The sequence below is a fragment of the Microtus oregoni genome, unplaced genomic scaffold (assembly GCF_018167655.1).
Source record: "Microtus oregoni isolate MIOR12 unplaced genomic scaffold, Mior012 000010F_ref0000083, whole genome shotgun sequence".
Classification (NCBI taxonomy): domain Eukaryota; kingdom Metazoa; phylum Chordata; class Mammalia; order Rodentia; family Cricetidae; genus Microtus; species Microtus oregoni.
Window position 1 is genome coordinate 14,138,797 of NW_024543069.1, and position 72,089 is coordinate 14,210,885.

Below are 72,089 nucleotides of genomic sequence, written 5' to 3' on the forward strand. Positions count from 1 at the left end.
GTTTGCGTTTCTGCTTTGTTTCTTGGCTTTGGTTGGATTTGTGGTCTTTCTTTAAAGTTTAGTTTTGTTTTCGGAGGGAGGTTGCCAGGGCAGAGGGTATGGGGAAATAATTAGGGTCAGAATACATGATGTGAAACTCACAAAGAATCAATAAAATTGAAAGAAAAGGAAAAATGATGTGCTTAGTAGTCTGGATGCTGTGATGACATTATGTACATATGTGTCCATACTCATTAAGATATGCCCATTATATATTAATAATTTATTATATAATTTTATATATTAATTATACTTTGCTACAACTAAACATATTTCCTATCTGCCACATACCTCTTGATAGAAGGAAACTAACCTCACAGATCTACGTGAAATATTTAATTTGATTTGTGTGTGTGTGAGAGAAACCCTCTTCTCTTTGTTCCCTTGCAATCTGTCCGTGTTTCAAAAGCTTCTCTGGCAGCTTTTCTCACTATTACTAGTTAATGTTCTATCTTTTCATGGATTTCCTCAAGCTTTTTCTGGGTTCCCTACTTCTTAACCCTCATTGCTTATGCCTGAGTTTGCGTTTCTGTTGCTATGATCAACAGTGACCAAAGGCAGCTTGAAGAGGAAAATGTTTAGTTATAGCCGACAGTCAGTCATTGAGGGAATCTAGGACAAGGAGCTCAAAGCAAAAATCTGGAAGCACTGGCTGAAGCAGGAACCATGGAGGAATGCTATTATTGGTTTATTCTCTATTGCTTGCTCACCCTGCTACCTTATACAGCCCAGGGGTATCATGGCCCACAGTGGACTGAGCCCTTCCACATCAATCACTGACCAAGAAAATGCTTTTCTTGGATTTCTATTGCTGTGAAGAGATGCCATGACCACAGCAACTCTTATGAAGAAAACATTTGATTGGCAAGTGGGGAGGTAGTTTATGGGTGAGAGGTTCAGTTCATCGTGGTGGGAAGCATGGCTGCATGCAGGGAGGCATGGTACTGGAGAAATAAATACAGCTGAGTGTCCTACAGCTTTCAGGTAACAGGATGTGACTGTCACACCCAGTGAAACTTGAGAAAAAGACCTCAAAATCTGCACCGCGCACAGTGCTACACTTTCGATAGATTAAGGATGTGCCCTCCAGCCTCAAGGTCTGGATTAAAGGCGCGCCTCATCCAACTTCCTACTCCAACAAGACCACACCTCCTAATAGTGCCACTCCCTGGGAGTTTATGGGGCCAAATATATTCAAATTCCCACAATGCCTCAAAGACATGCCCACAGGCTAGTCTGATGGAGGCAATCAATTCCTCAACTGAGGTTCTCTCCCTAGATGACTCTGGTTTGCACAAAGTTAACATCAACCAGCCAGCACAATAGCCACCTAACAGGCCTTTTAATGTTTGATGTTCTATTTTTTTTTCTACAAGATTGTAAATTCTTACAGGGCGTAATTTTGTTGTCTAGCTTCTATCTCATCCCTTGTTGGGATCCAGGATAAAACACAGATAACTGAGAAAAAAAATCCTTTTGCTTTTTTGTCTTAATTTACCTAAGTCAAAGTTCCCTTTGCAAAGATATCAAAATCCCCAAAACATGAAAACCATTGTTTACTTTATTGAATTTATCTGTTTGCCTGGTTGTTACATGTTTCACTCTAGCTTCCGTTCTACCCCCTTTTGTATCCTTTAGACAGCGTAAGCGAACAAACAAAACGAGAAAAGAAGCAGCAGCAACCCCAAGAAGGAAACAACTCCCTGCACAGATTAGAAATAGCCTGCAAGTCATGATGAACACAGAATGTTTGTCAGCAAGTGCGGAGGGAGATGCCCTCAGCTGACCTTTGTGCAAATATCAAGGATCGGTGCAAAGTGCAGACATGTAGCCATGAAAAGAAAGGAGAGGAATGTGCTGGAATGCGGTAGACACAGGCTCTGCTTTCCCCCTAGTGTATCTCTGGCTGGGGCTTGAAGCTCTGATCCTGAGCACAGGAATTTAAGGATGCTGTGAGTTTCTTAGAATCTGGGGGAAGTGCTGTGGAGACTCAGGGCAGCATATTTAATCTGATGGGCACTGGCTCTTCTTTCTTTCTTAAATGTCATCAATAATTTATTTCATCTTGGTAGTTATTCTATATCTGTTCATAGAAAACTAGTACATGATCCATAGATAGGCACATTAATACATTTTTTTGAAGGGGTGTCACGTATTTCCGGTTGGCCTTAAATTTACTGTGCAGTTGGAAATGACCTTGAACTTCCCATCCTCCTGCCTCACACTCAATTTATTCAGTGCAGAGGGCCGAATCCAGGGCTTCGTGCATGCTAACTTTCAAAAGCGCTCTTCAACCGAGCTACATCTCTAGCTAATTAAACATCAATTAAGTTTAGAATTAAAAATAAAAAGTCAAATTGCCATAGCCATCGCCGAGTTGTACAGAGTTGTGGAACCGAATTGCCTAACATGTACAAGGCTATGAGTTCAATCCCCAGCACAGCCCCAAAGCAAAAAACAAAAGACAATGTCTTCACATTTCTTTCTGTAAGAGTTTTGCTCTTGGTTTTTAGGAAGCTTCTTGACATTGGGATTCAGGGTATCTTAAAACACAGCATGGTAGATACTGTGGCAGTGTGGGGGAAGTGGAGAGCAGGGCTTTGTGTATTCTACCAAAGCAGATGAAGACAACTTAGATAGAGTTGATAATAACGTACCTCATCTATGTGTAGTCAGCGTTAGCATTTACAAAACCCTTTCAATTTTTAAATGTTTTTGGCAGGGAGTCAAACAGCGAACCATCATGATGAGTTATCAATATGTTGAGGAGAGGACACTCCGATGCTGACTGGAAGGAATGCGGGTGATGTAATCGGTTGGACACCATAGAGCAGATGTCATTTTCCCATTACGGCATAGGCATATTTCTTAAGTGCTGGAATGGAGAACAATAACTCCTAACCTGCGTCTGGTGTGGTGAGATGTTTGCTGAGAAGGTCTGCTGCTTGGCAATGTGGATCCAGAGCCCCCTTCATGTCACTGTGATCAGCTGTCTGATTAGTGTTAGAAAATATGTGTGTGTTTGTGTCTGTTTAGCTGTCTGTCGATCTACCTGTAACATTTGTGCATATGGCATCAAAGTCGGGGTAATGACATGCTAGGCGCACACCCCACACTGAGCTACAGACAAAGTCTAAAGATATGGTTTAAATTATGAAATAAATGACTCAGATTGTATCTGGGGTCCTTGGGTGATGAGGTGACAGACAAGCTTGATTCTCCATTTTCGAACTCTATTTTAGGCTCAGAGGCAAGCAAAACCCACTAAGAAAGCCATCGTACTGAGCGCTACTTCTCTAGGTGCTTCAAAGGATGCTGTTAATTGGACCACAACTCTGTGAATTCATTACTACCATCAGTCCTCTGCTATAGAAGCGTGCTGAGGCTTAGAGAAATTAAGACATTTAATAGAGGATATTTAGCCAGCAATTCATGAATCTAGAATTTATTTATATTTTCATTTACTTTTTATTTTATATGTATGGGTATTTTGCCTGCATATAGGTCTGTGCACCTCATTTGTGCAGGACCTGAAGAGGTCACTCAGAGGCATCAGATCCTGGAACTGGAGTTACAGTTGAGCTGCAGGTGCTGGGAATCAAGCCCTGGTCCTCTGGAAGAGCAGCCAGTGCTCTTAACTGCTGATCATCTCTTCACTCCCATAAAGCTAGGATTTAGATACATGCTTTGAGACTTCACTAGAACTCACAATGACTTCATGATGGTCTCAAAACCAGTGACAATCGGGAGTAGAGTCAAGCTGGGAGAGTCAACAACTCTAGACCAACAATCTATACAACAACTAAGTAAAACCTGCAGTCCTGATACCCAGGAGGTTGAGGCAGATCACTGTGGGTTCCAGGACAGCCTGGACTATTGAGTGTTTCAGTTTATCTATGAGATAGGGGAGGGGAAGGAGAGGACGATGGATTTCAATCTTTGTAGTGGGAGGAAGCATAAATTACATATCAATATATCAATGTCCATTTGTTTTTACATTTTTAATGTTGTTACCATACATATTTGAGAGAGTAGATTATTATAAAGATGACTTTCAGTGAATCAAACACTTTTGTATCTACACTTTTTTCCTTTTATTTATGTATTTTAAATTATTTCTTTTATTTTTGAGATTATAACATAATTACATTATTTCTCTCTTCCCTTTTCTCCTTCTATTCTTTCCTATGAATTCAACTACACTTTTTTTTATTGTGAGGTAGACTCCATTTCTCTAGTCCTTTCAATTTGGACTGGTTTGAGGATTTTCTTTGATCCCCAGAATGTAGTAGAGGTAGTTACTGGGTTCCAGAGGTAAATCACTGAGACCTCATGGTACCTACTCTTAGCATCTTGTTCCCTGAGGCCACTGTGTGTAAAGTTCACATTTAAAAAGCCCATTGTAGCTTATTAGAGATTGGGAGACATAGCTCTGAAATAGACTGGAGTCCCTGCTAAGACCTAACACCAACTGCCACACACACACACACACACACACAGCTATCTTGGACCCTCTAGTGAGCTAGCACAAACGATGGTAGCCTCATGAACAATCCCAGACCAGCAGAACAGCAGGGAATGTTGACTCTCAATAACCAATCGCTGTAATGAGCAGCCACTGTCTTTTGCTGTGGCTTCTTTGGCAAGGAAAAATAGCTAAAACAGGGCTGGTAATTTTCCTATTACGTAAATGGTGGAGCAGTTTGTAGTAGTTTTTGGAGAAACTTGCTGAGGTGTGCCAGTCTGAATGGCGAGGGATTGGCTCAATGCCACACAGTTAAAAAGTGATGGAGCTGGCACTGGAGGCTAGAGCCCGACACTTCTAGAACAAGCTTCAGAGACTCTTATTTTATCTGATTAAAAGAAAAATCATGATGGGTTATTTGAAAGCTGACTTCATGTGCAGGTAATGGGTTTGGATGACAGGCATTATCTGCAACTATCCCTTTGCAGTCTTGGGGAGGTGCCCTGGAGATCTCAAAAGTGTGGGACCCCAAAGGCAACCAGCCCCATCTTTTTTCTATACAGTTTGGTTTACAAGTCTTCTTCTTCTGCAGAATGAGCGTTTTCCCAGTAAAGCGTAATTACCGAGAAGTTACCTCTTCCATTTAGAGTTTCTCAAAGGAGCAAAAATAAATTTCATTTTGAAAGATCAATAGAAACCAAGTTAATCACTTCAAAATGCTGTGGAATATTTCTGGGCTAGCAATAGTCCTACAGTTCTATGGGGATCGCCCGCAGGCTCACTGCAAAAGCAACATGAAAACAAACTATACACATCCTTGCTGGCCTTCTCCAGAGGCAGCCTCCTTGACTCCTCTCTCCTGAATAGTCCTAGCTATTGTAAAACATCGAAGGCTTTTGCCAGCTTGTGTTGAAGCATCCTCTGCCATTAAATTGTGTATGCTTTCTCCATTTTTAGAAAGACAGGCCATCATTTTCATTTAAAATAAACCACAAAGCAATTGGCCAAAGAAGGAGAAAGGTTGCTCACAGTGCATCTCATACCTAAGTGGGAGAGAGGAAAGCTTCCCATGTTTGTTCTCGGCCTCACCTCTGGTCAGTTTGCTCGGTACTGAGCTGGTAACCACGTGGATGGTCCCTCCTGGAACGGAAGTTCGAAGCGGTCGTTAGAACTGTTGGCTATTATCGTAAGCATCTGTTTGTGTTCCAGGAGACTTATTTGAAGTGAATGAACAGGCAGGCGCTTGTTTCAAACTATGAAGTGGCACAAGATCAATAAAATAGCAGAAATAGTGAAAATTTTACAAGCCTTTTTTTTTTTAAACGAAAGGTGGGCACTAACATTATTGGTTTTCAGAACCATTCTCAATAGTTTTGCATGCTTAAGTACTTTTATATTTCCCATGCTTACCAAAATTGTGTGAAGATCTGCCTTTGACAACTCAGAAGGACTTTTATTTAAACCCAGTCTGGCTGTTGTGTATCAGGTAATGACACAATGACCATAATGTGGTTGTCTGCTCTTCCAAAGAGCCTCTTAAAAAATTCCATCCTTCTACTCAATTATGCAAATGATAAATACAGATGTTAGCTCCCTTGTCCTGTCTATTATTAGGTGATTGTGGAAAATGCGAAGATTTTCAGAAAATGCCCATCGTCCATTTGTTTCTAATTTCCTTCTGTTGATGTCACTGTGAATTTCGGTGTCATATTCCTGCACGTCGCTGCCCCTAATCTGACAGTGTCAGAGGATCTATCTTCATTTTCCCACTCGTTTCATAATCTAATCCGCAGCTCTAACATGCAATTAGTGCCCCCTTCGCCCTCCGCATACCAAGCAGGCTGGCTGTTACAGCTTTCCCTGTGCAATCCGTTTAGCCAGGCCGCCAGTAATGAATATGTACATTTAGAAGACCCCGGCGCTGAGGGTCACAGGCAATCAACCTTGAATTCAATTATGCAAGTCAAGGTTAATGACTCGCCGCCCGTGGTCAGAGGCATTCAGAATCCAGCCGATTAAATCAGCCTGTCAGAGCTGACAAGGTAGAAAGGCCGGGATTGTGTGAGAAACAGGGATTCGTGCAAAGATAAAATGGTGTCAGTCCTCAACGAAAATTACATGGAGTTCTCTGTGGCAAATCAGATTGTAAATCTCTTGTGGACCCGCAATATGATTAGTCTACATAAAGATGTTTCTAGATTGTAATATGGAGCCACTAATAGGACCTCCTGAACTCCTCCCTCACTGGGTAACTACGCTGCTTTTAATCTCATCATTTTCATGTTCTGATTGTACTGCATAAAAATGAAATTATTATTTCCCAGTTATATTCACCTAGTATGCACTGCATAATTTTTTTTTAAAACACTACCTGAAGTTGAATTGGTAGGGAAAAAAGTCAAAAATCTCCAGTAGTTTTATACCATGTTTCCCCTGCGTTTACCTTTAAGCTCCTCTTTGATATTAGTGTACTGCCGCTAGTTGGAAGGAAGAAATATCAGATATAGGTTAAAATTATTCAAACATAAAGCAGGTGTCTTTAGATTTATATATAACACATAGATATGAAGTATTTTTATAAGTAATTCACACAGCAAATATATAAAAGGTTTATTAGCATTTATTTGACAGAAATTATTTCACACATTGAGTTGGGTATGCCTTCTCCACACTCATGTAGGAGGAAAGCTTGGACGTAGTCTCGTCTCTCAGTGGAGACTTCATGATGTGTGCATAATCAAATTTACTTTGCATTAGATTATGTATTTCTTTAAGATAAAAGATAGAGTCTTTAAAAGTTATGAGTAAATAAAAACCTAGGCATTTAAAATAACGTGTCAAGTTTAATTAGAAAGTGATTCTTTCACTTTCCACTTTTCCCTCTTGTTTTAACACGTTTATTTATTTTCGTATGCATACACATGTGCTTGCACGAGCTCACATAGTCCTTGTGTGTGCAAAGACCCTCGGAGGTCAGAAGAAGCCATTTAATCCCCGGGGGCTGGGGGGGGGGGGTTGGGGTTGCAGGTGGCTGCAAAGCCGCCGTGGGAGTCCTCAGAATTAAACTCGGGTCCTCTGCAAAAACAGCCAGTACTCTTAACCACTGAGCCATCTCTCTGGCCTCCCTTTTTTGTTTTTAGGGGACAATGTCTTACTATATAGCCAAGGCTAGCTTTAAACTCATGACCCTTCTGCCTTGGCCTTCTGAGCGCTGGGAGTATAGGCGTGAGGACATGTCTAACTCTTCTCCCGCTTTCCCTCCTACCTCTTCACCTGGGCATCCCTTTCCTTCTTGTGGGTTTGTATATATGCTGTAGGATTTCTTCATGCTATTGTGGGCTTGAGAACGGCTGTCTTAGTCTAAAGAAGAGCATGCAGCTAAGTGAAGAAAGAAGGAAGTGATTAGTTAACTAGCTGATATGGAGTCGTGAGAGTTGGAAGAGAGGGGTATGTGCTTTGCTGAGTTCCAGGGAGGAGGCCATGGACTCTGTTGGTGTGAGTCTGCATCTTATGATTCATGCAAGTTGGGAGGTAGGACTTAACATGTCAAGGAAGACTTCACACATAATGAAATATTTGAGTTGAGCTGAGAAGGAGGAGAAGGTGTTTTCTAGGCAGACAGGAAAAAAAATGGCCCTTGGGCCTAGAGAACGAGAGCAAAAGCATAAGTTGTGAACTGACCAGGACGTGCGTGACGAAAAGAAGACGTCAGCAGTGGGGCTTTGTAAAAACTATTGACCAAATCATGGTCATTGTCTGAACCACACCGGACTCTTCTCCCACCATCTTTTCAGCTCTTGCAATTTTTAAAACAACTATAGTTACTTCCCTTCTATCACATTTAGTAGTGCAAGGGCCATCTTCCTAAGTTCATGGAGGTCAGAGCAGATTCTCAGTTTCTTTGGGGGACTCATTAGAATCCAACTTCCTGCCCCGTCCCCCAAATAGAGCAGTGCTTATGTGAAGGGGAGCAGAGCAAGAGCCAAGTAACGGAGCAGAGCGTTCTTTGGTGTGTTTGAACCCAAGTGGGCAGGCATGCATGGTGGCTTATTTTTCTCGTGACTGGTGGTGGTCACAGTTTCCCACCTAACTCTTTCTCTAGATATATGCTTTATCTGGAACAACTTTTTTTTTTTTAATTAAATAACTTTTTTTCATTTATTTTACATACCAACCACTTTCTCCTCCCTCCTCTCCTCCTGTTCCCTCTTCCCTATCCACTCTCCTCCCATCCACTCCTCCTCCATCTCCATTCAGAAAGGGACAGGCTGCCCATGGGCTTGTACAAACTCTGGTACAACAAACTGAGGCAGGGCCAAGCTCCTCCCCTTACGTTGAGGCGGGGCCAGGTAATCCAGCACGGAAAACAGGTTACCAAAGGACAGGTAAGGGCAAGGCGGAGGTCCCGCTCTTAGTGTCTGAAGCCTTACTAAGAGACCAAGCTATATGACTGTCACACACGTGCAGAGGGCCTAGGTCAGTCCCACTCAGGCCCCCTGACTGTTGGTCCCGCATCTATGAGCGCCAGCCAGCTCAGGTCAGCTGTCTCTGTGGTGGAACAATCTTTTCAAGCCACAGGGTCAATGGTGAGCTTGTTTCTGTTGGTCTCACAGTGCTTGCTGCCTAGAAAATGAAACTGACCTATATATAATTAGGGCTAAGGGACTTTCCTTTCTCAAGTGGGTTTTGTCTCTTTCTGAGAAGAATAGCATTTCTCATTTAAATTCTTTAGATTGATTTTATTCTACACATGTGAATGTCTTCCCTGAATATATGTACACAACGTACATTCCAGTTTCCCACTGAGGTCAGAGTAGTATCAGATCCCTTGAAACTGAAGCCACAGATGGTTATGAACAGCTATGTGGGTTCTGGGAAGTGAACTGGTGTCATCTTTAAGAACAAATGCTCTTTTCCACTGAGCCATGTATCCAACCCTCTTAGCTACTCATTTAAAGAATGAGCCCATATGTCTGAGCATTGTTTCTTCTTAGCTGGTGATTTTATTTTTTTAATGCTTAGGCAAGAGGGAAAAGAGGAAAAGATAGGAAGCCCTGCCGTGGTGAAGGGGGAGGTGCCTTTGTAAATATGTTGGGGAAGTTTCTGCTGTCTCAGTAATCAAAGCGGCACTACAGGGACTATTGCTCCAAATGGCACAGGAAAGTCCTCTAGTGTAGAGGAGAGAAATGAAGGGCACGTGCCATTGAGTCCGGTGCCACAATCTCATCCAGCAGCATAGACCTCATATACAAAATTACCTGAAAGTCTCCCTCATGACCTTTCTTGGGTAGCAATTCTTCATGTTGCAGCTGATCACGTCAATGATGTGGTTGCTTCCTCCTCCAAAAATATAGGTGTCTTTTCAACTTTATTGTATAGAATGTATCTGTCAAAGATGGAGTGTGCCTGAAATTATCTCTGTACTCTCTTATTGTTGGAATCGAAATCCCCAGGAGTCAATCTTTTTCTCCGTTATTTAGGTCATTGAGAATGGTTACCAGCACACGGGTAGTACTTAGTAACTATTTTGTTAAATGGTTCTTATCCTTTAATTATGATTTCCAGATGTAGCAACTAAAAAGAGTTAAGTTTGAACTTCAGGTACATGATAAATAGTCTTTCAGATATTTATATTATTATTGTGCATGCATATGATATGCATATGTGAACACATGTGCTTTGGCCACACGTGGAGGTCAGAGAAGGACTTTATGGATTTGCTTCTCTCCTTGGGTTTTTTGATGGGTTTGAGAATCCAAAGCAGATCCTCAGGCTTGCATGCTTACTGCTTATGAGCAATCTTGTTGGCCTGTGAACAACAGCCTTGGTAGAATAAGTATATCCCAAATGATGAGAGGGATATGCATTCTGTATACAGGCAGATTCCAAAACCACTTGTGTATGTTTTTACCAATCCTCCAAAGACAAGGCCTGTACATTTTATTTTGCTGTTCTTTCTACAGCCTCAGTGGCTGTTGGAAGTAGATGCTCTCCTGTGCATTGGCTGGACTTGACTGGCATGCATACCACTTTGGAATAACTGAAGATTAAGCCTGTCATTGAGAAGAGTTTCCAGGTAAAATCTAAGTGCCATGTATTTTCTTAGACGAAAACAAGAGCAAACCCATCTCTTCCTTGTGTCCTTTTGTTTATACACGGTTTTTGGGGTCCCTTTCAGTAAGCATGTGACCAATGCTGCAGTTAAAACATGTCTTCGAATGCAAAGCAGTGTTTATGTTGTGGGATGTTTGAGTTGCAAATCCATAAAGAAGCTCTGAAAGTAACTTTCTTTTTATATGAGCTTGTTATTATTCTCAAGACATTTTTCCGTAGATAATTATTTTGGGTCTTTTTTGAAAAATGTCTTCTAAATAGGATTAAGTAATGAACAGAGGCCAATGAACCTTTAGTGTTTTTCTGGGCACTAGGATTCTTTATTATTATTTTTTTCTTCTTTTATTTCTTTTTGAGACAAGGTTTCTCTGTGAAAGAGTTTTGGCTGTCCTGGAACTCACTCTGTAGACCAGACTGGCCTCAGAACTCACCGAGATCTGCCTGCCTCTGCCTCCTAAGTGCTGGGATTAAAGGTGTGCGCCACCACTGCCCGGATCACTAGAATTCTTTCCATCCAGTGCCATCAGCAGCATAGGGGAGAAACCAAATGCTTTAGGATTTGTTCTTGAAGCATGTAGGTGGGATCCTGACATGACAGAAATAATATGAGGGCTGTAGCTTGCTTCCCAGGCCCATATCTGACAATCCACATATTGTTGATGCCTGTATGGTAACTGGATTGAGGAGTAACACACTCCCTACCTCCTCTCTATAGTTAAGATGCTGGTAGAATTTTCTGAGAGACGCATGTGTATCTGAAGGAAGACCAGGGATCAGGTATGGAAGGCTGCATGCCCTTTGTTAGAAGCGGTGGATGAAGGGTGTGGATGTGTTTGTCTGCTGTACTCCCAACAGTAAATGTCATTGAAAGAGCAGAGATAAACTTGGTTTATGAATGAGTGAAAGAAATGGAGGCAACGTGAACAAATGTGAGTGTTTTAGGAGGTGGGGGTTAGAATAGAGATACTGCTGAGGGGTCTGGTACATGGCAATGACGAAATTGGAGTTACGGAAAGTGATGCGAAGCCGGAAATGATGGCTGGCTCCATCACCAGCGCCATCGTCTTCTTCTTTATTTACTAGCGTCTAAGGAAATCTGTGGTACCTGAAATGGAGTCAGGCGCTACCCAGACTTTCCAAACAAAAGGAGAGCCAACTGCAAACACAAGTGCCTCGCTGTTTCTGTTGAGAGAGTCAACATTGCAGAAGTCCTTATATGTCCTTCATGAATATTGTTTTTAGGTTTGTGCACTATAATCAGCCTAAATTGTTTTGGGAGTGCTTCCAGTTATCTCCGGGTTGCGCTTGCTCCACTTTGGGGTTCCTTGCTGTGTCTTTGTGTTTTCTTCCTTTCCCCGTACCTTAAACATCATTTGCCAAGAGTCATTTTTTTCCCCTCTTCTTATTCTTCCTTGATCCTCCTAGGGTTTCAATTTTTCAAGAAAGCCATTTGATTCTATTAAAAAGCAGACAATGAGACAAATGCTTCTAAGAGCAGACTAGACTGGGAGGTCTTGCCGACGCAGCGAACTGCAGAACTCACAGGAGACCCTTGTGATATACGGGTCACATGCCCAATTTAATTTTAGATTATTTATGCTAAGCCAAGCCAATATTGAATGGACTATCATGCCCTATTATTATTCCCCAGTTCCCTTTCTGCTCTGTTAGGTGATGGAGTTGCCTAGTTAAGTCCTCGTAGAAGCTGCGTTTTCTGTTCCTGCTACATGAAGGAGCCCTTTATGGTAGTGTGGAAATTTCTTTCAGTGACAGCTGTTACTGGTTTTCTGATGACACGAAGTCACCATTTTAAGAAATTGTTGTATTTAAAAAAGTATGCAGATAATAGCATAAAAGGTGAGTGGCAATGGCCAAAGTAGGAACGTGGTCCAGCAATGGCTGAAGTTAGAGAAGGACCCTTCTGCAGGCCTGCAGGGTTTGTTCCAAGGACGCTACAGTTTCAGCCCCACAACAGGGATGCATCAGGCTGAAGCATTAACAGCAGATCTGCCTTTAGCAGTGGAGAGGAAGCAATGGAATCTTCAGGATCCATTACTATATAAATTATGGATTAAATCAGTAAAGGTTCTGAGCTATAGATTGACATGATGCATCCTGTCAAAGGACCACTTACAAGCTCAGAAGGTTCATTTGTGATGTAACATGTCAAAAGCCCATTTATTAAAATCTCGGTGCTCTAGATTGATGATATTGTCTTTTCTCAAAATATATTTTAGTCTTCTGAGAAGAGGAAAGGAATGACAGCTCTGTTTTTAAAGTGACAGGTAGGAGACCCTTGTAGCTGCCCAGGTAAGTGGTTGTGGATGCCTGAGCTAAGCTAGTAGCATAGGGACGGTCTAGCAGGCTTTTATCACCAACATGGTGGTCTCCCAGTGAAGGGACTTGGAAAATGAATTCTCCAAATGCATTCCTCCTTAGAGTTGCTCCTGGGGCCTACGCATGCATTATGCATATATTTGGTTAAATGTGTGCAAACCAAGGAAATGAGTGTAAAACAGATTTATAAAAAGACTTCCTAGGTGGATCCTGATATGTAGTAAAATATGCTTTCTAAATGAAAAAGCTTATAATATAGAAGATGCATGCTGAATATATAACGCTATTGAAGATGACACGCTGGTGTGTAGTTACAAAGAAATAAAAGTCACGGAATACAACGGGGACGGGATGCAGTTAATTAAATGATATAACGGACTGCGAGGCAGGTTCTGAATTGGGTTGACTCTTCCTGTAAATAGACAAGATAGAAGGATTCACTCATCCATCTGTCTAGTCTATAAATATTTGCCGAGGACATTGATTATGGTTTTATGGATTAGCAGTGCGAGGCATGGAGGTGGCCAGGCAGGTCGTGGACTCTGTATTTCAGGACTAAGTGCTCTGCCCAGGACCTGCTTGCTAAGTGGGATGTTATTTACTGATGCAGACAAATTAAAAACATAAATAACGTTCCAGTGTCCAAATCTTTTCAATAAGCACAAATGATGAGTTTTGGATATGTAAAACATAGTCTCCCAGCGGAAACACACTTGACTTGCGATTTATGTCGTATCAAGGGTAGGGCAATCGCTAATGTTACAACCATTCACTCATTTGGTCTGCATTTATTCATCTCCCCCAGTGGGCCACACAGATACAGTCACTGATATGTTTCTGGACGGTAAAGCAGTATCTGGCCCACTGCCATTCATTCGTGTATTAATAGGTGGATTTGGCACAGTAGCTTTTGGTATTTGAGTCCCAGTTTGATCCCAAGTCCGTAACAGAAATGGCAGCAAATAGCGTGACTACCTCTGATCACACTCACGGTGTCCCTTTTGGTGTGACCAACCCCAGGAAAATTTGTGAAGGAGGGAAACTTCCCCTTGATGGCCCTAGATATGGGAGAGGGGATTCTTTTCTCCTCAAGCCCACTCTTACAATTAGTTGTCCTAAGTTTTGAGACTACTATCTAAACAGCAAACAGGAAGTTCTAAAAAGTGCCCAAGTGGGTAACTAAGGGTGGAATCCAGTGATAGAGTGCTTGCATGGGGTTTGATGCATGCCCACTACCACAAAGCAATACCTAAACAAAGCAACGGCGGTGGCAGCATCAGCAGCAGCAGCACCACACTAAACAGAATCGTTGCAATTTTCTTGTAGCAACCTTGATATACTTACAATAAAACCCTACTCTATCATAATCAATCTAACTGTTCTGTCTCCTTTTTCTAATTGAGTCTCCGACCCCGGTTCTGTTCGACATTCCTGCTTTTGCTTTTTTTCATACTTTTCTTCACCGAGTGTTTCTTTCCCAGTCTGATGTCTGGTAGCCCTCTACTTCTCGAGCCCTAGTGTGGAAGTCTTTTTCTGACTATCCATCCTGTGGCTGACTGCTTCCTTTTATCCACTACCAAAGCCATTCAGAACATTCCATACTTTTCTTTTATGACACCGGTCATAATTTGTTTTTATGCTCTTATTTGTATGCTTGTTTATTGTGTCTCTAATCTAAAATCCATGAGGGCAGGCAGCATGCCTCTTTTGTTGAACACTGAACAATCAGCTCAGAGTACCTAGCTGGTCCAGAGCAGGTAATCAATGAATATTTGTTGAAAATATTGATTGCAAACTTCTGTCCATTCTAATTCGGTATGCTCATTTTTGTTGAAGTGTGAACATCAGGTTGTCTTTAGAGTTTGTTGCTACGATAAACAAAACTGTGAAAGCTAAGCCTAGAGTTGGTGGTCAGAGAAAGTATTTTGTCTGTATCCTGGAAACTGAGCAATATGGTGAGCTCCATGGGGACAAGGCAGCCCCTGAAAACATACTTTCTGTGTGTGTTGTTTCCCGTTAGGATCCCAGCTAATGCAGTCTATAAATTAATAGACCAAGATTAGGGTGAATTTACTAGTTAAATAAAGAGCTCAAAGAACATTGATTTCTATTTAAACCGTAGGCCAGCACAGGAAAAAGTCTTTGTGATTTCCATAGAGTTCAACTTAGCTCTTCTCTTTGAGAGACTTCAGGGAAGTTTTGGGTTATCCTGTTATGAGTCTGCTGATTCAAACATGACTCAAGGTTTGGAGGTCTCCATCTTCTCAGAGAGCGAGGCAAGAAGAAAAAAAAGTAAAAAAAGAAAACTAGTACTGAGAGAAACTTATGGGAGGAAATAGCCCAGGGGCAGCCACACGATGCTACTTTTTATCATCTTTTTTTAAAGAGATTAAATAAAATAACAGCCTTTTAGCCTCTTTGTACCTTCTGATAAATGCCTTATACCCATTACCAGATATTCCAGGGCAGAGGAGAGAGCTGTCTCTAGTGATGCAAAGGGGAGTTTTGTTTACATTGAAGGCATAGGTAGCACCTGGTCATTAACTGACAGTAGATCATTAAGAAAAAAAAGGAGCTACCATACTGACAAGGACAACTGAATCTGGTCATCATGAAGAGGCAGAGTTATTACTGTAGAAGGAGTCTCAGAGGGGCACTGGGCTATGGATTGGTGCTCCCATTATCATCATCATCATCATCACCATCATCATCATCATCATCATCAACACAATCACCACCACCACCACCACCACCTTCTCCTCCTCCTCCTTCTTCATTGTTGTTCTTGTTAGCTTTGTATGGGTAATTGCAACCTGATAGGGGAGCGCTAACTGAACTCAGATCTCTCAAGGAGGTCGGTAGTTCATGCCATCAAGCAAGCTGCCTAGATCATCAATAGTGCTAGAGAAAAGTAATGAAAGTCTTGACTGGGGAGTAGAAGACTAAGACCACACACGTGAATTGTGATCTTATGTCAGTCAGGTGTTGGGCTTTGCCACCTGCTGATCATCTACCTCATGTAGTGCTTTCTCCAGAAATTTTGACCACCTCATCATTTGTAAGAAGTTGTGACAGAAAATGAGGAAATCTATGTGTAGTATGAGCATAGATAACAATTATGTGTCCTTAGTCCTTTCTGAATCAAAGAGTTTTTATGGACTTTGTCTTGGCTTCTGGGTACTTTTGGTTCCCATTGCTCTTACTGCTGTTGTATGGGTCAAGGCAACAATCATTAGCTAGGTATGGTGGTTTGGGAGCCCAGAATCCTTTCCTTAGGTTGAAACAATTCTGAAGCCTTGGCTACATTTCTGAACTTTCCTTTACCATTGGGCTGAAATTCCATATGGCTTGACTTTTCCATTCCTTCAGCAGATTGTCTTGGATAACACCTTTAATAAACAATTTGCACAAGACTATTTTTTTTAGCATCTGCTTCTAGAGAGCCCAACACATGACAGATTTTTCCTAGCTTTTTAGAATGGCATTATGAGGGAGTCATAGTTGTCTTTTTTAAGTGCTTATAACCGAGGAACTAGGTACAGAACTGTCTAGGAGGCATCTCCCAAGTCTCTTGCCTTTTTCCATGTCTTACAAGAGAGGTCCTGACTATCCAAACTATTTTTCAATATCTTTGTATGATAAACAACTTTAGAAGACAGCTAATGTTTCAGACCAAAGGGGCCAGCATGTCCTTTGCCATCACACATAGCATTTGTGTCTCTTAGGCGTGGCTTCATTTCCCATAGTGGAACTCATTGCACATGCAGATAGATAATGGTGGGGGTCCATTGCATTGCCTGAGGAGCTTAGGAGAAAGGGGACAGAAAGACAAGATACTCTGAGGCTCCTGGTACTCACTACGCTGTGCTCTGGACTCTTCTGTTTCAGCCCAGGAAGCCTGTGTTTTCCTCGCACATCATAATAATCTCTGAGTGACTAACTTCTTTGTCTTTCCTGACACTCTTTTACCTAGGAACTGCTAGTTGTTCTGTTCCTGGTCTATCTTATTTGACTTCCCGTTTGAGAAGGCTTTAAACTATTTATGGATCGTTCTTACTTTTTACCCTATGTTGGCCTATTGAATGTGTCCCCTTTCCTCTTAGACTCTTGGCCTGTCGCACGTCAGTTTGACCTTCACCCCCAACATCAACAACGTAAATAAAACTCACACAATAACGAGATATTACCTCCATGACGCTCTGCTCCAAACAAGTGGATTTTCCTCAGTGATGTTTGTTGCAAAGCCCTGGGTTCCCTTTGGATTCCTGGGGCCAGGCCTGGCTGGGTGTTTCTTGAGCTTCCCCTGCCTCTTCCTTGTCTTGAAAAGACCCTACTCAAACCACAAGACACGTTCTTTAATTCCTTTTGTGTTTTGCTCATGTATACAAAAGTTCAATTTTTCAAATAGAATTTGAGCTCTCTATACATTAAAATGAGCCAAATGGGATTCTTGAGTTGGCATGTTATTATTTTAAACAGAGGGCAAAGTAACACCAAGACTTAAAACTGAAAGTTTCTTGATAACTCATTTGTAAGGTCAGAAAATATTATTTTCAAGTTTCAAATTCTATTTTACTTACTGTCAAAGTAGTGGGTTTTGTTTTTATTACTGCCCAGAGAGGCCCATTATCTCTTTCATCACACAAGACTGCCCGAAATGACATGTCTCCCTGAGAAAGGAACAAGCTAAAGAAGCATGTTGTGAAAGGTTGTGGTTTTTTGTGGAACCACTCAGGCTTTGATTGGTTGAAAGGAACATGGAAAATCTGTATTACTGAGACATTAAAATCTGGGGAAGATTTGATTTTGAGGCTTCGTCGTTGTACAGTTTTAAGCGCTGTATCCAATTACATTGGGACATTGTGGGCTAAGCACGGCCTCCATTTCTTATTGACTGATCTTGGTATTAGAATCTTTCAAACCTGAGTTTACTTGATTATAGAGCAGAAGTAATAATAACAACATCGAGGAAGATGATGTTTTGTGTGCAGTATAAAAATCAATACACTGCTAGTGTATGGTCTGATACAGGAGATGGATGTGATGTTTGTGAAATAAAAAACATTACTTAGCAACTATTACTCAGATTTTTTGATCTCCACTAAGTATAGAGTCATTTATAAAAAATTTTTCCTGGGTCTGACTTGGTTTAGGTTTTTTGATGCCAAGACTTGTTTTCTGACTGTGCTCTAGGACACTAGCTTCAAAAGCTTACAGATTTTCCCTCAGATTTATGAATAAATCCAAATCTATACCAATCTAGAGTTTTCAGACAGGACAAGCTCTGAGCTTTCCTACAAGTATATAAGGCATTTTTCTCTTATCCTGGAACTTTTGACGTAAATTATTTAGTAGAATTTGTCAATGGTTCCAAGAAGTAAAAAAAAAAATTTTTTTTGGTAGTTATTCTTGCTCTAAAGTCGAATGAACTGCAATACGGTTTGGAGGTTCGAGTGCAGGCTTTCAGACCATGTATTCTCGCTTACCTTGACCTTGCCTGCTTCACACCCGGACCTAGAGTGCCATGACTACTGGAACTGAGTAGAAACTCTCCCTCCTTGCTTCTCACTCTGTGTCTTTAAAAGTATCTGGTTATCACATTGTAAATGTGAGTAATAAGGTTATTGAACTGGAGACTACAGGAACATGTTGTTGGAATGAATTAACTATCCTAATGAGAGGCCGATCAATCAGTGCCAACTTTTAATTGATTCAGGGAGTTTGTCTATTAAAAATGGTTCACTCCGAAACAAATAATTATGTACGATGTGGTTTTGTCAGTCTACCCTAACAAAGAGCTTCTGTTAAGGTTCCTGAGTGGCTTATTTTATCACTCTACACATGTACTTATTAAACATCTACCAAGTGTAAATGAGTATGTGTAATTTTTTTTGAAATCCTTGATGCACATGATCACAACTGGAAGCATGTGTTGGGAGAGTTAATGACCTTTGCAAGATGCGGGGATTTAACAAGTGTCTTGTATTTGGACACATTAGACCGAGAAAGAAAGTGAGGGTCGGCAAAGAGAGAACTGTAATAATAATCTCCTTTTTCAAGCAAAGCTTTCCTTCCTGATGCGTTTATTGTTTAATCACTGAAGAGGAACAGGGAAGGCAGGAGGAACAATGTGACCAACTGGCTCTGTCTTGCTGCTCAGATTTCCTTGGCACTGAACTTCCAGGAACTTCTTTTGGCTTTGACTACTTTAAAGTCAGCCTTTTTGTGTTTTGGAGAGAAAGGATCAGCAATTTGGTGGTTTACCAGTGATGGAAAGACTGGTTGGTTTATGTGTAAGATGGTTCTTTCTATCAGGGCCCCAGATCATGCACTGGTCCCTTTGGGTCAGGAGTAGAAAGTCTGGTCAGAGAGTTCAACCATGCACTATTCCAAGTGAAAATAATGTCTGATACTGGCCTACTAATACAGAAGAATAGAAAAGAGGAAAGTGCCATGGTGATGTGTTTGAAGGGTCCCAGAGTTGTGTGGGGACAGATTTCTGGATGACAGCACCTTCCATATGGTTCTTGGCTGACTCTGTAACCTCCAAAGTCATCACAGATCTAGGATCTAAGGGCTGTTTCCAGACAAGCAACTCGCTCCCCTAGCAGAGCAGCCAAGGATGGTGGTTCTTCTCTTGACAGTCTGAGCTAAGGGAATCCAAAGAGAACAGATTCATCATATTTCCTCATAACTTTCTGCCTCCATAGAACCATCTTTCAAATGAATTTTCAACATCCTATCTGAATGTTCCTTCTGAGAATCTTATTTTCATTATCTCAATAAATTTATAATTGCAGACATTGCTCAAGGACAGAAATGCAAAGAATAACTTAAGGTTTCAGTGGCAAGCCAAGGAAGAGACAAATGAAGAAATGTTTGAACCAGACGGCGATGAAGATAATAACATTAGTAAGGTGATGTGAAAGAGAGTGACTGAGTAGGAGTGGGCCGAGATGGGGGTTGTGAAGGTCCTCTTGAGGGGTGGGAATGTGACATCTGACTTTATAACCAAATACCTAGGAGAAGTCAACCATGCAAATGTCAGAGAAAAGCACACAAAGAAGCAAGAAGAGCACATGCACAAACTCCAAGGAAAGCTGAGCTTTGCATATACGAGATGGTGGAAGAAGGCCCAAGTAGAGAAGGGGAGGACGTGATGTCTACATGTCATTGCAAGGCACTTGTAGATCATGGTGGATACCTTTGAATATTCTCAGGAGAGAAGTAGTAGAATTTAACTCATACTGAAGATTAATCACATTGTGGCATATTGACAAGAATGGTGGTAAAGGTGGAAGTAAGATTATTGGATGACCTGGGGGGAAATGATGGCGGCTTGGACTAAGGTAGTGACAAGGACTGAGAAGTGATTGGGTTTGGGATACAACCTGCAAGAGGGAATGAGAAAGTTGGAAGATGAATTGGGCCAGAGGCTTGAGAGAGAAAAGCAAAGATGATGTTAAGGTTTTAAGACCCCAAATGCACCATTTACTAAAAGGAAGCTTGGCAAAGGAACCAGGTCGGAATCGGATGAAGCTCCTATGTAGGCAGTTGTCAGTAGGAGCGAAGTCATGACTGGCCTCCCCTCTGGGAGCATCAGTTTATATGTGGTGCTGAATGCTATTTAGAGGATTGCATGAGTCAGAGACCTCCAGGGAGTCTTGCTGTTTTGATGCTAGAGATGAAAGAAGAAAAAAAGGAGGCTAAGAAGTGAGGATTGGGCACGTAGCTCAATTGGAAGGTGGCTTGCCCAGCATGCACGGAGCTCTGGATTCAATCCACGGCACTGCGTAGAATGAGTGTGGAGGAACATGTCTGTAATTCCAGTACTCGGGATGTAGAGGCAGAGGAATTAGAAATTCAAGGTCATTCTCCATTGTAGAGCAAGTTGGAGGTCTGCCTGGGCCAGGGAACCTGCGTCTAGAACTAATCGACTGAACTTGCGGGAGATGAATTGGGAGAGAAACGAGGGGAAGATGCTGCCAGAAAGTCTTCCAAGGAAGAGGGAGGGGCCAAATGTGGCTGACATGTTCCATGAGAGGAGAACTGGTTATTGTTTTAAATTAGGTGGGGGAAGAGGTTTTGGTAGCACATGGGAAATGAAGCTGACCAGAGACAGATCAAGGGGGGAATGTCTCTTTTATCTCTAATCCGGCAGTCTTTTGTCTTCTGACTGTATCCACAAAACCCTCCACTGTGACTTCTTAGTTTGAAAGAAGCGAAAAAAAAATGCTTTACTTTGAGGAGATAATGAAAGACCACTGGGTAGCCATGTGAAGACTTTCCCTCAATTTCTCAGCGTCTTGAAAGCAACAACAAGAGCAGCAAAGGGAAGGAGGACAGCTTAGGGGATGGCAAGGTTCCTTTCCCTCCTGCTTCCCTCTTGCTTTCTGCTGTCCTTCTATGACAGTAGAGATTACTGCATGTCATGTGGCAATGGGCATAGTCCAGAAGAAAGGAAGAATTCAATGATGAAAGGATTAAGGCTGGGACTTGGCTACACTGCATGCAGAGACCTTAGATTTCAGTCAGCAATCCTCCGCCATCCCAGCCTCACACTGCCCCACGCTTGGGTGTGCAGAATTGTTGTGCCTGAAATGATTGAGGCTGTAACCGGAGTTATCTAACCACCCATGAAAGATGGAGAGAGAATGACATGATCTGATCCAGCAATTGTAAAACGCTATGTAAATAATCCATGAGCTTGGAGACTGGCAGGGCAAAAATAATTGTCAAACATGACCTCTTCCGTGTCTACATCGCTCCTAAGTCATCTCTGTATTATCTTGCTCCTCTGAAGCCACGGCCAGTGAATTCTAGGAAAGTTTGGGCTGAAGTAGGTGCTAAGCAGTCTGAGAAATATGATGTTGACACTTTAGTGGCTAAGACAAAGTAGAGAAAATGACATATTTTTTAAATATGATTTCTTTGGTGTGGAAAAATGTTTTAATGATCCATGTTGGTTATCTAAGATGAAAAGTAAGCCAGGTAATTATTTGCTCAATTTTGAAATTCCAGACAGATCCGACAGGTTGTGCTTTGAATTCTTTTGGGTCTATTTTGATGTATAAACTCTTTATGCCTATCTCTTGTGTGTGTGCATGTTTGTATATGTGCACATACACATATGTGTGTATGTGAACATACATACAGAGGTCACAGGTCACCTAAGGTGGTGTTCCTCAGGAACCTGATTTTTAAAAATACATTTTTTTTTATTTTTGTGTTTTTTGAGCATCTTCAACAGGCAGGCCCATCACAAGAACCTTATACCTCCATGTAATTATGGCTTATTTACTGTTACTCCGTTTTTTCTCTGAATGAGGTTCAGAGATAGTAAGTAAGAGGCCTGGGTCACAAAGCTCAGCGTGGTAGAACAGAGATTCAAATCCAGGCGATTTGCTCCAGCATCTCCGTCCTTACCCCTCCACTCTGATTCTGGTGCTCCCGAAAGAGGAGAGACTTTATCTCACAGATGTCCTGAGTGATAGCAAACAGAAAGAGCAACCCGTTACACAGGTTGTGAAGACACCCCTTTGAAGTCGGCTTTTTCCCTTCTTTCTCTGCCTTGTGACTTGCCCTGGGGTAGAAAGCAGCCCCCTACTCACATGAAAATGACACCGCCCTTCTCTTAGAAATGATTCAACAGCTTAAAAATCCTGATTTGCACTTCTAGTGTTGCACACGTGGTGATAGGAGATGAAAATCTTTCCCTTTGCTGAGCAGCAGCTGTAGGGAATGTCCTTAAATTGTAGGTGGAAAACTTGACAGATTTCATTTTCTTTGTTTTTTCTTCTCTCTCTCTCTCTCTCTCTCTCTCTCTCTCTCTCTCTCTCTTTCTCTCTCCTTTCCTCCCTCTCTCCTTTCCTTCTTCCTTCCTTTCTTCCTTCCTTCTTTCTTCTTATTCTTCTCTTTTCTTGTGAATGTTTTAAACAAATCTCAGTCTTGTTATAGCTTAGTTTCCTTTCTCATGGAATAAAATGAATGATGCTTTCTCTAGGATTTAGTAACGGCAGAGGATGCATCTAACTTTGTACACTTAATACTTTCCCTGTGCTGGACCTACTGGTAGAGTAAATAATAATCAATGACTGAGTAATTCTGTTGTCCAGAGTCAATTCTTCTCTGAAGCTTGTTCTTCTGGACTTTTCTTCAATGTGTATCACAAGATGGAATACGATGAGGTCTTGATTTTCTTATCTAATAAAGCATAAGCATGCAGTATTAGTTACAATAGCTAGCGTGGGCAATCAACCTGCGAGCAGCCGTGGATGACTTGGTGAAGAATATGGTGTGTGTCTGTATGTACTATTTAGTATTCGCAAGAAAGAAATTCTGTCATTGCACCAACATGAAGAAACTTAGGACATCATGCGGAGTGAAATCAATCAGGTATAAAAAGACAAAGCCACACAATTTCACTTACAAGTGAACCCTAACAAAGATGACTTTGCATAGACAGAGAACAGCAGGGCATTGCCGGCGTGTGATGGCAGAGGGGTGGGTAGTGCTGACGAGGACCAAGTTGCAATGAGTGTGAATGAGATTTCAAGAACTATTGAACACAAAGGTGACCACAGTTAAAGAAATAGATTGTCCGCCTTTAAACCGATAAAAAGTTCCCAGTACATAAAAGTATGAGAAGATGGTTACTAGCTTATAAAAATTCTACCTGCGTTCACACATTGAAACATCATATCTTATAAATATGCACAGTAATTATCAATTAAAAATAAAATATCCGTTCTTTTTGTTTATATATGCATAGAAGCCACACGTTGTATGTCTTCCTTAGTTGCTCCTCACTTTCTTATATTTTCTTTCTGACAAAGTCCCTCATCAGTTCAGCTTGACTAGCTGTCCAGCAAGCCCCAGAGATCCTCTCTGCCCACCAGGTACCAAGATAATGTATGCTTCTGGCTTTCTTAGCTGATATCAGGGACGGAATTTAGGTCTTCATGTTTGTGTGGCGAGCACTTTACCAACTGAGCATTGTTCCCAGTTCTACATGTTTATAGTTTTCTATATGAATGTATCATTATTTCCCTACTTTTGGTCACATTTTTTTCCCCACATTTATTGAAATTGTAAGTAAAATTACAAAGAATAGACTTGGAGACAATTCCTCCACCAGTCCTCCTGCCTGTAAGTTGGATTGCAGAAAGGACATGACTGGGTCAAATAGTATGCCCCTTTAACCTCCTCTGAACTCTTCCCTCGAATGCATGGACCAACATCACACAGAATTTCATTTTCTACGCATCATCTATTCCACAAAGCACCTCTGCTCAAAGACATTTTTGCCATTATCTTGAAAAATTATATCACAGTTTTAATTTACATCAATTTTTGTTCTTTGATGCCAGGCAGTGTGGGAAGTGTAACAAGGATAGCATTTTTGAAATGTATTCCTGCTCCTTCTCTTTCTTCTATTTCCTCTTACACGACTCGTCTCCTCTGCAGCCAGAGGCATCCAGCGCTCTGGGGGAAGCTCAGGACTCTCGTAATTGAAAAGAGGAGAGAGATGTTCGACATTTACCTTTTGAATTCTAAAATAGGACTTCTGATCTGCATTAAGATAATTGTCTTAAAAGATAGGCTCTCTTCAGAAAGTAAACTTTTCAAATAGAACGTAGCACACCAACAGAAAGTCCTGGAAGTCCTAGCTTCCCTGGGCTTGTGGTGTGGTTTTCCTTCGTGGCTACAGAGGTAGGGACTGTGGAGTCTCAGTGAGGAGCAAAGCCAGGCTCCCACAGGCTCTGCCCCACCCAATCTCCCTTCTATCACCACAGATTCTTTTCCCCAACCAAAATGACTTACCCAGTATGTGGACAACTTATCTGGATTCTTTCTCTCCAAATTAGGTTTATGAGACTTCTTCATGTTATTATGTATTGTATCAACTTGTTCAATTTCATTGATGAATATTCCATTTTATAAATATGTCACCATTTATTTTTCAATTCAGGGAGTGAAAACTGCAGGTACCAATTCTTACTGCTGTGCATTTTCAATTGTATCTATGTAGTTGCATGTGGAATGTACTGGATTTTAGGGTGACTTTACTTTGCATTTCTCCACTGATTAATGATGTCAATAGCAAACCAACCTTTCATAGACTTATTGACTGGGTATGTATCTTCTTTGTTAAAACGCTTAAGTGGTTGGTCGGTTGTTTCCCTTGCCAATAGAAGTAGTTATGCTGCTTTTCTTGTAGACTTCTAATAATTCTTCATACATTTGGTTAGCAATCCTTAGTTCAGCACACATATTAAAACCATCTCCACAAATACTGACATATATATATATATAATTGATTTTTTTATTGAGTTTACATTTTTCTCTGCTCCCCCCCCCGCCTCTCTTCTCTCCTCCAAGGTCCCCCATGCTCCCAATTTACTCAGGAGATCTTGTCTTTTTTTATTTTCTACTTTCTATGTAGATTAGATTTATGTAAGTCTCTCTCAGTGTCCTCATTGTTGTCTAAGTTCTTTGGGATTGTGTTTTGTAGGCTGGTTTTCTTTGATTTATGTTTAAAAACCACCTATGTGTGAGTACATGTGATAATTGTCTTTCTGGGTCTGGGTTACCTCACTCAAAATAATGTTTTCTAGCCCCATCCATTTTCCTGCAAAATTCAAGACATTATTATTTTTTTCTGCTGTGTAGTGCTTCATTGTGTAAATGTACCTCATTTTCCTTATCCATTATTCAGTCGAGGGCATTTAGATTGTTTCAAGGTTCTGGTTATGACATGCAAAGCTGCTATGAACATAATTGAGCACATAATGTTTTTTTTTTTTATTTTTTGGTTTTCAAGTTAAGGTTTCTCTGTAGCTTTGGTGCCTGTCCTGGAACTAGCTCTTGCAGATGAGATTGGTCTCAAAGTCACAGAGATCCACCTGCCTCTGCCTCCCAAGTGCTGGGATTAAAGGCATGCACCATCACCACCAAAAAAAAGTGTCAGAGGGCATTATACATCCTGTTCTATCCCTGTCCCACCTTATTTGCTTGAGACAAGATCTCTTGCTGAATCTGGAGCTGGGCTGGTGACCACTAAGTCCCAGGAGTCTTTGTGTCTCTGTTTCCCTAATCACTATAAATCACTAATCCCATACATCACTAGATTTATGCTTTATGTGCATGCTGAGAAATCTGAACTCAGGTCATTACCCATTGAGCCATCTCTAGTCCCACTCCAAGTTCTTAATTTAGAGTTCTTATTTATCAAGTTTTTCATTTATGACTTATGTATTTTTTTCTATTACCTACCCCAAGGTCTGCACGGTGTTCTCTTCAGCTATCTTTGTAGTTCCGTTTATCTCATTTAAGCCTAACATCTACCTAAAGCCAACGTCTGTGCTTGGTGCAAAGCAAGGGTTCAAGGTGACTTTTACCAAATGCAGGCATCAGTTTCTACAAGCATAGGCTCTGGTTATCGGCTTTACTGGCCTCTCTCAGAGATCTCTTACTAGTTCGTGGATGCCCTGCAAGGGGGAGGCAGAGAGATGTGAGTCTCTTCGGCGGTGTTAAGTTTGGGAGCCCGCCATTTCAAGTCTGGAATTCCTTAGTTTTGTTTAGATGACTTCAAGCGGCTGCTTAAAAACCCTAACACCAAACTTGAGACAATTTCTGTACGCATTTTATGCTCATTGGATTGTCACAACAACTCCATTTAGAAACAAATCCAAAGAAGAGAGGTATTGTTGTAAGAGAAAAAAAAAGCAAGATTTTTTTTTTCTTTTCTTCATTTTATGAAGCTCTCCAATTGTGCCAGGTAGACTTGACGAATCTGTGTCTAACAGTTTTAACAGAAGCCATGGTACAGAGGAACAGAAGAGGTTGAAAGAGATGTTCTTATCTTACTGGATAGGAGGAGCATGTAGAAGGCTCGTCACTGTCAGGGAGAGGGGAACACTTTAAGGAACAAAGGCAAGATGATAATGCAGTCTGCACTCCTCGGGGACCCTGTACTCATTCACTCGGGGTTTGGCTTAAAATTTAATGGAGACAGAGCTGGCAAGATGGCTCACCAGGTGAAGGTGTTCGCTGTCAAGCCTGTCAATGTGAGTTTGATCCCCAGGAGCCAGGGTGGAAGGAGGTAACTGGCACCAGCAAGTCCTCTCACTTCCACACCTGTGCCATGTCATGTGCAAGCACACACGCACACACGTATACTATTTTGAAAAATCAAATATGTCAAAATCAAAATTCAGGAGGAAAGAGGAAGATATAGAATGCCAGGCAGAACCAGATACATCTTAGCAGTGACCTCCAGGAACCAGGAGGCAGGTTAATCCATACGATTCTGCCGCTCAGCTGTCCCCTGGCATGGGGACACAGGACCACCCTGAGGAAGAGCTTGCACACAAAAGGGACTGAGCCAGCCTCAATTCAAGCTAAGATCTGCCTGTAAGTATTTAAAAAAAACCAACAAAACCCTTCATTTTTATCATGCATCACAAGTCGGCTACGTAAGCAAACTTTGACACTGGTGTCAAAGGATGCTTACACACTCTATGCACAGCAGGTCCAAACCACACACTGAGTAGATCTGTACCCTCTGTCTCGAGTTATCCTTCAGCTGGCTATGCAGCAAGCATCAGGTCCTTTAACCTGTCTGTCAGAGATCTCTGAAACCCTTTGCAGATCTGGAGTCTAAAAAGCAGGGGCAAACTTGGTCCTCTTGTGCAACCACTGTGAGTTTCTCGGGGTTTCCATCTACGGAACAGATAGAGATGTAGCTGCTATTCTACACACACAGCATTAGGGGTGGCATCACTGGGCCCCTTCCTTCATGAAGAAAGTCACTTTAAAATGATGTTTCAACTTCCCTTAACAAGTTAGGTGTTTTAAGACTTTCAGAGGGTTTCGTAAAGGGGGTGGGTGGATGGGTGGAACACTGAAAGTTAAACACAGCTTCGAAAGGATTTATCAGGTAAATGTTATGGATTGTTGTGATTTAATTTATGGGATTAGTTTGACTTTCAATTACTGGGCATCACATTGAATCACTTTATATTTTGAACTCTGTAGCTAGGACTCACTACACTCGATCTTTCATTTGGAGAGGGATTATCAATAATTAGACACTGTGGCCTTATTGATCATCTAATCAATACCTACATTAATCACCAGTGGTCTAAAAACAATTCACTCTTTGCATTAAAAGGAATCAGTGTGATCAAATTAGCATGCTTTGCTCCACGCGGAGCAAAGACGCGCTCCTCCAAGGGGAAGAAAAGCCGAGAGGGTGATGCTGAGCTGGAAGGAGTCAGCTGCTGCTGTGTATGACAAACCAGAACCAAGTTCTGATGACGGGGCTTGTGTTTCCGTGTTCTCTGAAGTTTGTATAATACTTTCTTTCTTTCTTTCTTTCTTTCTTCCTTCCTTCCTTCCTTCCTTCCTTTCTTTCATCTATCTATCTATCTATCTATCTATGATCTATCTATCTTTGTATCTATCATCTGTCTATGATCTATGATCTAGCTATCTATCATCTATCTATCTATCTATCTATCTATCTATCTATCTATCATCTATCTCTCTATTTATCATCTATTTAACTATATATCTATCTATCATTTATCTGTCTATCATCTATCTATTTATCTGTCTGTCTATCTATCATCTGTCTATTTATCTATCAATCTATCATCTATCTGTCTATCTATCTATGTATCTGTCTGTCTATCATCTATCTATTTATCTGTCTGTATATCTATCGTCTATCTATTTATCTGTGTATCATCTATCTATCATCTATCTATCATTTATCTGTCTATCTGTCTGTCTGTCTATCTATCATCTATCTATTTATCTGTCTGTATATCTATCATCTATCATCTGTCTATTTATCTATCAATCTATCATCTATCTATTATTTATCTGTCTATCTATCTATTTATATATCCTATCTATCTATCCATCTATCTATCTATCATCTAACTATTTTTGGCAGGATCTCACTGCATGGCCCAGGCCATTCTTAGACTTGCAGCCCTCCTCCCTCAGTCTTTCTTGTACTAGAATTATAGGCCTGTGCCACCAACTGTGGCCCCCGTGCCACACTGTAAGCGACCATTATTCATTTTTCTCCTTACACTGGAATTTAGTTTGTAGTAAATTATCCAGATTATCTCGGTGGTTCTAGAAACATGGTTTTGTTGAACATAAAAATGGTTTGCTAACTGTGAGGATGGAGAATATACCCAGTAGGAGGAAGGACTATCGTCTAGCTCCAGAATGGAGGACACTTCCCTTCTTCTCAGTGATGTGGTTTATCTGGTTTCAGATCTAGGCATCTTAGTGGGCAGCAGGAGAGGCTAGTCTTGTCTTGTCCATACTATCTTTGACCACACTATTTCTCAGGCTGACACTCAACCCAGGGCTTGTCAAATAAGGTCACAGAATCATCCCATGGCTTTTAATAATTGGGCATTCCTTTCATATGAATAATTTACTGTCTCAAAGGCAGGAGCCTATTGTCTGTAGTTAGTAAACGCTCAGTGACAAGATGTGCGTCTTAGGGCTGCTCTCCTTACTTGGTGGTGTCTGTATTGTTGTAGGAGCTAAAATAAAAAAAAGGAAGCGGGATTGTTTTTTTTTTAAAGATCATATCAGAAGTAGAAATGATACACCACAGATGAGAATAATAGCGGGCTGTCTCTTTAAATTTATCCATCGCAAACACCGCACAATTTCTTTGAAATGGGAGCTTACAGCATTCTGGTGGTTTTTTGAAGTCAGCCATTCTTACTCTCGGAGGAAATAAAGAACTGGCTTGCTTGGTCTTTGAGTCTTGGTCCTACTAGGAAAAAGTCAGGATCATCTTTTATTTCTATTTTGGGTTTTAAAGAATAGAAACCAGCTTTTATTGTGAAAACTTGGAGCGAAGTAGATATGTGCAGAGGGGACCCAAGCAGCTGTCTTCTCACCAAAGGACTTGTACAAAATGTGACCACACAGCATTGTTCTGCATCATATTGTCTTTGATCTTGTCACACTCTGTTAAAGAGCTTTCAATGTTATTCTTAATGATTGCTAGCTATTCCTCTATAAGGATGTTCCATAATTTATTTCTCTATTGCTTAATAATTTAGTTTCCCCCAATTTTTATCATTATAAGTGACTCTTTGATCAGAATTTTGACCATAACTCTTTAATCTGCATTTCTGATTATTTTCTCCATGGTAAGTTGCCAAGAATACAATTATGGAGTCAAATAGTAGGATTTTTTTTTTTAAATCCTAAAATCCGTTTACATTTGTTATTTATGTGTTTGTCTATGTTTTTACTGTGTGGATGTTGAGGCTGGAGGAGGGTGTCAGGTGACCCTGCTATCATGCCCTGCTCTAGTCCTGTAAGACGGGGTCTCTCACTGGTGCTCGGCTGGCAGGCAGCAAGCTCCAAGGACTCTGCTATGCCCTTCCCAGAGCTGTGCTACAGGCAGACACAGTCCCATCTGTCTTTCAGTGCTGCGCTGGTGATTTGAGCTCAGGTCCTTGAGCTTGCACAGGGAGTGAGCGGTCTTATCCGCTGAGTCATCCCTCGAGCTCACATCTACATTTGGTTTTAGAAAAAAGCATGAGTCTCTCTCTCTCTCTCTCTCTCTCTCTCTCTCTTTCTCTCTCTCTGTGCAGTTATCTTTTATGTTGATTGTTAGAATTTCTTATATATTAAAGAAATCTACTCCATCTCACATTTTAAATTAATCTGTGCATATTAAAATAGAATAAGACTAGGTAGGTTCTAAATTATCTCATTAAAGAAAAACAGGTAGATGTCCAGTCTCAAGCAATGGAAGTATAGCTTATGAAATTGTTTCTTAGTGTCCGTTCAAAGTCTATATTTTCAATCAACAATAAGTAGATATTTATAAAAGTACCCACTATTAGTCCCTGGTCTTATATACAGATATATAACTATATATAATTTTATATATGTGTGTATTTATGTACCAAAATATATTTTTTTACCTCATAATTGTGGCTTTTCATATATATATATATATATATATATATATATATATATATATCCTGACATTTCCTACAATGATGAAATTTCCCATCAATACTTAGACCCTGAAAATATATGCTTGTGAGGAAATAACTATTCGAGGCGGCTCACCTGCTCTGGCATTCACAATCTGGTGAGGTGATGGAAGTATATACAGTTAGCTTGAATGCAAGGCAGGATTTGGTAAATACCATATGAGAATCATGAGCAGAACAGGCTTGTGTAGAAAGGGTAGATCAATCTAATTATAGGCAGTCTTTTTATGGACAGTGAGTTCTGAAATATCTCTAAATAGTAGCTAATTTATAGGCTCACTTAACGGCTTTAAGGCTGGCTTGGCTTTCAGTAAACGGGCATCTCTTTGACAAGAAGGAACTGGGACAACAGGGATTTGGATTGTGGAGCAGGAAAAGGGAAGAAATAGAAAGAGAACAATGTTCTAGGTGGAGGGGATGTTGAATAGGAGCAGAAATCTGGACCACGCAAGGCTGTCTGTCTTAGGAAACTGTAAGGGCACTGGTTCATGTAGAGAGTAGCATCTCCAGATGCAGACTGAAGTCAGGATTTCATGTTCCAAGCCATGGGGAGCCTTTGAGAGTTTTTGTGCAGGTGAATGCCATGAACCAAGCTGGGTAAGATACCTTTCCTGTGGTGGGAGTGCTAAATGAAAGGAAGGAGGAAAGAGAAGGAGGAGAATCCTGTAGCAAGGTGAGGGTAGTAAGTGGGATAATTGGAGGCTGGTCAGAGGAGAGGAGAGAATGGATCTAAGGGGCAGTTTGGAGGTAAAATTGAGAGGATGTGCTGCCTAATTAGGTGTGGTGTGGGAGAAAGGGAGGGAAGGGAGGAAGATGGGACCAAGATAAGCTGGAGGTGTGGAGACTGAGCAGTCTGTGCTCAGTCGGCACAGCCCCCAGCCGGAGAGTGTGTTTCCTTTCATGTGGCTCTGGCAGTGGAATACACCTGGTGGGGTCGAATCAAAGACTGCTCTGATATCAGAACTCCCACTTCTGCACTTCTGGAGGGATTTCAGGCACTCTGGCCAGCACAGGTGGCGAGAGGCTCACCACAGTAACTTACACAGCCATATTCTAATCTAGGGGACAAGGAGCCCCACCCTTGACAGCATCAGTGTTTTTACACAAATTCACTTACGTAGATTTAAGAACTGACAGAAATAATGAGCACAACTCATTTGTAGCACACCTGGAAAAATGTTGCTCAGAGCTGTTATTTCACTAACGATGAGGGCTATCTTTCGTTCTTTTGAAAGCTAAGGATACTGATGTTATGTGTAAGCACCGACTGTTCCATTCCATTGAAATAAAGAATATCACGGTGATATTACAGTCAAACAAGTGACAGATGCTAGCTTCACTAGATGATCCAAAAGAATGTCACCTTTTGTACCAAAACAGCATCAACAGCTCTTGACGGGGCAAAGAAACATGAGCTCTTCTGTGACCAAGAATTAAAGATAATTTGAAAAAGTGTGAACTTTTTACACTTGGTTTCTTGTGCTCAGGGAGAAGGCTTAGGGTCCATTTTAAAGCACATTTAATTAAGCAACCCTACACAAAGAACTATAGATAGTTAAGGGATGCTGAGAGCAGGAGAAATAGTCATCCCCAGGGAAGAGTGCACAAATTGGTCCTCTAGTACCATAAGATCAGCCATAAAAGCATACATGAAAGTAATGTTATACAAGGTGTATTTAGCAATAGATATGTATATAACTATACATATGTGCATGAAATAATAATGAAAAAGAGGCTATAAATTTGAAGGAGTGCAAGGAGGGTGAATAGGATGGATTTGAGGAAGGAAACAGATGTGATAAATGATAAGATTGTATTATAATCTCAAAAAATAATAAAAGAAATAATTAAATCCTAGCACTCGGGAGGCAGAGGCAGGTGGATTTCTGTGAGTTTGCAGCCTGCCTGGTCTACAAGAGCTAGTTACCAGGAAACCCTTCAAAGCTACTAAGAAACCCTGTCTTGAAAAACCAAAAAAAAAGGGAAATAATTTAAAAAATAGCAAGCAGTAACCATCACTTAAAGCTCCAGCATCTCATTAAAGCATCTTGTGCCTGTTCCATGGAGTGTGATTGCCTAAGTAGACTGTGTGTGCCTTCTGTCTCCTTGAAACAGTCAAAGATATGAAATGGAAAAGGAGTGGCAGATGTAAAAAAAACCATTTACTTATTCAGTGTGTGAATGTGCACAAGAATCACAGCCTGCGAAAATCAGAGGACAGATCGTGGGAATCTGCTTTCTCCTTCCACCATGTGGGATCTGAGGATCCAACTCAGGTCATTAGACTGGCAGCAGGCACCTTAACCCTCAGAGCCATCTCTCGGGACACGGAAGTAGAGATTTTGTGAAGACACAGTCAATTATGAGACCTTGAATAAACTTCCAAGACAGATCGTTCCTCATCAAAGTCCAATTGCATGATGGGTTTTGAAGCTTTCTGTTCTGAACACCTCCCCCTCTAAGCTTTCCTCTATTAACATCTGGATCTTTTTTGAAGGCAGGAAATCAAAAACAAATTTATTTACTTTCTTGATTTTTTTTTAAACATTCAAAGCTGTCTTAGTTTCTTGTCATTTAAGAAGTGGCTCTTGTTTCTAGCACCATTTCAAAAGTATGTGTGGATGTGGACATCAAAAAGACACTAATGAATTATAGCATTGAATAAAATAAAAACTAGCCTGTCTCTATTAGTAATAAATAGAGAAATGTAAATAGGTTTGAGGAGAAGAGGCGATTCTTCCCTACAGTAGACACAGAGTCAATCAATGAAAGGAGGATGAAGATTGATGCTGTCAAAAAGAAATCACCATTTTGTAATTACCACTAATAGGTACTAAAATTGGTGGATAAAATGTGATGATAAATAGATTTTAAAGTTTCAAAAGATAATCTCAAAATATATCCCTCCAATATCCATCAATTAAATAAGGAAAATGGTATCGTTACAGCAGAGCAAGTGGCTGAGCCACCTGCACCAGGTGATCAAATGAGCATCATGGTTCATAGGAGAAATTGGCATCGCAAGCCTCCTGATACGCTCTCCTGGGAAGCCACGGTACCATTTTAGTAATGTTCAGTAATGTTCCTGCCGAAAATACATATCCCAAATCTCACATAATGGTGAGAATAAACCATAGAGATCCAGGTTCAAGAGAGTTCTCCAAAATAACCAGCCTGTTTCAAAAAATAAGAGCAGAGAAAAAAAAAAGGCTAAGTGACAGAATTAAATTAGACTGAGAAAGCACGGAAGCTCAATGCAATGTGCGATCCCAGACTGGCCCCTGAATCAAGGGGGAGCTTTGATGTAATAGGCACTGCAGGCAATGGTGAAACTGGACTGTGGTACGGAGTCAATAGCGCTCCATCAAAGCTCAATTTCCTGATTATGTTAACACAGTTGCCATCATGTACACATTATTGTTCGTGGGAAATGTATACTGAAGTTTTAAAAAATAGAAGAGGATGTGTGTACATCTCTCAAGAGGCTTAGAAATGATAATATATACGTATTTAGGAGTTCATGCTCACATATGTATATCTGTAAGGTAGGCAGAGAGAATGACACACAATCTTCTCACTTCGATGACCTTTATCTCAGAGGACAGAGCAATTTGCTGCTTTCAAAATCAAATATTAAGCAACAAGAAGAATGTTGAGGCCAATTCTAATCATTTTCTCTCCTACCATCGTGGGTTGTGTCTGTGAGATGATGTGGGTAAGGAGAGTTGCTTTGACATTGGTTCTGGGACTGTCTTCTGGATAAATGACTGTGTATCTCTTTAAAGGGGAGACATTTGTTTCCCTGTCTGGATAATCAGAATGTATTCTTTTTACATATTGGTCTTAAGCTCTTGACTTTTGAAAGGTGGTACTATCTATATGCTTTTATAGTTTGGTATTAAAGCCATAAAATTGAACCTTCATATTTGAGGTCTTTAATATTTTTTTTTCTTTTTTCAGGTAGCATGAATTTTATTCAGCTTTCTTTATTGGTAATTCCATATTGGTCATTCAACAGATATGACTCCCAAGTAGAAGATACCCTTGCCTCTCTCTGTGGAAACTCATCCTATTCAATTTCATTTTTCTATATTAGTAGAGTTCCTCTCAAAAGGTCGAGTGGGGTGTGATATTCTAGTACATCTAAAGGCAAAACCATCTCATTCTGTCTTATCAAGTGTGTGGTTTTAGAGCACAGGGATTTGACTCCAGTTGATCAGGTTTCTTGGACACACATGCTGTTGGCTCTATGTCCTGCATAGTTTTCACCATGCATCTTACAGGATGGTTCGAGGTCGCATCTTAGAGGACGGTTCCAGGTCGCATCTTACAGGATGGTTCCAGGTTGCATCTTACAGGATGGTTCCAGGTTGCATCTTACAGGGTGGTTCTAGGTTGCATCTTATAGGATGGTTCCAGGTTGCATCTTACAGGGTGGTTCTAGGTTGCATCTTACAGGATGGTTCCAGGTCGCATCTTACAGGATGGTTCCAGGTCGCATCTTACAGGGTGGTTCTAGGTTGCATCTTATAGGATGGTTCCAGGTTGCATCTTACAGGGTGGTTCTAGGTTGCATTTTACAGGATGGTTCCACGCTTTAATGGGGAGAGCCATCTGAAAAGTGCACAGCATGGATCTGACCCATACCAGAAACACACAGACACCTTGGCTTTGTTGACTTTCTCACCCATCAATTTTTTTTGCAACTGCGTGAGACAGATGGAGACTCTGCTTCACAGTCATGGTCACGGTATGACGAGGGCACATACATGTTAAATAGGCTCTGTTTGTTCTAGAGTGACGCAGGAGATTCTTTAGAGCCCACACTCCAGCTCTGGGATATCTCTAGGCTTAGACCCAATTTTGAAATTTCCTATTATCCTCCAAAAATCAAACATCGTTTGAACCCCATCTCAAAGCGCAGGATCACTGTGGATCTCAGTATTTTTAGAAAACAGTGACCAGGCTCTTTAGGTTTGTATAACTAGGCGGGGGCTTCGACTGCAGCCTTTGTAGCCAGAGAAGAGCAGTTCTTTGAGGCTCATTCCCCTGGTCCATGTGCCTGGTGAGTCAGCCGTGCATCAACACTTCCCAGTGTGAAGGCACATGGGGCTAAACATGTGACAGGTGACTCAGCATTCCAGCGTTTTCGTGGAGAATCTCGGCTTGGCCTTGTTTACTTTGCTGCTTTCTGTTCTTTCACTTTCCTTAGTCTCTCTCAGGTTTCACGTCTATCTTTTGTTACCTCTCCATAATTTAGAAGCACGTCTCCATTTTCAGAATAATTATATCACAAATGAAAAATGTTTAAGCAAAATCAAAGTACCTGTCATGAGTGTAGATTTAATATGATGTATATTTTTTTTATCATTTGTACATTTCACTGGTTTTTATGATTCATAATAACATTAATTACAATTTGCATTTGGCTGCTTTTCATTGACTTCATTCAGTGTGTTCCAGTACTGGGAACTTCATGAAGCTACTTAGCCTTTGTCTCCTGAAAGCAAATGTTAATAGTCACATCGCCAATAAAGCACATTAAAGTATCAGGAAATAGTAAACTGCCTGGGTGTTTAATTACTGGTTGTAATAAAAACAAACTTGGTAATTGTATTGTAATAGCTAATCTTGGTTCTTAACTTGATACCTGGGAAAAGGAAACCTCAGTTGAAGAATTGCCCCTCTTGCTGGGCGGTGGTGGCGCACGCCTTTAATCCCAGCACTCGGGAGGCAGAGGCAGGCGGATCTCTGTGAGTTCGAGACCAGCCTGGTCTACAAGAGCTAGTTCCAGGACAGCCTCCAAAACCACAGAGAAACCCCGTCTCGAAACCCCCCCCCCAAAAAAAAAGAATTGCCCCTCTTCAATTGGCCTGTGGGAATGTCTGTAGGGTATTGTCTTGATTACTAATTGATGTGGGGGGTGGGTATGGATGCCCAGCCCACTGTAGGTGGTACCATGTCTATGCAGATGTATTAAGGTGGGCTGTGTTAAGGCAGTGACTGGGTAAGGAAGAAGAAGCAAGCCAGAAAGTCTGATTTTTATGTGGTTTCTGTTCCAAGCACCTGCCTTGGCTTGCTGTATGATGGGCTAGAAGCTGTAAGCCAAATCAACTGTTTTTGCCCAAGTTGCTTTTGGTCAGTGTTCCATCGCAGCAACAGAGAAACACACAAGAAAAGCAATTAATGTAGTCAATTTACTAATGGGGCCTTAAACCATTTGGGCATTTCCTTGAGATGAATGGCTACTTTGTATATTCAATCTGGCTGAAGCCATAACATTCTTACAGAGGCCAATGACAAATCACCTTTTCTTTTGTTAGTTTCCTAGTCTCGCCCCCAGTAGGCATTTTGCTTTACTTGCATGTCATTGTATTTGGAGGCCGGAAGCCTCAGAGTTAGTATCTAGAAATCTAGTTAGTGAGAAATCAAGATGCTACTTAATTAGTATGAGTTAATCTTATCTTGATTCAATTCTGAACTAAAGGCCGTTTCAATTTGACCTGAGTCGATGTTTCTAGTTCATTCTTTGTGCTTTCACAGGTGAAAAATAGGATAGTGAGTTCATTTGCAATAATCCTCCGTGGGTCTGTAGTGCTGACAGACTCTGCAGTGTGGGTTCACTCAGACAGTGTACTCAGGGCTGATTTCAGGGGAGTGAGCCCAGAAGGCTGCACAGGACACAAAGCTTGGTGTAAACGTTCTACCCTTGGCTTTAAAGGTCCACCCTTTTGTCTGGTGCTGAGCTCTGGAGGTCACAGTGTGCCCAAGGTGTCTTCAGTCCTGTTTGTCTCCATACCCCATTTACCTATGCTAATAAGGTAGCATGGGGTTTCTTTTCCCTCTTTTTCTTTTCCTGAGCCACTCTGAGTCTTTGGTCTCTGGGAAACAGGTTTCCTTCTTTACCGTATTATGTGCCGCGGGGTTTATACGCTGAAGACAGTAATAAGAAGATAAAGAAAGACACAGAAGTTAACTGGCATGGAGCCTGGGAACTCTGTCAGAAGTGTTCATCACTGACATGGGATTTATGGGTAAAATAGCTGGATTGGAGAGGAGGATTGCACAGACCAGAATGAAGGTTCTCCACACTCCCATCCCTGGGGCTGCTTACGTTCTGTAAATTAAAGATGCATTTTTATCTTAAAGATATAAAAACAGCATAAAAGAAAGACACAAGAGCTCAATTCTGAGATTCTACTGTTTAGAATTTCTTCCAAAATAGATTAGGAAACAGGGATGATTTGCTTTTTTTACCTAAGTGAGAAAGAACTGATGCTTGCTTTCTATAGAGAAACGTCACAATAGCTATCAGCTGTTGAGTGCTTCTTAGGATCCAAGAACACAGTTTGCTTATTGTTACTTGGTCATCCAGAAGCCTCAGGAGGGAGGGGTTTCATCTTCCCCACGTGGATGGGCAAGGAGAAATCTGGAGAAGCCAGGTTGAGCTGCTAGAACTCTGGCTGGCTGGCTGGCTGGCTCCTGAGTCCCTGTGCACACTCACCGCCCTCATGGTTTCTCACCGCTCTCATCAATTAAATAAGCACACAGGTAACCTTCAAGTCCAAGTGGGGGGGACTTGCTCAGGTGGCTGAATAAGAGGGTGACCTCACCATGACCCTCTATCCCATTGATTGCTCAGGCCTATTAGACTTACATGGTATTCTGGTATCCTCTGCCCCTCTCCACTCTAGAAACCAGACTTTGTTCCTGGCTCAGGCAGTAGGAGAAAGCCCTCCTAAGAAAGGAAGTGTCCTCTCTAAGCCCAAGCAGTGGGCACGTTGCCAGTGAAGCTTCTGGGAGAGGCCTTTACTGTGATGGTCAAATCCAGAGTATTGGGATGAGTGAAGTGGGAACAGGCTTGTTCTTTTCTGCATGTTTCCTATATTACCCTCCTCCAGTGGTACCCAGGCACATACTACTAGGGTTGATATTTTAGCCTTCTCCATTACTGTTGCTACGTAGAATATATCTGATTTGTGTATGTATATTTGTGATATGATACATACAGAGTTAAGGATGGATTGGCTGTTGTCTTTCTCCTTTATATTTCCGTTCATACACCATTTAATTAAAGGAATGGAGAAACACCTACTTAGAGCCTAAGGTCAATACATGAGAGGACTTTCTCATTCTCCCACAGAAATTACCCCTGCCAAATCAATGAAATGGGGTTACAGAACATACCAACTCTGCTTAAATGAAAGAGATAGTGAACGTTTCTCCTACTCAAAAACAAGTTTGACTTGATGTTTGTAGTAAACCTGAAAATATTGATTTCTCGCAAGAACCCTTCAGTAAAGTCTTAACCCAGCCATCTCCTTGCCCATAAATTAATTCTGGTAGTTTTGAAGGTAAAAGGAATAGGCCTTCTTGGTGCTGTGGGTGAGGAAGAGATGTTCCTTCCTCTGTCCCTTGTTGCCTATGGCAGGCAGGAGAGTTGACCCTGAGGACTTAAGAGTTGGGAGAGTGTTGGGTTTCATGAGTCCTTGGCACGTGTGTGTATGTGTGTGTAATTTATATAAAAAAATCTAAAATGAATTTCCCTTCCCTTCTTTTAAGGTAGAATATTGAAAAATTGGTCTGAAATTCATCTGGAAAAAGCAAACACATTGAAATAGCTAGGAAAAATAATTTAAAAAAGAGAATTCTCATGATCAGGATCAAGTTTAACCAAAAATCTCTAGGAGTTTAGTGGGTCAATAAATTAGAATTGAATAGTCTTGGTGCAGTAATAAACATAAAATTAGATAAGCTGGGAGCTTAAAGAACAGGTTTGAGAACACCTAATAATACAACTAGATGGCTATTATGTCATTATTAAAATACAGACTTGAGAAATCTGACATATCCATTGAAAAAGTTATATTCCTTTCTCATATTTCATACAAAACAAATTTCATGTGGGTTAAAAATATTAAAATACGAGGTGAAACTGAGAAAAAAGCTATAGAAAATATCACAAAATTACAGAAATTTTCACAAAATTTCAGGGTAGAGAAAAACTTGCCAATATGATTGGTGCTGAACACCAGGTTGGATGGGCATTGGTTTATTTAAAGTTTCAGAATGGCAAAGCAAATAGAACATAAGCCCAGGTAAACTATCAATGATAGACCAGCCCAGGTAATGCTACATATCATGAAATGTAAAGGTAAGAAACTCTGTCAAGCACACAATGACCAAAGAGGGCAATTCAATTAGGCGATAGGATGGCCAATAAACAATACATTCAATATTGCTTATAAATGAAGAGATGCAAATTAAAAACAAATCAAATCATGTCAAATGGTAGAATTAGTTTTTTTTAATGTTCAAAAACAGAGAGACATGGTCAGATTCAAATTATGCGAGGATATATTTTTTGACTTGGAAGATCTATTATTGAAATGAAGAAAATGATACAATATTTATGCTATAAGTGTGCGAATGTGTTTTATTTATTGGATTTTGAAACAATAGTGAGCAGTTGGCAATTAATAGATGCCTGGAAATAGGGTATTTGTACACTAACAGAATAATGCCCATATGACTGTGTATGTATTTAATAGAGAGTCACTATTCTTAGGCCCAAGCAAGAAAAAAAAGGACAAAATATGTCTTATTATTTTGCTAAAACATATTTATACAACCTATGGAGGATGTTTATGTGGGGGTAAACATCTAGTTATTAATAAAGATTACTCTTGAGAAGGACTAGCTCATGAATAATATATATAATTTTATAGTTTCAGATTTTAAAATAAAATTTCAAAATATTTTGTACATTTTTGTCAATGTACAAAAGTGTTCATAAGGGTGTAGAAGAATGGCTCATTTGTACATTATTGGTGGGATGTAGATTGATACATTTGTGATAGAAAAATATGAAAGTTTCTAAAGAAACTGAAAATAGAATTACAACATGATTCAGCGATTGTCTGTTGAGTATGTACCCCTATAAATAAAATCACCTCAAAAAGATAGCTGCACTCATGTTTACCGAATATGATATAATCATAGTAGCCAAAATATGCATATAACTTCACTGTCTGATAAAGGATAGATGGATTAGGCAATGTGAGTCACACGTGTGCACACACATGGATAGGAACACCATTCAGCCCTAAAAAAGAAGATCTTGTCATTCGTGACAACACTGATGTGTCTGGAGGGCATTATAGAAAGTGAATTATACCAGATACAGATAGAGAAATGCTGTATGGTTTCACTAGAACCTGAAAACATAGAGGTGGCATTAACAATGAAATTTATGGTGGTGAAATACAACTAAGAACACTTTTCCTTTGATTTTCTATAGTTTTTCATCTTTTAAAACTTTGTGTTACCTCCATAATAAATAAATAATAGCTAACACACCTCTAAATATATATATATATATATATATATATATATATATATATATGGAAAATAAATTTTTATCAATATATTGGTTTCAATTTTCCATCCCTCAACTTCTCCCAGATCCTCCCCATTTCTCAACCTACCCAACTCTATGCCTACTGTCTCTCTTTAGAAAATAAACAAACAGGAAACAGGCAAACAAACAAAAAAAACCCCAAAGAAGCCATAATTTAAAAAATAATAAGAAAAAAGAAAAAGTACAAGATACACACACTGAAGCAGTGTTAGGCATAAGTTTTTATGGACTGGGCTTTAATCCAATAAGAGAGTGGTTACTCCTACAACTGTTGTGCCACTATTGCACCAAGGTATCTTGCATGCAGGTCACCACTGTAGATCTCAGGGTTTGTAGCTGGGTTGGTGGTTATGTTTCTTATCTGGTAGGGTGCAGAGTACCCTCCAGTACTATGAATGTCAGTCAGTAGGAGGTCAAGGCTCTATAGGCACCAGCTTAGCTTCTCCATTCTCAGTGAGGTATGTAAGTTTTGTCTTCAGCGAAAGGGCTAAGACACTAGTTCTTGGAGAGCAATCAAGAACCCTGACAGTAGCCTAGATTGTTTGGGGTTTTCCAAGGGGTCCCTTTGGCCAATGGCTTAAACTAGGTAAGAACCCATTCCTGGAACTTGATATTTCACTTGGTGGTGAAGGATGTCTACTTGGGGCATTATGTTCCCCAATGGTGATTCCATTTATATTTCTTTCATTTTTGTGTATATATATATATATATATATATATATATATATATATATTTTTTTTTTTTTTTGGTTTTTCGAGACAGGGTTTCTCTGTGGCTTTGGAGCCTGTCCTGGAACTAGCTCTTGTAGACCAGGCTGGTCTTGAACTCACAGAGATCCGCCTGCCTCTGCCTCCCAAGTGCTGGGATTAAAGGCGTGCGCCACCACCGCCCGGCTCCATTTTTGTGTATATTTTAAGAAGCTTTTACAGTAGTAGGTTTCCCTATACCCTTCAAATGGATACTAGTGTTAGTTGTCCCTCCTTTTACCTCCTCATCACTTCCTGCTCTAGTCTCTTCTGTCTCCCCATAACAGTATATTCTATTTCCCATTTCTTAAGAGAGCCTTTCCTCCTCCACCAATCCCTTACTTTATCCCTAATCTCTGTGATAATATGGATTGTTGCATGCCTATCAAAGGTTTAAGGGCTAACATCCACATATAAGAGAATACATAACATATTTACCTTTTTGTGTCTGGGTTACCTCACTCAGGGTAATTTTTGTCATAGCTCCATCTATTTACTTGAAAATTTCATTTTATTTTTTAACAGCTGAATATTTTTCCATTTACAAATGCACCACTTTTCCAAAACCCATTCATCTGTTCATCTGTTGATGGGCAATGAGGCTATTTGCAATTCTGGCTGTTACCATCTGCAACAAATGTGGACACTTTGGCTTCTTCCTTTCCTATTTGTATCCTCTTGGCCTCCCTCAGTTGTCTTATTGATCTAAGACTTCAAGTATTATATTGAATAGATATTAAGACAGCGAACATCCTTGTCTTGTTCCTAATTTTAGTGAAAATACTTTAAGTTTCTCTCCATTTAGATTCATGTTTGTAGTAGGCTTGCTATAAGTTGTCTTATTTATTTTTAGTTATTTCTGTTGTATCCTTAATCTATCCAAAATTTTTATATGGATTTGGGATTTTGTTCAAGGCCTTCTGGATATCATGGGATGATCATGTGGGTTTTTTCTTTCAGTCAGCTTATGTGGTGGGTTGTATTTACTGATTTGATGTTGAACTATCCCTGCATTTCTAAGATGAAGTCTACTAGACCACAGTAGATTCTCTTTTTGATGTGTTCTTGGATTTGGTTTGTAAGTGTTTTATTAAAACCCACATGATGATCCACTCAGTAGTGAGTTGTTCAGTTTTCATGAGTTTGTAAGCTTTCTGTTGTTTTTGTTATAATCAGCTTTAATCCATGGTGGTCAGACAGGAGCAGGATGTTATTTCAATTTTCTTGTATCTGTTGAGACTTGTTTTTTGCTGAGCATTTGGTCAATTCTGGAGAGGAAAAGTGGTATTTTAATTGAGGGAGCCATTAAAGGGCTAGTGAGAAACACGGCGCTAGGGAAATTCCCAAAAATCCAGAAATATCACCCCAGCTAAAACTCTAAGCAACAGTGGAGAAGATGCCTAAACCGGCCTTCTCCTGTAATCAGATTGATGACCACCTTAATTGTCATCATAGAACCTTCATCCAGAAACTGATGGAAGCAGATACAGAGATCTACAGGGAAGCACTGGGCTGAGCTAAGCAAAAGAGCGGGAGAAATGATAATATGAGCAAAGGGGTCATGAAGACGATACCCACAGGAACAGCTGACCTGAGCTAGTGAGAGCTCACTGACACTGGACAGATAGCAGGGGAACCTGCATAGAACCAAACTAAGACCACTGAATGTGGAGGACAGTTGTGAGGCTTGGGCAGTCTGTGGGGCCACTGGCCGTGGGACCAGGATCTGTTCCCTAGTGTTTGAACTGCTGTCTTGAAGCACATACTTTTGGGAGGGATAGCTTGCTCAGCCTAGATATATCCCGGGGTGGGGGGGCAGTGGTGGTGGTGGTGGCTTGGTCTTGCCTGGAAGTGAAGTGTCAGAATTTGTTGACTTCTCATGGGAAGCCTTTCCCTTTCTGAGGAGTGGATGGGGCATGAGGTGGAGGAAAGGGTGGAGTGGGAGAAGGGGAGGGAGTGGGAACAGGGATAGCTATGTAAAATGAGAAAAGATTGTATTAAAAAGTTCTTAATAAAAATATATTTGTGTTCTTGCTCCAGTGTCTAGGTACCTGGAATTATAATGGAGGTGATTATGTGTTGATATGTGGTCTTATCTTTGCTGGTGTTCCATTCTTTGATTCCTTTTGTCCTCTCTGGATCTTGGGCTGTGGATTGTCTGGTAGATAGTGCTTCTGTAGGTTGTTGGGTGGCAGAGGGAAACCGAGATGGGCTGGGAGAAAAGGTTGAGATAAAGATAAAGAGCTTTGATAAAGAGCAAGGGGATGCTGTCCACACTTAGATGTAGTGTCTCCAGGGAGTTGGAGCTGTTGTAGGAGGAGGGGCTTCAGCAAATAGGTTGCAATAAAACAAAGAATAATATTAGAGACAGGGAAGGGAGGGCTAGGAGGACCCTGGGTCTGTACCAAGAGTTGTAGTCTCCAGCAAACAGAGTTGAGATAGGAGGGGGGACACCTGAAAATCGGTTGCTGAGGGCTGAGGGTGACCCTGGAGAGATCATAATGGAGGACAGGGAGGAGAGTGAAGCCTTGGTGAGTCCATGTCTGGTGTGGGAGTCCAAGGTAGAGAGTGTTTCTAGGTGTCTGGGACCAACACAAAGGAATGGGAATGGGCCCACAGGAAAGAGGGAAGCAGCATCCACCCAAGGCTCAATAGCATCTCCAGGGAAGGGTAGTATTGCGGGACACGGAGCACCGGCATGTGGAGTGCTACAGGGCTGCAGTCGAGACAGGAAGAGTCATAGTGGACGGCAGGGAGAGAGTGAAAAAAGTCCCACATTGTTCAGTTCACTTCATTAGAAAACGAAAACATGGGGAGAGGAGATCCGGAAAACCCACACACAGTGTAATTAAATAATTTGGAGGAATGCGTTTGGAAGAGTTTTCAATGCACCTTGACAGAAACTGAGACAACACAGAGCTGTGTGAAACAGCGAAGCCTAGCCATCTTTGCCAATACCTCTCTTCCAACCTGTCTTGACCCTTTACCTAGATTCTTTTTTACTAGGTCTGACATGTGTCCATCCACAATGGAATCACACCGCCATTTTTAATTGATGGGTTAGAAGGGATTATTAGATTTGGGATCCCCGACTAGAAAGCATAGGCTTTGAGATGATCCGATGCAGGCCCCAGGCCTCATCCAGCTCTTGGATTTGACACAAGAGCGCTTCCCGAGGCCTGGTTCCCTCATGTCATCATTTACTGAAAGGCACGTGACAGTTGATTCCTGCAAGCAGCCTCTGTGAGAGTCTTGATTCCACCAGGATGACTGCTGTTTCAACAGACGCCAAAATTTCAATTTTCCTTCCTTTCTCAAATTAAAAGGGTCTGGGAAGCCCTCATTTACCCTGTTAGTTCTTGGCTACTTTCTTCCCCTTCGCCGGCTTCCAAACCTCTGCTGATGCCCACAGTGGGTAATTAGTAGAACAGTCTAGCCATTGATGGTGTGTGCGCACGTCGAGGTGTCTTATGTCTCTTTTGTGATTGTCAGTGTGTGCATCTGAATATGTGCCTCGAGGCTACGATCCTCAGCATTCTGTGCCGCGTGACAGGTAGCCTTGTACGGAGGAAGACTATTGACAGGGTCCTAGGATCCTACTTCCTGCCTCTCCTGCCTCTCTGATTTTCAATTCTTCTCCATTTTTCTTCCTCCCTCTCCTCCTCCTCTTTGTCTTTGTGATCACTGTCTTTTTTTAAAAAAAAAAAACAAGAGGTAAGACTGCATTCATAATAGCAAACAGAAGCAAGCAAGATGGGTAACACCAACAAGTGAAACAGGCTTACCTATAACCTTTCTTTCTTTCTTTCTTTCTTTCTTTCTTTCTTTCTTTCTGTGGTGATGGTGGTGGTTTGTTTTTGGGTTTGGCTGTAGTTTTGGTGCTGAGTTCCATCCCAGGACCCTGCACAAATTAGGCAAGCACTCTACCACTAAACCATTCTCCCAACCCCAAGATGGATTTTTTCCCAGAAAATAAATCATTTATTTTTAACCAATTCCTCACATTTGGAAGCAATACAGATATTAGGAACTATTGCATTTTTATGAGCATGGGAAAAGAGGTCCAATTTGAGAGGAGATGGAGTGGAGGCTTGGGAGGTTAATATCAAAATATATTGAACACATCTATGAAATTTATGGAGAATAAGTAAAATACCTTATCAAAAAGAAAACTATAGTACAGCAATAGTAATGAGTGGCCCTGTGGGGTATAAAAGGGAATGGGGCGGGGACCACAACGAACTGCTCATGACCAGTGAGATCCTCTAGATCCCTAGTGCTGGGCTTGACAGTTTCAAGTCCTCCAGAGGCTCAGGAAAGCCAGTTTTGTCTTAAAGTTAAATTTTTCTGTGTTTAATGTTGGAAATACAAGCAGACCCGAAGAGCAGAAGGCCTTGCCTGTCCGCACCTCAGCCAGCCCGAGAGTTTCGGGTTTGCCTTTCTGGCCCGCAGCTGGTCCACGTGCCTCATTACTTAGTCCTCTCGTCGACACAGGTGCTGCTCCCGTGTGAGCGCCAGCCGGCGTGCGGGACTGCCAACCTTCCTGAATTCCGTTTTTAAGGAAATTCCCCTTTTATCAGGGGAAGACGTGAGTTATTGAAGCCCCTTCCAATATGGTCAGAGCTGAGATGATGATGTAGACAGAAGGATGACATTACACACCAAGCGGCCTATGCTTTCTTGGCTCGGCTTGCTGATGGTGAACTCGCAGGTTGGTAGAGGGGACAGTGGACGGTGTGGTGTGTTAATGGATGGCCTCGGCCACGCGGAAGCTGTGTGGGAATAAGTATAGTGTAACAAATGAAGAAATGAAGAGGGCTTCGCAGGAGGCTAGCTGGTGAACAAAGGGACCTCCCTTTGATCTGTCCACAGCGAGGTGACGGGAACGAGGCCGTTCCACTCACACACGGCTCTGCCTTGAGGACTGCACATTTGTTTTCAATTTTAACAGTTACATCGCCCGCTTTCATTACAGCATTGTCTAAGATATCGCCGAGGCCCTAACCGTTGTCATTTATCTTTTGTACGATATAATTTGGAGCCGCTCAGGCCAGAAGAAAACATCTGTACCGAGAGGCTGAACTCGACACAGGTTTACGCTTGTACACCGAGCCTGATCGCAGGTCAGCCTCCTCATAAACTTCGTTAGCACGGTTGGCTTTATTCATTCTATTGGACACATTAAGCTTCCGTATCTTGGCATAAAGGACACAATATTGCAGCATATTGGCAAAGCTCATTTGCTTCCCCCAGCTAGTGTTGTGTCCAAATATCAATCCCCAGGGATAAACACGTGTGTATCGACGGCAGGAAAATGAAGCTTAGCAGCAGGTGGCCTTTTGCCGCCTAATGAACGTGGCAATCTGTTACTATCACTGCAGCGCTGTTCACGGGACAATTAGGCAACTAAGCATGTAATTATTCAGGCCAATGAGGAGAGGCTCTCCTCTAATTTCGTCTTTTCATTGCTGTTTACTCACCCACACTCCCCTCATTAGCGAGAGATTTTCCAGTCTATGCTAATTGGTTTCAATAACATTCATTTCGGTTGAAAGAGGACGATTCCGTTAATTGAGAATCGAAAGGATCTTTTCATTTTAAGGGCGTCCTGCTCTGGAAATCTGCATACTCTCAACAGGTCGGAGCTAATGAAATTAAGTCACACAGCCATCAGTGGCGTAATAGAAATAAAGTCATTTATTTTCATTGAAGCATGTGCTATCGTCCAGAACAATTAATGCAGCGTGAGGAGCACGGCAACTTGGAAAAGAATAGATTGAGGGGCGAACAAGATGCTTTCCCTCCCAACGGCTCCTTTAATTCCTGGTTCAAACCCTTCTTCATTTGGTGCCACTCTCGATGCGTCTGACGCGGCGAGTACTTATTTGTGAAATGACACATGTTCGATTTTACCTGTTGTGTAGGAAGAGCAGGGTCTCTCGCGGCGGCCACCCCGACGCACCTGAACTGTTCGAGGCACGGCTTAGCCCCATTGGATTCGAAGCTGAACGTGTTTGTACAACTTTTACACCAAAACCATTAGTCACTCTAAGAGTGTCGTGATAAAAAAAAAAAAAGTGTAGTGTCACTGTGTGGCTTAGAATCGCGCCAAGTCCTATGTCAGAGCCCTCACCATCTCATGGGCTTGGAGTCCATCGCAGGTGCTGTGGCATGCAGGCACCGTGGGACAGGCTCCAGGAGAAGGTAGGGATAGAATTTTTAAGATACGCTATTAATAACTATCCTCATATAGGAATCCCTCCAAATAAATGAAATAATAAAAGAAAAGAAATCTCAGGTATAAAAGAAATGAAAGCCTGTGTTTCGTGTCCCAAGTCACAGTTCTACATCCACAAGATCAGAAGTCTCATGGATTTCCTTGCCAGTAGGAATTTATTTGTTTTAAAAGCATTCTCTTCCTGCTTTGGTGTGAAACATTGCACATATTGCTTTCACGCATGCAAAAAAATGTACCCGTATCATGAGACTCTCACCCAAATTCTCATGTCTTATTTAGTTGTTATTTTTTTTAATGGAATAATCAATATAAAACCATGTGGGTTGCTGTCAGATGAGCTGCCTGTATGTAAAACTCCTTTCTCATACCTAAGAACCAGAATTCTGCTATGGCCACTAGACTCCAGAGCAGGCCGGCCTCTTTCTAGAAGCTTGTATGGATGTCGGTTGGTCGGTGGGTGGGTGAGTGGGGGTGGTGATTTATGCAAATGCTATATCTATTTTTTTTAGATAGATTCAAAAATGCATAATGGGGACAGACTTACAAAATAATACACTGCATGGCGTTATGAATATTTCAAAGAATTATTTCTCTATTTTGTGCATAGCTCCGAGTGCTGACATTTGATTTATAGCTGCATGGATGTACCTGGGGTTGCTAAGGTTACCCAGTTTCATTCACCCATAGATATTTGAGATCTACATAATGCCATCACATCCTCCGCCGCATCTCAAAGTGATGTTGATAAATGGTGCCTTCCTTAGATGATATTTCCATTTAGATGTGATATATCTCATGATTTCTGTCTTTTAAAATATTGTGGTTGATGAAATTTTACATTATGTGCATATACAGAAAGCAGGGATACATATTTTTTCAGTTTTAAAGGTTCAAAAAACTATGAGTGGCTTTCCCCTCCCCCTTCCTGCCCCGCACCTATTCCCATATGTTCGGGCTTACTGTGACTAATATTGAGTTCTTAAAAAAAAAAAAAGAAAGAAAGAAAGAAAAGAGAAAAAGCCTCCACGTTATTGTTTGTCTTATGTTTAGAGATATAACAAAAGACCAGCCAGTCACCTGCAATCGTTTTTATGATGTCTCATATCTCTGCAACAAAAGCCTAAGCTTTTCTAAAAATGAAAACATCTTTTGAGGTTTGGACGACAAACCTACAGAAGTTATCTTTGCCAACAGATCTTCATAGAAGTAACACTTAGAAAGTTTTATACATATAGGATATGTGTGTGCGCACATGCAATTTATATTTTCTGATTGCTTACACGCGATCACTGACCTTTCAGCTCATAATGGATCCCAGTCCATGAAAGAGTCTGGTGCAGGCTTTCTTAACTTCAAAGGAATGAGGGATTAGACGTATGGAGGAGGACAGTTAAAAACTCAAAATAACCATAAATTTTTGTGAGGAGAATAGAGCTGGCTCCATGGGGCAATAAACTTGCTGGTGGGGAGAGATGAACACATATGAAAAGCCACGAGCCCCACCTTATGAAGAACTAATCTGAGGATTATATGGTTTTGTTTCTCCTTAACCAGCTGGATTGAGTTCTGTAAAATTAGTTTTTTATTTCCTCTCATCTGAGTGAGAAAACCAGGTACGGAGCAGACTGGAATGATGAAATGCAGGGAGGATTTATAGGGGCCATGGCGAAGGCCTTTGGACTGGGCTCTTTGGAAGGAAACAGACAGGCTGTCTAGGAGTAAAAGTTGGGGCGTGAAAGAGGGTGGGGCACTTGGCTTGGGGGAGGAGGGGCTACTGGACCGCAGAAAAGCCTGTGGGGAGTGACAGGATGGGGCAAAGGTTGGGAGTGGCCAGGGAAAGAAGAGGACCCACTTGCTTGGTTTCTGTTGTGATTGTTCTTAGATACCAATATGGCAGTTTGTACATCTGTTTTGTTAAGATGCAAAGTACCAAAAATAGTTTGGATGGATTTGCTGCCAATATTTAAAGACTAAAAGTTCTTGTATTTGGAATTTATTTAAAGTCAGATCTGGCATTGCTGGATCAGGCCTTCCAGTCTAAGCATCTGTATGGACAGAAAGCTGGGACCCCTTTATGGGCTTGCGCGTCTCTAAACCATGTCATTTTCCCTCTTTTACCCAAACTCCTTTGCAGACATCCCTGGTTCTCTTGGGTGGGTGGATGGGCTTCTGCTTGACACTGGGCTCATGGGGCTTCGTCACTCTGGATTCTGCTTTGTGCCTGGGCCTGGGGTGGGGGGGGCAGTGCAGGGTGTGATTTCAGTGTAGAGATGCTAGTGCATTGTGTTTGCACGTACAAGCTTGTCCTACATGGGAAATTGAGAGATCTTTTAGGAAAAGACTGGTCTCATTTATTTATTTTGGTTTCTGGTGCCCTCAGGACAGTAAAGCCTTGGTAAAACACTGCTTCAATACTGCACACGTTCTGTGAGGCAGAGCATTTTATCCCCTTAAGGAAAGAATTGTATGTTTGAGAGAGGCAGGAAAATGGCTCGTATTTCTCTTTCTTGCCCCCCCTCCTTCCTTTGGTCTCTTCTCTGCTATGATGACCCTGATTTTCCTATGCATCTGGCTCACTTTTGCCCTGCCTGTGCCTTTATTTGTCTTTTCGAGGGCTGATTCCTCTTCTCTTCATTCCACAACTCATCTCCAGACTGGTGATGCCCTTTTCCGGTCATTGTTTGGCTAAGATTTTGGAAGAGAAATTAACTTTAAGTGTACACTCATTTTAGTGTTCAATTCATAATTCCTGTATAAAATCACGTACCTATAAAAAATTTCTCAGGCCCCAGCACCAAAGGTCTTGGGCTAATGTTCTCATCCCACCTTGTTGTTCTTAGCACTGTGACCTTGCATGACCTACTTAATCTCTCTGGCCTTAGGGTCCTCATCTGAGACCTGGAAATAGTCATAGCACTCCCTTATGCCACCGGTTTAAGGACTGAATGGGCAAACACATGAACAGTGCTTAGACCACGTTCTCAATGATGAACATCAGTCGCTTGTTTTTGTTACTCCCAAAGCATTGTGGACGGTCCTAGGATTAGTAAGTCACAATTTTCTAAACACTTTTCACTCTCTGGGCATAAAAACCCATCCTTTTGTGAAGAATGCAATCAGGATGGGTTGAATGAGGACGAAAGATAACTGCATGGTTGTACTATGATGGTCAAAGGGTTGTCTGGGTGTTACCGATGATGTATCCTGTATCACGGTCTTCCAGAAGTCTCTCGAATGGCCTTTTACATACAAATTCAATCCTTATTATGCAGTTTGGAAACCCAAAAGACTCTGAAGGTTTAATTTTTTATTCATAATCTTTGGCATCAAAATTTGACTTCATCTGGTGGCCAAATGAGTTGTGAGTGAGTGGATAAAGACTCTTGTGAGACTTCACCTACTGTTTAGTGGAATAGTCTCTTTGCTGCAAGATATGGACATATTTTATGATGGAATAGCCTTCCAAATCCCATCTGATATGCTCTCTGATGCATGTACTTAATTGTGTTTCTAAATTCTGAGTGCCAAAGTAATCTGTGTCCAAGGGTTTATGACTATCTACCCATATCTGTGCTCTGTTTGGCCAGAGGGGCACTTCTACTTGTTTTTCTTTTGTAAACAAGGTCTCGTATAGTAGCCTGGATTCACATTGGACTCACTGTGTAGCTGAGGATGAACTTGAACCACTGATCCACTTGCCTCTCCCTTCCAAACGCTAACACTTAGAGGTGTGTGGCACCCCACAAACTTCTGCAGCTGACTCCTCCTCTTCCTCCTTTAAGCTAATCTTTCCTTTCTCCATTTCAAACTCAGTCTTGTAGACTACCCACTTACTTGATGGGTATTTATTGAATGCTTACTTAATTGTTAGACATCATCCTCGCTTCCAGACACAACAATGAGAAATATATCCTTTGTTGTCGTTGACATTATGTTATGCTGATAGATGACATCAGGTAAAAGAATAAGACTATCTCTGCACTTGAGGATAATTGAGGATAAATGTTGGTATAGAGCATTACTCTGTAGTGTGTGTGTGGTGTGTTTATGTGTGTGTGTGCACGCACACATGCATATAGCTAGAGCTGATGGTTAGGGAGATATCTCTGAGGAGTGACTTTTGGGAAGAAATGATTGAAACAAATTAGCCATGACAATAACTGGGAAAATGTACTTCAGAAAGAACAGATGGCAACAGGAAAAGTCACAAACAAAAATGTGACATGCATGTTTGCAGCAATGTTAGGTGGGCCTGAGATATGGCCACACATAATCCTGTAGAAGTAAGACTTTTCAGGGCACAGAAAGCACTTGAATTTTATCCTCTAGGTGATGATACCTGGTGGAGGATGCTAAACATGAAAGTGACAGAATATGTTTTGTATCTTCAAACTCTCACTCTGCTGAATATTCATATTCATCTTTATATCTATCTATCTATCTATCTATCTATCTATCTATCTACATATCTATCTATCTACCTACATATTTCTGTTTATTTATCTCTCTCTATAATTCTCTATCATCTATCTATCTGTCTGTCTATCTATCATCTCTATTGTCAAATGCACAGCTCACTTGCAAGCAACAGAGCCTCCAATCACGTGACTACAGTAGATTGGCTTATTTGTCAGCTATTTGGTGAAGGTGCACAGAAGTGTGGGGGCAATCCAAGGCTGCTGTGGAGGTTCAGTTAGATGAAGAAGTCTGTCCTGTTCAGCTTCCTGGTCTACTGTCCCTAGGGCTGGCTCTATTACTTATCATACACAAAGAGAAACAAAATCTTCAGCTGTTGGCTCTACATTGTAGGCAGCAATTGTGGGAAGACTACGAATAAATTGTCTTTTAAGGAAGGTGCTTATTACTAATTTTTAAATAATACTTTTTATTTGTTGAAGATCCCATGCATTTATACAGTGTATATTGATAATATCAATCCATTATTACCTCCTCCTCTCCAACTCCCCCAAGTGCCCCCCAATGTTTTCCCACCTTCATGTCCACACCTCTTATTTTTCATTGACCAGACTTAGTTACATATCCATACTTCATTGCAATGAGAAAGCAGACAGCTAGATTTCCTCGAGCTCATTGGCCAGCAAGCTTAGCTAAATTAGTGAGTCCTGAATCATGACCCTGTACTAAAAACTACGATGAAGTGCAATTGAGGAAGACTAATGAGGAAGACTAAGTCTCTGGCTTACACACACACACACACACACACACACACACACACACCCGTATGCCTGCATAAATACACACACACACATATATATATATATACCCCCACACAAACATATACATCATATACATAACATATAAACAATGCTCCCATAGATTTGCATACATATATGCATATATATACTCAGACAAACATGTACACAACACACACACACACTAAATTAATGCCAAGAGCATCAATATAAAAAGTAAATATAGAGCAAACGTGTGCTTTAGTTCCCTAAAGGAGTCCTCCTGGAGGTCAGGGTCAGCAAGCACTATGCTCAGGCAGGAGTGGGCTTTTCATAGGTCAGGTCTCGTAGATCCCAGGACCAGTTTTCATTTTTCCTCTATTCTTTCTTACTTTTAAAAATATTCATGCCCTGATGAGCAACAAATTCCCCAGAGCAGAATGGCGATGACCTCACGGAGCACCGGGCTCTGTTGATGGGAATTGCTTTTACCTTCTGGAAAGGGAACAGGCCGCAAAGGATCAATCTTTGCTCTGTTGTATCTCTTTCAAGTTGAACTGCATCGGACAATGAGTGGATTAAAAAAAAAATTCCTGCTGCCTGGTGTGCCTCAGATGCATTTGCCAATTTTAACATCATTCCCCAAGTTATATAAAACCGGAGAATAAATGCTCGAGCCTTCTGTAGGGTGAGCAGTTGACTTCCTAGGCAGGGATCACATGTGTGACAAATCTCCTCAGAGATGCATTTTGTAAGCGAAGTGAAGAAATCATTAGCAAAGCAATATTTGAAGAAGCAGACTGGCCCTGCTCTGAAGGCAACTCTATTTTAACCTTTAAAAGCTATCATTTTACTTACCGGGCTGCTTATTACAATTACAGTGTTTTCCTTGGCCCCCGGCTCCATTAAACATATGTTTTATAGCAAGTTCTCAATTACATTCTCCTGACAGGCTGGCTCATAAGGCCATGTTATAAAGGGGGGAGACTGCAAAGCGGGAAACAGCCCCTCATTAAGTTTATAGTTTTATTACCTTGTTTAGGGCACTTTTTCTTCCTTCCCTCTCACCGACTTTCTTTGGTGACATTTAATTTATAAGAATCAAGGGGACTTTCTTGTACAACTTTTCCCCTTGACTGGTGAACTTGCATGTAAGGGGCATTTGAGGGATGGGGGTGCATTTTATATGACATGCTGGTCCCTCCTCCCTGCCTCTTCCCCTTAATAAGAATTGTTCTTTGGCCCCCCGAAAGGCCATCAGGGGGTCAGTACCTTTTTTGGCATTAATGTCGGCAGACTGTACCTTAGGGTCTAAAGACGGGTTGCTCTTAGATGGAGAAGAGCTCTTCCTAAGCTTGCAGAACGCACTTAGATGGACAGAGCGTTAATAAATGATGCACAGTACCTCGTCCAGCGGGCCATCTCTGCTGATCTGCGGGAGACAGTTGCTCTCAGCAGCCCACAGTCAGCCTCCTGGAGAGGCAGAACTGGATCCCTCTCACCGCGGCACTGGGGTCGGCCGAACTATTTTAATTTACAGAACATTACACAAGCAGAAAATATATTTATATCTCCCTGCTCCGACAGGGGAATTAAATCAGCTTGAATTTATGTAAAATGTGTTATCATTATTGGACAGGGCAAGAGTATTGTGCTAAGAGGCACAAGTATCATCCGGCCACTGCTAATTATAGGCATGTAAAAAATGGCTGGTGGTTGCTTCTGAACCCAGACAGAATCTGTGGATGTTGATTATGAAGAGCTATTATGTATTGATAGGTTAGGATTTATTACTGCAAGTATCAACCAATTGCTCTGGATTGGATGGTAGTCAGACACTGGGGAATCACTCTTGGAGCTGTTAGAACAGGGTAATCTATCAGGAGGAGGGGAGTATATTCTATCAATTAAGGAACAAGCAATTCTACTGATTTGCTATTGGCAGACTAATAGAGGTAATGGGTTTTCCTAGACAGTCCAGGTACTGAACAGCCGAGTTGGGGAAAATAGTGACATTAGACAAATAGAAGGGCAGTTCATTAAACCTGAATGAAGGCTGCGATGGGGCAGGACCGCAGGGCTCTAGGCTCAGTCAAGTCCACAGGCATGTGATGATGTTTGTGTCTTTATGCATGCAGCAAACCGATGCTTGCGGATGCTCATAGGAAGGCATCTGAGCGCGATGTATCAGTCAGCCAGTGCTCCGTGATGCTGTCTTAAACACCTCAACATTTCAGTGGCTTGAATGAACGATATTTATTTTTCTTGCTAATAGGTCATGGCTGTTTGACTGATCTTGGCACAAGCTGCAGGTTATGTTTGGCCCTCTGCCATGTTTCACTCTAGAGCTGGCTTGATAGAATGGTGGCTAGCCAGAGTATGTTTATGCTTTTGGCAGACAAGCAAGAGACCCCCCCCCCCAAGTCAAATGTCATTTAATCTGTGGGAATGTCACGCCCACCAACATCCCATTGGCCAAAGGTGGTCACATGGGCAATCCCAAGGTGCATTAGCACCACCCCTGGGTGTGCAGGTGGACTTCTATCATGGGAAAGGAAAACAATGAAGCCAGCAGCCATATTCCATTCTCTTGGTTGAATGTGCTTTCTGTGACTGAAGCTGCCATGAATTGCTTTCTCCTCCCTCTTTGCCCACCACATCATAAAGTCACAGTCCATTTCTTTAAGCCAGAAGCAATGATTGCTTGTTCACTTTTGTCTCCCTTTCTTTGGGCACTTGTTGAATTAATGCATAGTGAAGGATGTCTATCAACATGACTTACAGATGATGAGCAAAACCTTGCACTAATGCCACCCATTACTGCAGGAGTCTTTCCAGTAAGTCCCTCTGCTCTTCTAAATCTGGCTCAAAACGACTCCCCTGAGCCAAAGACTGATAAACTAAGAGCCACAAAGCTGCAGCTACTGCTTTTCTGACATGAATCAGAAAGGACAGTGAAGCCCAGGGTGGAGTAGGTCATCACACGTGGGATGGGCACTGCTGATGGAGCCTCAGAGCCCTCTTGGGCTTTGCAAGTGTACATGGGTCAGCTGGTCCTACTTTGCTGGGCTGGATTACTAGAATTTGCCAGAACAGAAACTCCATGCAGCCAGGAAACCGTCTCCTTGTTCATCAGCCCGTCCTTTGCACTCTGACTAGATGCTGGTTTGGGGTAAATTCTCAGTGTGTGTTTGTCAGATGACAGGATAAAGGTGAAAAGAGAGAGACCGGTTCTGTGTTGGGGCTACCATGCTTTCTAAATATGTCCAATATCAGCAAATCAATAGTTGTTTATAGATCCTTTCCATTTAAGGGATGAAATGAGTGACTTGTCAGGTGGCAAAGTAGAGAGGAGAGGAAGGGATGATGAAAACTCAGTTTGGAGACAGGACAACAGGGAGGCCAGAAATAGGGCTGAGAATATTATTGGTTATTCTCTTGCTATGTAGGGAGTCCTTTGTACATACCTCATTTGTATCAAGTGACCACTCTTTCTATCTTATAGAAAGCTCCAGGTGCTTTTGGGGCAAAAATGACGTGAAGGGCATCTTGATTCTCAAAGGCTGAGCAGATATAAGCACCTATAGGGATTAGGGGTAGGCAGCACTTAGGTCTAGCCTGACTGTGGTGAAAACAGTAACCAGTTACAATGGAAACCCAGACATATCACAGACGCCTTATGACAGAGACCATATTCTTATCCCCTTGCAACTTAAGAGCATAACCCAATGGCTAGCAATTGGTGAATCTATCACGAGGAATGAAAAGAGCTATCAGACTAGGGATGTAGCTCAGTGTTAGAGTGCTTGCCCAGCAATGTACTGGACACACAGAGCATAGACACAATTTAATTGTCATTACTGTACCATCTATAGGTTGATCAGAGGGTGGAAGAAAGGGGGAGAGGGCTGTAAGATTGGGCTTGCAAGATTTCTCTGGTTGGAGTGTAGTTGGTTTTCACCAACTAAGGGGACAAGTTGTTGGTAGCAGGCTTTTAAAGACAGACAATAGCCTACAGCTATCACATAATTGTCATTCATGTTACTCGATTGCTGGTTTAATGGTTTTGTTTTCTGTCTCAACCACTATTTTCCCACACTAAATCCCTGGGAGATTTCTGTCCATCTTGGACTCTAATTCTTAAGCATCTTTGCCTCTTCCCAAGAATTTTCACCGCTATGAGCATTGGATTTTCCACTTGGGAGCTCCCAGATTTCTCATCAATATTTCCCACAGCAGTGTCTTCAAAACTGCCCCCAGCCTTGCTCTTATTTTTGCATGCTGTCTTAATTAATTGCACCAATTCCCCAAGGTATTTTTTTTTCTTCTCTTCCCACCCTACACTTAATTAACAACATCCTACTATTCCTGCCTCCATCCCCCCTACCCTAAATATTTTTTGAATCTATTTCCTCTTCTCAGCCCCAGCCCACTGCCCTTGCCTGGGCCTTGTTATCCCTTGCTGGTGTCAGCATACTTTTCTACCACCTGGTCCCCTGCCTGGGGTCTTATTCTCCTCCTCCCCATCCTTTTTGCTGCTGCCAGAGGGACCCTACTTGTTATGCAAATCTTCCCACCGGAGTCCCCAATCTAGGGTCATCTGGTAAGGATAAGCTCTCTCTAAGAGCTTGTCCTGGCTGCCTTTATCCCCAGCTTCATGTCCCTTAGCTCCCTTAGTATGTCCTGGGAGATTTAAATGGTACAGGGCTTCTGCACGCTTTGCTTCTGCAAGCTTTGCTGTCTCATTTCTCTTGGCCTATGCTGATGCTGGGTTGTCTCTCGATTTCTGTACCCGAGTATCTTTTGTTTGTTCTTCAGCTCTTAGCTATGATGCCAACTCAGGGTGGGGCGAATTGCTTTTTCTTCAGGTTCTTATGTAGCACCTTGTGCATGCTTCAACAATTTAAAAATAGGACAGATTTCTGGGTTTGCTAGGCAATAAACCGTTTAAGAATACACAGGCCTTCTGCTCATCTTATGAGCTCCAGCATCCAGCATGGTGCCTAGTACATAGAGGATGCTCCACAGACACGCTTGGGACAGTGAAGTTTCCTTGTCTTTCCCTTCCTCACCCGCTATTTCCTTGTTTCTGATTTACCAGTATTCAGCCCCTGAGAAGTCAGTGTGAGATAGAGGTTTTCTTTTGGAACCTAAAATTGGTACATTTATCACTGTACACTTAGCCAAAAAGGATAAAAAAAAAAAAACCAACTTTGATTTTTTTTCTGGAGGCCACATTTGAAGATGAAAGGTTGACGTATGCATCATGATATAAAGTAGTAGTCTTTTCAAATGATTTTGCTTCAACCTTCCCAATAAAACAAATGAACTGTGTTCATGGGATTTTGACTTCCTGGCTTCTCTTTGACACTAAAATGAAATGGATGTGCAGACGCATGGAAACAGTATGTATCCTCAATTGAATAAAAGCTCACCTTTATCTCCCTTTGACCCTTTTATTTTCACAATACTAAAGAAATATTAAAAAATGGTTGGGGCTGGCGCATTTTTAGAAAAGGGATCAGTTTCCACTCCCTTTCCATCCTGCTGCCCCAGTGTAACCTTAGCCTCCTCTTCCTCCCACCTCTGCATCCCCTTCCCAGAGGGTTGGCCCCCTCTGCTTTCTGAAGCCCACAATAGATGTCGGCACAATGGAAAACCCTCGGCTTCATCGTCTTTTCTTGGCATCGAATCCCCTGGGGCTTGTGGGGCTTGATCTGACCACTGATCACTGTCTCTGTCTGGGAAAGAAAACAGCCACCAGAAATGGGCTCCAGGAGCCCTGGGATGCTGTCCTACCCCCAGACTGGAGGGGCTTTAAACAGAGATCTAGCTGGACTTTTAACAGAAGGAAGGTGGCCTGGGGTGATGTGGTAGCATGCCCAGTTGGTGGTGTGGCATAGGCATAAAGCCAGCCCCCTCGGATGGCATGCCCTTTCCTGGGCTTCTTTCATATCAGTTCATCTCAGCATTGTGGCATTGTTTTCACCTCCACATGGTTGAAAAGGTGACACTGTGAGCCAACCAGCAAAGGGAACGTGGGAATCCTTGCTTCCTTCTAGACCTGCAAAGGGACTGGGCAATGGGCCTCCAGTATAGCGTCATGTTAGTGTAAGAATATGGGGTTTGCATTTGTGAATGAGTATGAAAGCAGTTGTGGGTTTACATAAACATATGTTTATGTTTGTGTTGTGTGTGTGTGTGTGTGTGTTAGAGTAGTGGTTCTCAACCATTGGCTGTGATCCCTTTGGTGGTTGCATATCAGATATTTACATTATAATTCGTAACAGTAGCAAAATTACAGTTATGAAGTAACAATGAAGAGTTTTATATGGTTGGGGGGGGGTCACCACAACATGAGAAGCTGTAGTAAAGGGTCACAGGATTAGGAAGGTGGAAGACAACTAGGTTTGAGTATGTGAATGTATGTGTAAGTGTGTATTGTGTGGGCATGAATGTGAATGTGTGGCTCCGTGTTGGTGATTAAATAAGTCGGAATGGTTGGTTGTAAGTCTGACTCTGCTGTTGGGAGGAATTGTGAACCCCCTGGTGTCAGCAGTGTCTAGTGTGAACCTGGGAAGCCATCCAAAGAAGTCAGAAGGCATGAAAGGGAGGGAGGCTGTGGTGTTTTGGAAAAGTGAGTACAAGAAGTGGTATCTGTCATCTTTAAGGCATGCTCGTATGTAGCTACCATTATGGGGCACCTGAAAATCACTGGCCAGGCAGGGTAAATCTGCTAAAGCGAGCTGGTAACGTGTCTGCACAGAGAATCATAGCAATAGCTCCTGGCCAGGAGCCTTGGTACTGGGATCTTGTTGGTCATCTCTTTCCTCACCTTGAATCTGGAATGACATAAGATCTTGTTTGACAAACGCAGTGTAGGGGAAAAAATGGTGCCACCCAATTGCTGAGTGTCAGCTTTAAGGAATCTGGCCCGCCTAGCTCCACTTCTCAGGGTATGCCCTTTTGGATCCCAGCTTTAGTGCATCGAAACCCATGCTGAGAGGACCACGTGGAAGAGTCTTGAGGTATGCCATCACCAGTTCAAGTTCAGCTCCTGACAGATGTCCACGGGCCCACTTTGTGATTCAGCTACTGGGGAGTCTGGCTTGTCTGCAACTCCCAGGAAATCTTGGTGTACCCTACACACCTCTCCCCGAGCAGAAGAATCATCCACTATCATCCACTAGTCAGCACCACCTTGCAAATGAGAATAGCTGGCCGTGGCTGCTTGAAGATGTCAAATTTGCGCATTGCAGATGGAGCAGGTGAAATTGCCATTTCAGAAGTGGGCAAAATAAGCTCTCCCCATAATTGCCAGAGAATGAACGATAATCAAGTTATGCAGCCTCACCTCATCCATATTTTCCCTTTAAGACACAGTCTGGAAAGATTTAACCTTCACAGGGTAAAAAATAAAGGAAAATATTGGGCAACAGATACATTTCTACATTAACATTTCTGCCTTGAAAATGCATTGCTTTTGTAACAGGATAAAACATTATTAAAAGCAATTAATAGGCTTCTTACTTAGCTTTTCTGTAAATGGAATAATACCTTCAGGCTTGCTGTACCTCACGCTGTGAGGAAGGCAGGAGACTTTATTTTGAGAGCATTAGCTTTTACTTAATTATTAGAAAGTTCTAATGAGAATAATCTCATTTGCCTGATTTTCCTAAAACCTAAGTTCTCTTTAGTCTTTGTATTTAGCGAGAATAGATTTAAATTGGCCTTTGTCCCTTTGAAATGTGAAATTCTCTTTGTGAGTCCATCTTCATCACCTGGGGTCGGAGGTTTTGATGGGCTGAAAGCGAACAACTGTTGGCTGGCTAGGGGGTGAGGGACAATACAGAACCTCCTTCTACTCAGAGTCAACTGTTAGAAACCCCCGTGTCAGGGAAAAGCTGTCTACACATGTCTTGCCTTTTGGGAGTCTGCCGAAGCTTCTTTCTCCATCCCTACAAGATACCCTGGATTCAGGAGACTATGCTGTGTCTAATGGATGGCTTGTTAACTCCTTCCAAGTGGATCCTATCCTCCATTCCATTTCCGTTTCCATAGTACGTTCCTTGAGAAATACATAATGAAGACAATAGCCTCTGGATGCGAGGGTGTCTCTTAAGACTCAGCTGAGCAAAGCAACACAGACTGCTGCCTCTGACCTGCAGCTGACTATGCTTTGAGCATGAAGTACGCCTTTGGTATGTTCAGTCACCAAAGCGTTCTTGTAGCTGTTGATTGATGTTTATGTACAACTGTAAAGCTGTTCCTCTTCAAGGTGTTTTCTAGACATTATCTTATCTGACTCCCACAATGGCTCTGTTGGCCAGGAAGGATGGTTGGCCCTATTTTATAGAAGAGAAATGTGGCACACAGAAAGATTCTCTGCTCAAACAATGCCCTCCAGTCAGCAAGTGGCGGAGCTGGGCTTGCATTTGAGTTTGATTCTTTTTCATCTTTCCTACCTTTCTCTCACTCAAGCCTGGTTTCCTATTTGAATTTCATTTTGATTCTGGTCTCCAGAGCTGAACATACAAAGGACAGCTTTACCTTGCTCTTTTCCAATGAGAAAATCAAACTTCAGTAACTCCTGTTCATTGCAAGATAAATTTGGCAGCCATTCCCATGTGCTCCCCAGCAGGTCAAATAATAGAATGGATGGTTTAGGCTAGCACTTCACAGAGTGTGATCTGGGCACCCTGTTCCTAAGAGATGCACCATTTCAAAAGGGCTCTTGATCAAACACACTGATGCTGGGTACCATCCTCCTTTTAGAGCTTAGCAATATACTTCATCTAGTGAAAGGTTCTGAGAAGTCCTGCCTGGTGACGTAAATACATCAGGACACCTCTACATAGTCTTTTATGCAGAGCTTAGGTTTGTTAAGTTTGATGTAGAAATTTTTATTTCTGAATGAAAGAAATCTATTGAAAATACTTCATAATTCTTCCTCTCTGTGTATCGCTTTGTCTGGAAGAACTATATCATCAGTTTATTGTTTTTACATTTTAATTTATCTTTAAGCAAAACATTTAAAACAAAACTTCTTTTCTTTGTTTTCCTCTTTTTCTCTCATCTTCCCACCTCCTTCTGTTATTATTCCTCCTCCTTGTCCTCCCCCTTCTGTTTTTATCTTCGTGTTTGACTTCATTTTCATCCAAATCTTTAACTCTCTATTCTAGCTGTTGAGAGAATGCTATAGACATATGAGTAAAAAGTTAACAAAATGTCACATTTTCCTTGGATACAGATGGATAAACATGGGTTAAATGGATCATGATGATAGACTGCAGAGTGGGTAGGGTAGGGATAGCTTCATCCCATTCAACAATTTTGGCAATGTTTGTCTGAGTGCTTAATAGTAAGCTGATTAAGTTTGCGAATGACGTGAAAATGGTAAGGTTGCATAAATGCACTAGACTCTAGGACCAAGATCTTTCAAAAGCTCGGACAAAGCTGAATTTAGCAAGACATCATTTAACAGGGATAAATTTAGAGCTGTGCTCTTAAATCTAGAAGACGAACTGTGTAACTATAGTATCATATAACAGGGCTGCGCTGAGCCAGATATAAAAAAACTCCTGGGGTTTCTAATTTGATTGTATATTCAATATATAATCTTGTGGTTTCCATCTGAAAATGGCAAAATAAAACATGTTCACCCTCAAATATCTACCCAAAATTTGAAAAAAGAAAAGGAAAAAAAAAGACAGGATAAGAAAGAAAATCCTCTTTATTCAGTGAAACCAGGAAGAAAAAAAAAAAGACCCAGCTCATTCCACAAAGCAAGACATGCCCCAGGCAAGCAAACACCGAGATTTCTGGCTTCAGATGTAGAAGCTTACTGAGAATGGAAGTATGGACCCTTTTTCCAGGCAGGATTTATGTGCCATACACTTGATGGGTATAGATGGTGAAGCTTATGGGGCCAAAGATGAGACCATATTACTAGTAGGTGGGAAGTGTGTACATTCAAGTATATACATTCAAAATCGTAGGCTTTATGACCTTTTAATACATGTACAACATTATACTTTGCTTATATTCAATTTCCTATTACAATCCCTTGAGTTTCTTGTTCCTCTCAACGTTCCTACTCCTCCTTCTATTTGTATATTCTCTATCCTACATAGTCAAGAAAACATGTGACGTTCATTTTTTTTTATTCTCATTGACACCTCATGTTGTTCTCCCTCTGCAACTAGGCCACCACTTCCTCCTTCCACATCATTCCCCTTCTACACAGTGTAACACACACACAAACTCGCTCTGCATATAAAACAAAGGATGTTTATTTTGAGTCTGACTTACTGTATTTAGCACGGTAACCTCCAGTGAGATTCCTTCTGCAAATGCCATGCTTTGATCCTTTGTCAGGTTGAATAAAAATCCCCTGTGCATTTGTACAATATTTCCTTTCCCCTCTCATCTGTTGATAGGCGTCTAGACTTTTTTAGACTTGGTTATTGAGAATGGTGCCACGAATAAGCACAGATTTGCAGCATCTCTGTGGCAGGTTGCCTAGACTGCTCTACGGATGTGTTCTGGACTGCTTGAGCAGGGCCTTATAGCAGTTCTGGCTTTGCTATTTTGAAGAATCTCGTTCTGACATCTCATGGAACCACACTATTCACATTCCCATGACCACTGTGTGAGTGTTCTTTGTCCACATCCTTGTTCATATTTGGTGTTGTGTGCTTGGTGATAGCCACTCTGACCTGGATGCGATTAGCTCTCAATGCAGTTTAAATTTCGTTTCCCTAATGACTAAAACTATTGAATACCTTTTCATATATTTATTGGCCATTTGCATTTCTTTTTGAGCTGTATATGCAATTCATTTGCCCAGTTATTGATTGGATATTTTTTTTCTGGGGCTGAATATTTGAGTTTTAAAATATGTGTGTCTGTATGTTTAGTTTGTATCCCACAGTATTGTTAAAAGTGTTTAATCATATCCAAGGGTTTCCTGGTGAGGCAAAGTCTTGTTCATGATCTTTGAAGTATAAAATTATAGAACCCACAAATAGAGACAATTTGAATTCTTTCTTTCCTATTTGTTTTATTTCTTTCTCTTCTTTATTGCTCTAACTAAGATTTTAAGAACTATGTTGACTAAGAGTATGGAGAATGGACTAGTTTTTTGTTTATGTATATAAAAATGCTTTCAGTTTTTTCTCTTTTAGCACAATATTGGCTGTAGGTTTCTCATATATAGGTACCACTGATCCATCTTGCAACCACGATGGATCTGCTTCAGCTGTTGAGACCTTCCTGACTTAATTCCATAGATATTTAGGAATACCTTTATTTCTTCCAGGTGTTTCAGCATTTGGGAATACAGGTTTCAAAGTGTTCCCTGATGAGCTTCTGGATTCCATTGGTTTTGCTTTTATCAGCTTCTTTTTAAATCTCTACCTTTACTACTTTGGCTCTCTCTCTCTTTTTCTGGTTGGTTTGGTGAAGGATTTATTGATTTGTTGATCATTTAAAATAAGCAACCCTCCACTTCATTGATTCTCCATATTGTCTCCTAGTCTCCATTTCATTCACGTATGTCCCATTCCTCATAGTTCTTCTGACTTGCTGATTTGGGGTTGCTTTATTCTTATCTAAAGCCTCAAGGTCCAAGGCGAAGTTATGTGTTTTAGATATATCTGAATTTTATATTGTAGTCACATAAAGACATGTCTTCTTATAGTTGCTTTTGTTCATTTTTGGTAAGCTGTGATTTATTTCATTTTCACTTGATTCTAGGAGTCCTAAATTTTCTTCTTTAAGAGGCTGGAGGGACAGCTCAGTGGTTAAGAACATCCTCTGTTTGTGCTGAGGACTGGGGCTTGATTCCCAGGGTGCACATGAGAGCAGCTCACAGTCACCTCTGACTTCAATTCAGGCCCACACACAAATTCAAAGAGTAGACCCACACATATGCAAAGAGTAAAAATAAAAGAAATCTTTAAACATTTTCTTCTCTGATTTTTTCAATGATTCAGTGATAATTCAAGCGCACGTTTTAAGTCCCCATGTATCTGTTTATTTTCTTGCTATTCATTTCTGATTTTATTCCACCTTAAGTTGATAAGATATAAGAAACAATATTTTATAACTGTTAAAACTTTACTGCTAAAATTTGAGGCATCTCAACAAGAGACCTGCGGGCTGCTGAGAATGTTATGTTTTCTTCAGTCCCCGGATGGAAAAGTCTGCAGATGTCTTTTAAGCCTACATTATCTATGGTGTAGTTTAATGCTGAAATGCCTTTGCTGGAATTTCCTGGTTTGGATAGTCAATCCACTGGTCATGATCGGCTATTGGAATATCCATTCTAAGTGTGTTTGGAACTATCTCACTTTGTTTTCAGTAGGGTTTATCTTGTGCTTCTGGGCTGATCCGATGTTTGGTCATATGTATTTATAACTGTTCTACTTTCTTAGGTTGTTCTCTTAAGCAATGGAGTGACTTCTTTCTCTGTTATGACTAGTCTCTACTTGAATCTACTTTATCACATACATGCATAGCTACTCCTGCTTGGTTTTGACTTCTACTCTTTCAGTCCCCACCTATGTATGTCTTTGCTCATGCGGATTATTTTGTTTTAAAAAATTATTTGTATTCATTCTCATTATTTTATGTATGTATATGTTTATACCACCTACTGAGTATGGGGGTCAGAGCACAACTTGTAGGAACTGGCTGTCCACTTCTGCCATGTGTGTTCTGGATAACAAGCTCACGTCATCAGGCTTGGTGGTAAGTCCCTTTAGTACTGATCCATCTCACTGGCCTAGGAGTGTTTTTGGTAGACAAAATTAATCAGATTTTCATTTTTGTCTAATTGCTAGTCAAATTGTTTTAGAAGAGAAGAGTTACATTAGAATTAATAATTGTGAAGTATTTGTGAATTACTGTAATTTTGTTACTTGTTTTCCTGATTTATTCTTTTTTTTTTTCTTTTTCTTTTCTCCACTATTCATGACGGGACCTTTCTGACTTAATTCAGACTTGATTTGTTCTTTCCCAACTCTCCTTTGTTTATCTACTTCTCTCTTGAAATTTACTCTTTCCTGTGTTTGTGATAGAGAAGCTTGCTGTTTCTCTTCGGTGTTTATAATACTCCTATGAAGCCTTGGCAATGCTTTGCTCGTGGTTCTGAATTGCTGTACTTTGTGATTGTCTTGAAATGTCTTTATTTTTCTGTCAACTTTAAATATAACTTGCTGGCTATAGTACTCTTGGTTTGGAGTTATTTACCTTAGGGTTTAAAACATACCATCCCAGGCTTTCTTGGCTTGCTGAGTCTCTGTTGAGAAATCTAATGTCATTATGATGTGTTTACCTTAGTGAGTTGTTGGTTTCTCTGTAACCCTTAATATTGTTCTTTGTTTTGTAGTTTCAGCATCTTGACGACATTATGTTGTAAGTTCTTCTCGGGCCGTGTCTACCTGGCCTTCTAAAAGAATCTTGCATTCGAATCTTCATTTCCTTCTCTATATTTGGGTTTCCCCTCTGCTATTATTTCTTTAAATAGGCCTTTTATGAGTTTAAATTTTATCCCAGCTCCTTCTACTTTATGTAATCTTTGATTTGGTTTCTTGATCATTCATGTTCTAGAGATCTTGGGTTTTATAATAGTGGTTATTTATTTTCTTTATTAATATCAAAGGATATATTTCCCTAGTTTGCACTTATGCCTGATTTTACTCAAGAATATTCTTCGTGAGCAACCTAATTTTAAGGCCCGGTCATAGTACCACTCAGTGAGGAAAACCCAACTTGTCTGAAAATAGCAACAACAAACCAAGAAAAACAGCAATACTCCCCAAACTGATTAAGTTAAAGGAATTAATACACTATCAGTCGGGGCTGTAGAGATGGCTCAGTGGTTAAGAGCACTGATTGCTCGTCTAAAGGACCCGGATTTAGTTCCCAGCACCACATGGCAGCTCACTGTCATCTGTAGCTCCAGTTCCAGTTCTCACACAGACATACATGCAAGCAAAACACTAAAGCACAGAAAAAAAAATAAACAAAGCCAAGGACAAAGATTATATTCCTACCCCTCAGCTGCCATATGGCGGCATGGGCAGGGGAGAGATGCCCTCCTGCACCCGTACATCTGAGAATGGTGGAAGAGCTGGGGGGTCATTAGACTGCGAGGACTGCCCCTTCCTCTCGTAGCAGCTTCCCTTTGGTCCTCTAATGTTGGAGTCTGCCATGGAAGCGGCAGTCAATAGAAGGTGGGAACTCGTCTTTCCTGCACACAGAGCGGTGCTGAACCTGGTCTTCCCAAGGGTCAGGAGTCCATCACAGCTACCTGCCCTTTAGGAGCTTACCTTCTTTGTAGACAAAACGTCCCTGTTGTCCACACTTAGCCCCATAGTCTGAACACCAGGCAGGTTGTCTTACAACCTAGGACTCCCTAGTTCATACACAATGAAGTGGCCAGTATTTTAGCCAGACTGTGTTGGAGCATGGGAAGGAAGCATGACATTGGATTTGTGTAGGAAGATCAGTTTTGATGCTTTCAAGTCTCACTCATTGTTAGACACCCTGATGGAAGCACGGGCTGTAGGAGTCGGGTTTTCTAGTGGAGCTCTTTTCTATCACTAGTAAATTTTGAGGAAGATGGTTCCTCTAGACTTTGGAACACCTGCTGACTGTAGGATCAAGACCACCAGAGTCCAATTATCAATTATATTCACCACAATTATCATTATAATATATGAACAGCTTCTAGTCACCCAAACTAGGGAAACTGACCACCATACCTTCAGCTGCCTAAGCCAAACCTCCTGTTACCTAAACATATCTGCATTTTATGCAATATATTTTTAAAAAAATAGTCAGAAAAGTGCTATGAATGGTGAAAAAGAATGGGATAGAAAACAAGAAAATAAAAAAAATAAAGAAAAATGAGATAAAAGTCATTTTATGTGCCACATAGATTAGAATAAAATTAACCAAAAAGTGAGTAACATTATGTTAGGTTTAAGAAAAATACTAAAAGGAAGTGAGGATAACAGTAACCACAAAGAAAATGATAATTGGAGAGCGGACATACATGAAATTGACAAAAGGAATTAAAATAGTCATATATTTAAGGATATGGTGAAAAAGCTTTTCTCTGCTGTCTTGGTTAAGGGTTCTATTACTGTGAAGAGACCATTACCATGACAACACTCATAAAGGAAAACATTTAACGGGGGCTGGCTTACAGTTCAGAAGTGTAGTCCATTATCATCCTGGTGGGAAGTATGGCAGCATGCAGGCAGACATGGTACTGGAGAGGAGCTGAGAGTTCTTCATCTTGATCCACAGATAACAGGACGTAAGCTGTGTACTACACTGGGCATAGCTGGAGCATATATGAGACCTCAAAGCCTGTCTACACAGGGCACACTATTGCAAAAAGGCCACACCTCCTAAAAGGGCCATTCCCTATAGGTCACACACAAAAACACCTAAGTCTTTACAGGCCGTACTTATTCAAACCACCACATCAACTGAAGGAAGTTAACTACACACACACACACACACACACACACACACACACACTCAGAAAGAGAGAGAGAGAGAGAGACAGAGAGAGACAGAGAGAGACAGACAGACAATATATTAAAGAACAAAGTATATTCCCAGAATAATCCATCAATACAAAACATTCCATACAAAAATTATAATGAATTTAGTACAATTAAAAGAGTCACATGGAGAATAAGGCTTAAAATGGAAATATACAATAGGCATCAAATAAAGATCGATGAGGTGATATCTAATGGGCAACTCGATGCCTGACTTTTGAGTTCTTAGAGTTTCGATTTGCCAGGCAGTATGTCATAAGCAAATTCTAATAAAAATCCTTTTAGAAATTAAAAAAATAATTTAAACATTTTTTTTGGCTAAAACAAATATGGAAAAGTAAGAAAGACATTTGAAAAAAAGAAGAGTACAGAGAACAGGTCAGATAGCTTACCAGTTGTTGTAAAGCTGGAATTGCAGTAACATGCCAAGGGAGGCAAACTGAGCTCATGTGCAGAAGAGACTATCTGGAACACCTTCTTCATTGTCATCCTTTTGAAGATTGTCTAGTCATCCTTAAAGTTTCAGCCTAGGGTTCCCCTCCTCTCTTGTTCCCTGTCTTCTCATTTCACTTTATATTATGTATATATTTATCCTATTCATCGGTTTAGGCTCTAGGAATACCATGAGAAGGGGCCATGCCCTTTAATTTATAACACAGACAACTGCACACACACACACACACACACACACACACACACATACACCACACAATATGTATGTATGTTTAATGTGTGTGTGTGTGTGTGTGTGTGTGTGTGTGTGTGTGAATGCATGTGCAATGGCCAGAGAAAGATGTTGACATCCCGATCTACCACACTATGCTTTATTCCCCTGAGACACACATCTCTACCCCATTCCCCTTCTGTGGACCCCCCCCTCACGCAGGTCCACAGGAGCATGGTAATGCCTAGCTTTCTAAAAAATGGGTGCTAGGAATCCAAGTAGAGGTCCTTGTGTGCTTATGTAGTAAGATGCTGAATCACCTGACCACCTCTACAAATGCCTATATCAACCCAATGGACTGGCAATACTAGACACTCAATAGAATAAATAGGTGAAGAATTAATAGATGGAAGAAGTTAATCCCATATCACATAGACATACCTTGATTGGTAAGAATGTAACTAATAACCCCGAGTCTCATTTTTTGCATGTAAAATTTTGCATGAATTTTGTAGCATGTGACAGTTCCTATAAGGACAATGAAATCAAATAAGTATTAAGTTCATCAGACTGTTGGGAACTATATTTTTCTCCAATGCTTGTGCTCAATTCTGAATTGCAGACTTTTCCCAGAGTCTTTGCAGCGTGGGTCCAGGCTTGGGTTTACCAAGAAGAGGTATGACATTGGAAATAGGAAGTAATTCACAAGCAGAATTTTGTCCCCGTCCCTAAAGCAGGCAGATCTCTGAATCTCAAAACCCATAGACTTGGTGTTTTGTGATGCCATCTAGGTGACCCCTTGCAAATCACCCAGCTTTGTGTTGTGGGCTGCAGATATTTTCCTTATCAGCTTCCAGCATCATGTACTTCCTGATGGTTTAATGTTCCTGTTTAGTAAGCCCGCATTAAACCTTTTCCTGCATAAAATACCCAGATTGGCTTCTTCCTACCAAGTAAATTCTAGCTGATGTTTTATAATATTAAACAGACTACAAATTCCTTCCTATACAGTAATCAGTGGGAGTCTAAAGACTCTACAAATTCCTTGGTGCATATTAATTCATTATACTTGTCAGTTTTGGTATAGATTATAGTTCGGTGCATTTTAGTTTCTCAAGTAGCCACTCTCTATATTTTCAACAGTTGGATTTCCTTTTAAGGAATACACTCTTTCCCTCTCTAAGTGGTTTTGTTGGGATATCCTGTCAGTCTGGGTCCTGCACTCCTGGTCTGTAGCTTGAAGAGAACTTAAGACTTTCCTTTCCTCAAATTCTTCCTCCATTGGCCCAGAGTGACCAGACATGAAGATGTTATCTATGTTTAGTGTTCAGATATTTATTCCCTTTGGAACTGTAAGCCTCGAAGAGATCTCCAGTATCTTGTTGGAGGACTGTTTTTATTTTCCAGGACGTGTCCCCTGAGTGCCCTTATTCCTTATACCAAAACCCTCGTCCTAATTTGGTTCCCTGCTCCTATGATAAAATACAGACCAGAAGTGATTGTTGAAGATCTGGTTATCATTTCCAAGACCCAGTCTATCGCAGAGGGAAGCCCCAGAGAGCTCAAACAGGAGAAGGAGCCAGGAGCCTCCGAGGGATGCTGCTTACTGGCTTGCTCCCTGAATCTTGCTTTGCTTGCTTTTTCTTTTTACCCAGAACCACCTGCTCCAGGGTAGCACAGCCTACAGTGGGCTGGGCCCACTGATATCAAACATTAATAAAGAAAATGCCCCATAGACATGCACAGAGGCCAGTCTTACAGAAAGAGTTTCTCAACTTAAGTCTTTTTTCCCAGGTGTCTCTAGTATGTGCCATGTTGACAAAAACTAACCAGAATAACCTTTTAAAGAACTGTTGATTCCTGTACGCTTTTTAACGATGTTACTCACCTTATTTAGGTGCCATGAGTTTTCTGGCATCATTATAACAGCAGCTGTCTTTGCTTGTTACCAGAGCCGGGCTCCTGTCCTTGTTACGGAGAAAGTCTGATCTATACATATTCCAGGAACAGCCCAAATAGGCATTTAACTTTTTTTTTCCTGCAACAACAGAAAATTTTGAAAAACATATCTTTAAGTCATTTCTTTAATGAGAGGAATAACATTTATTTATGGATGATCACATTGTATCTTTCTGTTTATGCCAATAACACTGACAAAAGATTAGCCAAGTTAGTGATCTGAATTAGACTCAGTGTTGAAATGAACCATTCCAGGAGAAATGGGAGGAGCATA